Consider the following 72,089-nt stretch of genomic DNA (forward strand, 5'->3'; position numbering starts at 1 on the left):
GTATGACAATGAATCAATCGTTAGCTGAACTTTTTTATGGTGAATGAGACGCAGCCCTGCTATCTAATCTATTGCCCTGAGATGAGTTGAGGCCGGTGAAGACGATGTGTGCGCGCAGTGCCAATGTTGATTTTGTTAAGTAAAACTGACAAAAATGACTGAAATTAATTTTGTTTGGTTGCGTTTGTTTGGATGCAACAAAGTGTAAAATCAGCCATTACGACGCCATGACTAAAACTAAATCAAAATGTGCTGTCAAAATTAACACGTGTGCTTATGTGTGTTTACCGGTTTTGGATCAGATGATTTAATCTCCGTCATCAGCTCTTATCAAGACCATGCAATGGAGCCAGTATGGATATTTTCTACATATTGACGTTGTTGTCATGCTGTCTGTGCTACTACTGCTACTACTACCGGTAACTAATATTACTAACCTTAACCCTAACCTCAGTCTTAACCGGCCACGTAAATAAACATAAAGTCGTTGTATAGCACAGTTTCACAATGTTTTGGCTTCGGCGGCAGTCATTTCACTACCGCATTTCCTAGTCGCCTACTCGCGGTAGGCAGTATGTGGGAAATGTCCATATTGCCTTCACTGCATGGTCTTGAAAATCCAACGAATATTCTGGCCCAAAACCATCTCCAACCAACACATTCTTGATCTGTGTAAACAAGAAAACATGGATACCATCCTTATGAGAAGGCGGTGGAAATGGATTGGGCATGTAATACGTAGAGAACAAGACAACAGAGGGCAAACGCAAAAGAGGCCGACCCAAGAACACATGGCGTAGGACAGTGGAGGGAGAGTTGAAGACCCTGCATCACACCTGGGGATCTATAAAGACGCTGGCCCAGGACAGACTGAAGTGGAGATCCTTTGTTGCTGCCCTACATGCCAGCCGGCATAAAGGGCAGTAAGTAAGTAAGCATGGTCTTGATATAAGAACATAATTGGTGATTATCGGTGGATAACATTGGAAGCGGGTGGCGTCGGTGTTACTACTCCCCAGTCTCCAGCCTCTCTCTGACCAGGGCTTCCAGAGAGAAGAGATGCGAGTCCGAGTCCTCGGGCAGCAGCGTCCTCAGCGCGTCGGCCAGCTCAAACAGGTACTCCGTGTTGCGCCCGCTGGGCCCCGTGGCGCCCACGATCTGGCTGGCGATCTGCTCCAGGGGGGCGGGGCCGAGGTAGTCGGGGTTGTCCTGAGAGCCGATGTAGAGCAGCGCCTGGCCGGGCGGCGGCGGCGACTGCGGGGTCGGGTCGACGGCGAAGGGCGGACGACGCGGGTGAAAGGTCACGTTGATGACCCTGTAGCCGCCTTTCTCCCGGTGGTCGAGGTAGCTCTTCACTTCCTGCTCCTGGCCGGTCGGCAGCTTGTAGGCCACGCCCCAGACACACCCCTGAGAGAGAGAGAGTACTTTTAATTAACAACCTGAGGTCCCAACTTTGGGCATGTGAACTCATTAAGACCTGAGGCCGATTCTACAAAATGCATGTCAAGGACCCTGAAAATCATGTTTATTTGGCCTTGGAGCCCCATGTCAAAATATTTTCCTCCAGGGACCCCCAGAAGCAAAGATTTTAGTTAAAAATGTGACTGTGGGCCTGGGCCATGGCTTAATGGTCCAGGCACCTTGGCTGGTAATCCAGTCTGGCAGTGTGCCGCGGGTTCGACTCCCGATCCCGACGGCCTTTACTGCATGTCACCCCCCATCTCTCTCCTCATTTCCTGTCAGCCTACTGTCTGTCCCTCCATAAAAAATATATAAAATAAAGGCAAAAGCCACAAAAAAAAAATGTGACTGTGTACTATGAGCTTGTATATTTGCTATTTTTGAATAGCTGCTAAAGTCTAAAATATGGCTAAAATCACAGATTGTTTTCCCAGGTTTAATGGGCCAAATAGAGGTAGGATAAAAAAAAACTGAATATAGCCGATCTACAAGCTCAAAATGTGTTGGTGATGGGATTAGGCAAATTTTCGCCACGCTAAACCATCCTACAGTGTACAACGGAGTATACAAACGGGGGCTTGTGTGGTGAATTAAGCAGTTTTGACCTGAGATCAGATTCTAAAAATGTCTTCTACATCCTGACAGTTTTCTGAAAAGGCTATGTTTCTATGTCAGTCGTTCTTCGATTTTTCAAAAATAGCAGACCTACAAGCTTGTAGATCTGCTATTTTTCAATAGCTAAAGCACGACATAATGCTAACACCAAAAGGGGTTCCAGCCCAAAATGGGTTAAGCAGTTCAGGCAGAAAAACCCAACTCCACATAAGAGGATGAGAGCATGTACAGTACACGTTGATGTGTGTATTACCTTTTTAGGTGTTGAAATGTGGAACAGTGCCCCAGACAAAATAGGATGAAGCAAATTGGGAGCTGAGAAGAACTAGTTCAGGCTGCTTAGATACCCGACAAGGTCCAGTTCAGCAGCTTTATTTTTCATGTGTATTATAAAACACAATGAAATACTTAAGAGGACACACGCTAAAGAGGCCACAGCATCCCAAAACCAACAATATACTATAGCATTTTGTGTACACTCCTTATAAATATAATATTTATGTCAGACATACATCTACTGTATAGTATTACTATACAAAGGTGACATGTACAACATAAGAGACTCACAAGTAAAGGGATAAAAATAAAGTACAATAGTGCAATTCTACCTAATCAGCAGCAAGCACTAGCAGCTGAGCCAGTGCCTGCGAAGCCTCCTGGATGTGAGTAGACAACAGCTCCTCACAAGGTCTGTTACAGCCACTACGATGCTGTTATTAGAGACTTACAGACACACAGACACAGACACACACAAAATTGTGCACCAGTTCGCCTCAACAACAGACTGCCTCATAAGTGCAGGCACACCGAAACATAAACGACATAACTGACTGACACCATGCCACCTGCCTGGGAACAAACGTGCAGCAGCATGGCCTCATCGTTTACCAGTACATACAGGTCGCAGTTAACTATGAAATCGTGCATTTGTGAGTAAATAATTCAGTCAGTCAGGCAGTCACGCCCCATATATGTTCCAAGGGGTTCGCAGAAGTTTTTCTCTATAAAATGGTAAATGGTGCATTTATATAGCGCCTTTATCCAAGGCGCTTTACAGAGATTGTGCATTACAGTACATTCACCCATTCATACACCGATGGCAGCGGAAACCATGCAAGGCACCAACTAGCACATCGGGAGCAATTAGGGGTTCAGTGTCTTGCTCAAGGACACTTCGACAGTAACTCTGGGGGAGCCCGGGTTTGAACTGGCAACCTTACGGTTACCATCCAGACACTCTACCCCTGAGCCACCGCCACCGCCACCGCCACACACACACACACACACACACACACACACACACACACACACACACACACACACACACACACACACACACACACACACACACACACACACACACACACACACACACACACACACACACACACACACACACACACACACACACACCACACACCCCCCCCCCCCCCCCCCCCCCAAGCAGGCACTGCATCTATGGAGAATAACAATGGGGTCATCTAAGGGGGGATTCACACACTATGGTCCCAGATGCTCACTCGGGACCACTTGGCAGATGATGTGGTAGTGTGAATGCTGCGTACCGTTCCTGGGAGCGGATCACCCGACCGTTCCCGGGACCACATCGGGACCTATTGAAGTGTACTCAAATACGGATCACTGCAATGTGAAAGCATTGAATACCGTTGAATGAAGTGTACTCGGGTGCGAAATAATCAAGGCCAATGTGAATCATGGCCAGCGGGGACCAGGCAACCGTATTCGGGAACAGTTCGAATCAATCGGACTCGGTGTGAATTAACATCGTCTCATATAAGCTTTGTGGTCCAAAAATAAACAAACTGTCTCTGCGATATTGTCGGGGAGGTGTCTCTGTATCGTTTACGACAGTCAGTCAGTCATATTGGATAGTCTGTTTCTAGCGAAAATGTAACTAATTCAGCATTAGCGTTTTCTCACAGTCAGTCGATTATTCATATCCATATGGTTGAAAAATAAAGAAATAATCCTGGCCGTTTCAAACACAGTTCTTATATGAGGCGCTCTAAAATCCCCCTATGGGGATTACAATTTATTCGGTGATACATTTTCATATGCATTTTTAGCTATTTTTGGCCAAAGTTCTTCTGCGGCCGAATATTTGGTGCATCACTATAAAAAAAGGGAACGGTTTTGGACGTACAAGGTTTACATCCGACAACGACGATAATATAGTATCTATACGTTTTTCAGAAAACTGTTGGCATTTTTGAGTGGTGCAACCACTCCAAGGAACAGCAATGTCCGTGTTCAACTATGTTTGTGTGTGACTATGTTTGTTTGTGTGTGACGTTAATGAGCACCATTACCAATGAGTACCAAAAGTGGCGCTGTTGTGCCAGAAACTGAGAGAGAGAGATAGTGCTGCACTGTTGCCTGCTAATGAGAGAGAGAGAGAGAGAGGGGGGGGGGGGGGGAGATTTGCACCACTCAGATTTTTTTATCTGCCTCACGTCTAATCGTTATAATAATAATGACGTTTTGGACTGTAGTATTAAATGCAACGAGGTTATGCAATTGTTATGAAGTTGTGGTGTACAGTATAGTTCTGCACCAACGATTCTGTTTGTTGCTGCCATCTTCTATACAGTCCTCTGTAGCAGCAGAGGCTGCGGTCCTGAGCAGTCAGCTTGCCAAACCACACCTGTCAGAACACTCTCAATTATGGTACAGTGAGTCAGCCGCGCTAAAAGTTTACAAGAACTTTAGGTAGCAAAACAAAAAGTGCATTCTTGAGGATGCAGTCTGTTTATTAATAGAGAGTGTGTGTGTGCGCGCGTGTGTGTGTGTGTGGGGGGGGGGGGTCTGATATGTGTACGCCAAGGAAACTATCAACAATTAGTTCCAACAGAATCTCTAGTACAGAATTTCCCCATTTTCTCACTACAAATCACACAACCTCTACTGTGCAAGAAGGAAGTCTATATGTACATGTAAACAAGCTGTTTGCTCACTCTCTCACTCTGCCTCCCTGTGTCAATACTCCTCTTAGCATAGCTTTTATGACTGTAAACTCTAAAACATTAATCATGTTGATAAAGCGTTCGTTCAATCAATCAATCAATCAAAAGTACCTCACTTCAGTAACAAACATTGTTTGAACTGACATATGAAGCTATGAGGGTCTCGCTATACCTGATGACAGTTTCAACAACCCCTGAAAGATAAATGTGTGTGTGTGTGTGTGTGCGTGCGTGCGTGCGTGCGTGCGTGCGTGCGTGCGTGCGTGCGTGCGTGCGTGCGTGGAACAAAATGAGATAGAGAGAAGCCATTGTGTTTCGTCCGTCCACTATGCAATTTGAACACCCAATTTCCTTAATAAAGCTTCTGCCAATCAAAATAGCTGTATTCCAGAAACGGTCGCAAAGCAGCGTGCGGATCTCGACCAATTACAAATCATTTGGGGTGGGGACATGTCACACAGCCACACACACACACACACAAAAAAAAACTTTCTCAAATAGAGACAAGGGTGAAGGAATATTTGAGGGGTGGACATCATCACTGCACAACGCACTGTCGCTCGTGTTTCAATCAGGACAGTCTGATTGAAACACACTCCTTTTAACCCATTCTGACCTGAGATCAGATTCTAAAAATGTCTTCTACATCCTGACAGTTTTCTGAAAAAGCTATGTTTCTATGTCAGTGGTTCTTCGATTTTTCAAAAATAGCAGACCTACAAGTTCATAGCGCGCCACTCGGTGGCGCGCTATGAGCTTGTAGATCTGCTATTTTTCAATAGCTAAAGCATAACATAATGCTATCACCAAAAGGGGTTCCCGCCTAAAATGGGTTAATGACTTTTTCTCCTCGCTCGCTGCGCTGCCTGGCTCACGTCTCTGTGTATGCCAGGCTGGGTTGTACCTAAGGACCTTTAGGCCTTAGCCTACAATTTTGCAAAACATTTTTGAATAGTTAAAATGGCCAGTCTATACAAGCTCACAACGTGTCAATGTAGATTGGTTAGTTGAACTATTCAAAAATGTTTTTCAAAATAGTAAAAAAAAAATCACACCCGTGTGAACTGAGTGGTGCAAGGTCTTATATAGTCTGATCAGCTATGACAGTGACGTCACACACTAACCATAGTAACCATGCTCACCTTTGCACGGACACGTACAAAGGTACACAAACATAGACAAAGCTGGTTGTTGGAGTGGTTGGAGTGGTTTGCACCACTCAAAAAGACAGTTTAGGCATAAGGGGTTTAGCAGTGACGAAAATGGAGCCCCTAGTCTCTCAAGACAGACTGTTGCATCAGGGGCCGCTGTTTTCCCGAATATTTGACGATGGGATTCTCAGATTGCTGTATGCCAGGCTGGGTTGTAACTAGGACCTTATAGGGTACAGGCAGTCACAAATGCATGGCAGTGGCCAATGCATGAGGAGGCGGCCTTTTGCATGTGATACCGTGCCGCCCTCATTCCATCCGGGGCCTCTGTCAGGGCCTTTAAAAGACCCATTAAAAGCAGGAAAGCATCAGTGTAATTTTAGCTATAGAATGATTTTAGCTATATACATACAGTACATACAGTATATACATAAATATAGCAAATAGTTTTTCAGAAAACTCTTATGATTTAGAATAGTGGTTTCTTCTCTTCTGGGGGTACCCCGACACAAAACGTTTTCAGATGGGGGCGGTCCAGGGCTAAATAAATACATATCATTTCGGGGGTCCTTGACCACGAAGAAAATGTCTGAGAACTACTGATTTAGAAGGCATTTGTAAAATGGGCCTCGGGTCTTAACCCATTTTGGGCTCCCCTTTTGGTGTTTTAAACATTATGTCATAATTTAGCTATTGAAAAATAGCAGATCTACAAGCTCATAGCGCGCCACCGAGTGGCGCGCTACGAGCTTGTAGGTCTGCTATTTTTTTTTAAATCGTGAAAATGTGGCGCAAATGTTTGAATATATATTCTTTCAGAGCGAATGTTTTTAACTCAAATCTTTGCTCAGGCCTAAATGGGTTAATGGGTTATAACTAAGGCCAAACGGAATCTGCGGGTTTTTTTCTGGTTTTCTGCAGTGATTTCGGAGGAAAATCTGCGGGATTCTGCGGAGTGTTTTTTTCTTCTTTTAAGGTGTTAGACAGTTATCCGGTACTATAATCAATATGTTTGGACCAAAAATAACAACCATAAACACGCTAAATAAGCCTTAAAGTACCATAAAGTAAGACCCCTTAGTCAAACCATTAACTTTGTCATTTTTTATTTTTTTAACTTATGGCAGGGGTTCTCAACCTGTTCTCAACCCCTCGTGGGGTCGCCAAATTATTGTGGGGGGTCCCCAAATTATTGTTTTTTTAACTGAATGGCTGGAAAATGGAAATGAAGAGTTACATGGTACACATAGTACATGCATACACCTCCCTAATGATTATATCTGGTTTCAGTATTTATTTATGGTGTGTTGTCTCTATTATTAAGGTTATTGTAGCAGTCAATTTGTATTGGGGGTCGGGAGGGGGCGGGCGGGGCGGGGGTCCCAAGACATTGCCAAAGGATTTCCGGGGGTCCCCGGCCAAAAACGTTGAGAACCCCTGGCTTATGGTGTACAATAACTGTATGCTTGTTGGGAGTCACGTTCTCTTCTGAGACCAAATAAACCGTGACTACCGTAGCATTCATTCTCAATAAATCAGTTTCACACAGGTTGCGTTGACTGAACTGAACTATTAAACGCTGGACGTGTCTCATCTGTTTCTAATTGGGATTATTCCTTGTTCTAGGTCTTAAACAAACGAGAAGAAAGACTTCCGAATTGTGTGAAGCCTGGCTGTGCGCCTTAAAAAAAAGCCAGTCAATCAGGACCATTTGTTATTTTGTTCTTCTGTCTTGCGGTGAGTTGGAGGCTTATTCCTCGTTTAAACTTTCACAACAAAAGGAGAAGAAAAGAGTGCTGTATTACCGTGTGTAAAGTTGGCTGTCAGCCTTGAAAAAAAAACAGTAAAGCAGGCAGAATAATATTTGCTGTGTTACAGTGAGTTTGAGGCCAACGGACATGGCAGCAAGAGATACTTAAGAGATAACTAATGTTAACGAAGTCCACACCCACAACACCAGAGGGAGTGCAACGAACCATGTACAACCCAGATTCGGCACAAACAAGGGACTAAATTATTTTCGCTCCTATGCCACCAAAATGTGGAACGCCCTACCAACAGTCTCTGAATCCCTTGACTCCTTCAAAACCGCTCTCAAAGGGCACCTACGGACGGCTGCAATTCGAAACTGGCCCCCGTAAAATCTGAATCCCCCCCCCCCTTTTCCCTCACTGTATATGTTTATTTTCCCTTTTTACCTCCTTTATGATGAATTCCTGTTCTGTTCTTTGACTATATAGAAGTGTCTATTTGTACGTCTCTAAATGTTTTGATGAATTGAACAAGGTGGACCCTCTTGTAAACAAGTGTAATGCTTAATTGGGTCGTCCACTCACAGTTAACAGTCTTTGTATTGAGTTTGTGCTTGAAATGTACTGTAATTCTGCAAACTGTTAATAAATATTTCAATCAATCAAACTTACAAGCCATCGTGTAACAAAAATAGCTGATTCGCAATACGTTACGAGCTTACAGTATATCATTTAGATCGGCTATATTTGGCACATCCGTGTGCAGCAACGTATATAAATCAGGCTTTAATCTGAAAGACGATTTGCAGAGGATGAAAGGAGAGAACAATGGGACCTGATGTTGACCTGCCCTGGTTTAATTGTGTGACAGCAATGAGGTAATTAACCTGCAATCCCAGTAGTATTAAATAGTGTTTTACCTCTTTTAGTTGCAGATGAGTAGTTCTCTACATAGATTTGGTAGTGGGTGGGGGCGGGGCGCACTCAAACACATCAAATCAAATCATACTTGTTATCCTTGACAAGCTTCAGCTGCTTGATAATGAGTTTATACTGTAGTTAGAATCAGGGGTGTTAAAGATAGAATGCAGTGACCCCCTCCCCCATAGAACATGATCATCATGTACTATGATTATACTAGTAGATCTTTTTTCAAAAAACGTGTACAGAAAGTATAAAAATTATATTTTCATGTGGCCACACCCACCAGTTATTAACTGAAGCCGCACCCACAGCTGTTGAGCTGTTGTTGTATGATAAAGGGTTAGGGAAGGGGATGATATTGTGATGTCACTAACGTGGTGTATTTCGATTGGGCCTTTCAACTTTCAGGAAGAAACCAAAAATACACCGGGAAGACATATGTCAATATTTTAACCACACCTGGGGGTCCATTAGACTAATGTTAACCAGTGGCGTATCCAGGAATTACGTTTTGGGCAGACAAGATGTGTTAATTGTCGTCTCCCCGCGCACAATCGTAGCACTAAAGGTTTTCAAAGAGATATACCTGCCAGACGAGTAGGATACAAAGGCTGAAAGGCATGCATTTACATTCCAATGGGTGATTGAGGGTCGCGCTCTACCACAACGGCCAATCAGCTGTCCACTAATAGTTCTCAGGTCTTGTTTTTGTCCTCTTTTTTTCTCATTGTATGGATTTTGGCCAGGCCAGAAATGGATTTGGACAGGCGGACGCCTGCCCTCGCCTTATTGTAGATACGCCTCTGATGTTAACTCCATAGACTCCATCTTTAAGAAAGACTAGCCTGGCATGGCCAGACTAATATCACTGCATAGGTTAGTCGGTGCAGGCCTGGGCCATGGCTCAGTGGTCCAGGCACCTTGGCTGGTAATCCAGTCTGGCAGTGTGCCGCGGGTTCGACACCCGATCCCGACGGCCTTTACTGCATGTCTTCCCCCCCATCTCTCTCCCCATTTCCTGTCAGCCTACTGTCTGTCCCTCCATTAAAAATAAAATAAAGGCGAAATACAAAACATAAAAAAAAAAAGAAAGATTTCCCACTTTGAATAGTAGGCTCTGATTGGTCACCCACAAATGAGTAATTCAAACCGGCGAGGAGTGACAGACCAATCTAGCCAGGGTTATTTTATTTGTATCCAGCTTTTAGCATATGTTCACAAACTTTGTCCTACACAAACATTAAATTCCCATTGACAATGAATGGAAAATTGTTCGTCATAGTATAGTCCAATTTGAACAATAGTTCAAATAGCCGATCTACAAGCTCACAATGTCTCGGTGTAGATCGGCTAGTTGAACTATTTTAAAATGTTCTTCAAAATAGCCAGTTAGCTCAACCATCTGGGCACCTATGGGCTACCAAGCCAGCCGGACGGTGTGCCACGGGTTCGACTCCCGAGCCTGGCGGCCATTGCCGTGTGTCACTCCCCATCTCTCTCCCCCTTTCCTGTCTGACTACTGTTTCCTATCAATAAAGGCATAAAATGCCCCAAAACAAAAACAAACAAAAAAATCAACCTGTTGGTGGCGCTATAACAGGCCAATGTGAAAAGGGTGGGATATATTCCTCAGCCTAGTAAGAAAATGTGTGAAAGATTTCACGTAAATTGCATGGTGTGTTCATGATTTGAGGCTTTTGTTCAAAACGGGGCAATCTTGCAAACTGTGAAAGCCAATTATAGCCAATTAGGATGGAATATGAAATATCGGACAGATCCGACTTGAGCACATGACCATAGAGATACTGTGAAACGATTTGTGAGATTTTTTGGACAGAATCTGGAGGAGTAATATCAAAAAATGTGTTTTACAAAAGTGGACCTCATGGTGGCGCTATAAAAGGCAGATGCGGAAAATGCAGGTCAAAGGTTTGTCCTTGGCCTCTAGGGAGTGTGCATGCAACATTTCACGCAGATCGGTGCAGTTTTAGGTAAAAAATGTGAAAAGCTGCCTCATGGTGGCGCTATAACAGGCCGTTCTGGAAAATGTGGGGCAGAGGTTCATCGTTGGCATCCAGGGAGTGTGTGTGCGCAAAGTGTGGCATCGACCGGGTTAACGGTGCCGGAGATTAGCTGGTAACAGACGGACGGAAGGACACACACACGGACAGAGTGCAAAACATCTCTCAAAAAAAACTCTCTCCCCATGCCTTCGGCCTGGTGGAGACAAAAAAGACTGGAGAGATAACCCAAAACATGCAGAACAGTAGCTCTCCAGGAACACAGTTGGTGACCTACAGTGTGGCCTAGACTAGAGTCCCGAACGTTTTAGCTTGTGACCCAAAAGAGAAATTAGATATTGGCCCGGTACCCAAACTAATGAAAATAGCAAATGTACAAGCTCACAACGGGAGGGAAGTGTTCCACGATGGGAGGCAAAGTCAACTCTGTCTCACTTACAACGCAGCCATTGTTCTCGCCCCAGCCTTGTGTTCAAAGTAAACACACTAACTATTAACTAACAAGTAACCCAAGTCTTTTCTCTCGGTTCCTAGGACCCGACTTATATACTGTATATATATGCAGTGTATACACACGTTTCATAGCATAATTGTCGTTGGTCAAATTTACATTTCTGCCTAAACTATACTCTTCTCACAATGCAGCTTCATTGTGCCTTATTTGCCTATGTCCTCAGCCTATCAGAATGCTTGTTCCATTCTAAAATCACTTTCTGCCCAAGTCATTTAAATTGACTTAGGCAGATTTTTTTTCTTTTTTTTTAACATAGCAAGCATTCTGATAGGCTGAGGCAGGGTGAATCAGGGTAAACCAGCAGGGTTACAGAGTTCGGCAGAAATACATAAAGGCAGATAAACATGACTTAGGCTAAATTTGTTTTGGTTTTATTTTCTTGTGATTCCCTATAAGCAGATAACTTTAATACGCAATTATGCTACAAGGCTAACAATATTGATCTTAGTGCTCTCTTCAGCTAATCTGCATCGTTTTTTCCCTTCAGCTATTTGTGGCACAAGGCAAGCACAGTTATGATTATTATGTGCATATATTAACAGGTGCTTAATTAGTGAACAACACATCACCTCAGGCTCCTCCACCAGGGTCACCACACGGCCAGGCTGTGGAGACAGACAGACAGACAAGAGTCATTTATTTTACACTGACTGAGCTACAAAGTATAGGAGAAGGAGAGAGAGAGAGAGACAGAGGGAGGGCAGATGGTGGTATATTAGCTTTTCAGGCAGTAAACTTGACAGTGTTCCAAAGAGTCGGCACCTGCACAGTTACCTCGTATCTCCAATTCTCCATAATCATGTCAACTTTTTCCCCCCATAACAATGTATGCCCTACTTGGCTACTTCATCATCACACAAGGCAGGAGTGTCACACAAAACTATAGTGAAAATAGCAGTATATGTAGCCTATTCCTATACCGGCTAAGTACAATGTTGAGGTACTTTTACTTTACTGGAGTATTTCCAATGTTCTGTACTTTTACTTCTACTCCATCTCAGAGGCAAATGTTACAAATATTACTATTATAACATTAACCACTTCAGTTCAGACATATAGGCTACTTGAGCTTGGTAGATCTGCTATGCATGCCTGCCCTTGGGGATATTGTGCATAATGAGTACTTTAAAATATACTATATCATATAAATATAGAGTATTCTACAATGCAGTATTATTGATACTTTTACTGTAAGTTAAAAAAAAAGTGAACTCGTACTTTTTCCACCATGTACTCTTTAAATAAAAAAGGAAAAATGTTTTTGGACATGAAATGAAATGAAATGAAATGAAATGAAATGAAATGAAATGAAAACTATATTTACCCAGGGTATCTGGGCTAAGCTCAAGAACTTGTTTCCAGCCAGGCCCTGCTCATAGAACACATTTCATCGTAGTGGTTGATGCCTTGTTCAAGGGCATTTCAGCGGTGGTAATTTTAACGTGTCGGACGGCTGGTTCGAACTGGGAACCTTCCGGTATCTAGACCGCGCCGCTATCCGTTCGGCCACCGCTGCCACATACAAGGTTTCCACCCGACAGACAGCAACACCACTCAGACCCTGGTACTACGGTACGGCGCAGCACCGGGGCCGGCCAGTGTGGGGGGTGTTGGGCCATATGGACACTGATCAGTACAGTACTCACCTTCCCCGGGACCCCTCGGTGGTCCGTGCTTCCCTGCCAGAACCTGCGACTGAAGCCCTTTATGTAACCGATCCGCTTCTCCTCGTAGGGAAAGTCCACCTTCCATATGAGAGAGCCGTATCCAAACACCCACATGCCTGTCACTGTCTCTCAGTCACAAAGCTACGAGGGTAAGTAAGTGACAAGTGACAACTATAACTGCTTCACAACAGTACAGGCTGTACTTCTACCAAAAGAAAAGTGCTAATTTATAATAACGGCCTACATTTATAATGTATAGAACAGCTGCTACGACTCCTATTTGCTCTGACACTCATGTTTATACCTGCGGCGCGCTACAGTTACAGTAATATTATGTTAAATGTGTGAATAATACTAGTCGATTTACTGAATGGCTCGCAGCTGGTGCCAAATGCTTCCGTCCGATGACGTTGACGTAAATACAGGAACCTCGACTCCACCCACCCACCTCTCCAAAGAGTGCCTATCCCATAGCCCGGAGAGATGGTCGTGCTGTGATTGGTTAGAGAGAGAACTGAGGGCTTATGGTGGTTGCCACGACAACCAGTTCGTTTCCCCTGGGCTATGGGATTGGCACTCGCCATACATATCCTGACAGCAGGGGGTGCAGACCTTCCACAGTCATAATATCACCCTCGCTGTGTGTAAACAGTGTTGTGTGTGTGTGTGTGTGTGTGTGTGTGTGTGTGTGTGTGTGTGTGTGTGTGTGTGTGTGTGTGTGTGTGTGTGTGTGTGTGTGTGTGTGTGTGTGTGTGTGTGTGTAGTGTGTGTGTGTGTGTGTGTGTGTGTGTGTGTGTGTGTGTGTGTGTGTGTGTGTGTGTGTCCGCCGTTCAAGCACACATTTAGGGTTAGAAAAATATGACATTTTGACAGTCTGAGCTGAACATGCATAACACAAAAGCAGCAAAGCATTGGAGCCTTTACAGTGGTTCTCATCAAACATTTCCATGTCAAGGTAAGGATCCCCGGCCTAAACTGATAATGTATTTGGTCACAATTGTGAATTGTTCAAACATTTTCAAGATGTCAATGTTCTCCAAAATGACAAATGAGCAGATATCCAAGATCACAATTCTTGAAGTTCACCTATTTTTGAATAGGTGAAATAAATCGGGTTAAAGAAGTAAGTGGTTCTTATGACTTATGCCAAATTCAGCGGAGGACTTTCCGGAGGTTGGAACCCCCTCCCTGAAGGACCCCTGAGGGGGTCGCTCCCCGGACCCCCACTTCAACCACTGCTTTACAGTACACCACACATAGTCTACAATACGCACTATAACTACACCACTATACTAACACCCCCAGTTTGACATGCATTAGGCTACGGACCCCCATTTAATGACATTTCCATTTCTGGGACCCCCCAACCAAATTGTTCCATTTGTACACTGTGTACACTCTCAGAGTTACAGACCCATAAGGATCCATTTGGTTCCAAACTATCATTTAGCTGGGGACACCCTGGAACACCCTCAAGGACCCCTGGGGGTCCCCGGACCCCACTTTGCACTATACCTCTGTATAACCTATATAACCTCTGCACTATACCACCACCATACAGCTCTCAACCAGTTTTGATCAAAACTCTATAGGGTAAGTGAACTCAAGAGTAAGTGAATCAAAACTGGTTGAGAGCTGTATGGTGGTGGTATAGTGCAGAGGTTCCCAAAGTGGGGTCCGGGGACCCCCAGGGGTCCTTGAGGGTGTTCCAGGGTGTCCCCAGCTAAATGATAGTTTGGAACCAAATGGACCCTTATGGGTCTGTAACTCTGAGAGTGTACACAGTGTACAAATGGAACAATTTGGTTGGGGGTCCCAGAAATGGAAATGTCATTAAAATAGATAATGTACTGTATTAGGATGTTGAAGGTGGTAGTGGACGGATACCCGTATGTAATGGTGGAAAGTAACTAAGTACATTTGCTCAACTACTGTACTTAAAGGGATATTTCACTTAAAAAAAATAAAAAATTGGTCATTGTATCGTCTACTCTGGCTTATGGGAACACCCCAGACACCCCAGAGTCAGTATTTATATATTTGATATTCATTTTAGCTACCCCACCCCCAATCCTTTCAGATGTTTTGCAACGGAAGAGTATTTCTACATTGCAGTATTGATACTTTTACTTATAAGTAAAACGTTTTGAGTACTCTCTCCACCACTGCGGGAGTATAGGCTACTATCCAGCATTGCCTTGGTAACCAACCAATGGTTTCTGAGCCATGTGTGTGGCCCATAGGTCAGGAGTCGATCTCCTGTTTTCCTTGATGTACAACAGTACAAGCACACCCCCTGGACATGACTCTATGTCGCAGGGACTTACCCCCAGATGCTGAGTGCCAAGCGGGGAGGTATTGGATACCATTATTGTCTTTGGTATAACTAGCCCGGGGATTGAACCCCGACCTCTCTGTCTTAGGGCGGACACTCTATAACCACCAGGCCACTGAGCAATGTTGCCAGATTCTGTGAGAGAAATAATGCAACGATGTCTTGAGGAAAACAAGCCCAAAATAAGCCACTATTATTATGCCACATGAGCACTTTAAAAGGATCCCTGGCTAACATTATATTTGCCCTCTACAACAATACAACAATACAAAAATAAAAAAATAAAAACACCTTAAATATTGTATTTTTTTCATAAATAGAGAATCTTTCACTCAATAGGAGCTGCTCCTGTCGCAAGTTGATGATGTCATATGGCCATGTGGTCTAGCCCTATGGAATGTATGGAGTGCATATGCTAATAGAACACAACTTTATGCTTCCTAAGGATAATATGAGCATCAAAGCAATATTTTAAACTTTTTATTAGCATGTGCATTCCATATATTCTATAGGGCTGGACCACACATAGACATATGACATCATCAACTTGCGACAGGAGCAGTTCCTATTGAGTGAAAGAGTACAAAGTGGTTTTAATTTTTAATTTTAGTTATAGAGGGCAAGTATAATGTTTTAAGGCATATTTGTCACATTAGCCAGGGTTCCTTTTAAACATATACTGTGTACATTGGCTATTTGAAAATCGCCGATCTACGAGCTCACGCGCCGTGATGTTACATGTTGTTTGCATGTAGATCTGCTATTCCCCCCCCCAAAAAAATCTTGAAATAATGTGGAATTTTTGGGAAGCATTCTAACAACTCAAATCTGGTGGCAAACTCCATGGGACAAAACATTTTAAGATAGGGACAAATACATATTCATTTGGGGGGTCCGTGACATGAAAATATTTGACAACCACTAGTTTAAATAATGTTTTTTTTAAATTGGAAGCAAGCCCAGATACCGGTAAAATGCAACCGGCAACTACCAATATTGTACAAGCCATTTTACAGAAAAAACAAGCTCAACGTCGCTTATAATAATAAGACCCATCTCCGCCAAAATATCCCAACAATGTCCGGGGAACAAAACTGTTCCTTTTCCTCAGACTACTTTTACTTTAATTAAAGGGTAAGATGCAGTGGCTGTAATTGGGTCAAGGATCTTGCTTTCGTGAGCAATGGTGTACGAGATTGGTAATAAATTGGTCAAATCATGATAAGTAACTCATTTTCAGACCATCTGGGGGAAATAAATAAATAAATCTGGGGAGAGTTCCCCCCCTCCCACGCAATTCTAGCCTACCTAAAGGTAAAATCCACCTGCCGCTTATGTGGATATGCCATGGCAGCACTGTCACTGAGCTGGTGCATCTAGCACCAGTAAGACGCCCTACAGGGGGAGAAGCAACCTCTGCCCTAGGTTGTGAGTGCACGCGTCTGTCTGGGTGACTGCAGACTGCTGGGCAAGCGCTGGCGCTTTGGCATGTATGGGGGGTCAGATCAACATATGGAAGGAATTTTGTACTAGCCATAAGGAGCGTGTCTTGAGTGTACAGGGTTTGATGAGGTCAGATCAACATATGGAATGTCAAAAGTTCAAACCAGGTCAGATCCATATATGATCTAAGGGTGGCAGCGGGGTCAGTGTCTTGAGTGTACAGGGTTTGATGAGGGCCCAGGTAGGGCCGGGCCTTATTTTTCTGGCCTGTTGGCCGGCTCCATATATGCAGATCTAGGTGATGATCCAGTCTTCTCCATGTATGGCTATCCATGGTTTGATGAGCTCAGTGTCGTGATCTTCATATAATGGAGACGGCCATTATGTGGAGTGTGTCACGAGGCGTGACGGACTGGCGGCCATATGGTGGCGTGATGTGTCACGAGGCGTGAAGGATTGACAACCATATATGGAGGCGTGACGGACGGATCCACTGACAGGTTTTGCATGTTTGCATAGTAATAATCTGCGACCTACAGGTATGGTCGCAATTTCACTATCTACTGTGTATAAGCAGCATTTGCCAGGTGAATAGTGCACTGAAGGGTCTGCAACCATGATGTAAAACATTTCAGACGTGGACTTGATAATGATGATTCAAGTTTCTTTATTAGGAAAAGACCCCTTGAGATGAACCATCTCGTTTTCGAGGGGCTCCCAACACAGATACATGTCACAACATTATTGTACATGTAAACAGTAAAACAAAACAAATTACATACACCTAACATGGACAGGACAAAACACTAAACATAACAAACCTTGAAAACCTTACAACCTCATTACGGCATTGAATCCAATAATATACTGTAGCACATTATGATAAGATATTGTATCAATTAAGATGAAGACATGCTAAGACAACGGCATGGTGTCTGTCTGTCTTTCTGTCACCTTTTCTTTTAAAGAAATTGAGTGTAGTGTGGAGTGGAATAATTTAACTGCAGATATTGAATTAAATTAAAAATAAATCTGTTTGCTTTTGCTTGTTTGTTTTTCTATTGATTTCTTTGTTAGAAGATACTATTATTATTGCCGTTATTGTGCAATTATTAGCGGGAGAGTAAATCGATACAAGAATAAAATAAGAAATAGAAAACTATTAAATGAGATAAAAAATGTATGGACGGAGATGGATTCAAGAGGGGGGTTTGAAAATATGCGTTGTTACTAAGGCTACTTTTTCTGCCTTTTCCCCGTCTTTGCAATAATGTGATGATATTGGCAAGGAAAAAAATCCTAGTTTTGTCTTTTTGATTTAAAATGGATTAATTCTAAGAAAATGAATACGAGACAAGGGGAATTGTAATCCTGGAACGTGTTGTTTCTAATAAACACAAATAACTGTATATTTGGTTATTTTCCTTTTTTCCCCTCTCATTTCATCTTTGTGAGAGAAATGAAAGATGTCATGACCTCTTAATTGTGGAAGCTGTATCGCTGACAGCTAAATTAATGTGTATATAGTTGCTGTTCGGGCAGAAGCCTTTTATCATCATATTTCAACTTTTTGTGTTTAGTTGTTTTTAGGGGAAAATTAATGCCCTATTTCATTGTACAAGAGTGTCGCACAAAAGTAGTGAAAATAGCCGATCTACAAGCTCACGACACCTCGCAAATTGTTTGTTTTCTTAACCCATTTTGGTGTTTTAAACATTGTTATAATTTAGCTATTGAAAAATAGCAGATCTACAAGCTCATAGCGCGCCACCGAGTGGCGCGCTACGAGCTTGTAGGTCTGCTATTTTTGAAAAATCGTGAAAATATTTATTTCAGAAAACTGGAGGATTTAGAAGATTTTTTTTTAATTTTGAGGTCAGGCCTAAATGTGGGTTAAAAAAGGAACGGTTTTGGACCTACAAGGTTTCCACCTGACAGTGACGATATATGTATAAACGGATAATGGAGTGTTTTGAGTTTATACATTTTAAATAAAACCCCAACCTAACCTAACCCCCCCCCCCCCAGTCAGAGAAAGTGACGTACGGGACAAGTGGATTCCTTTTCCAATTCCCAAAAGAAACGTCTTCATTCGGGTTCCTGCCGCGTCATGCCATTTTGGTGGCAGGCATCCTCCTCAGTGCAGGCAGGCTTTCCAGACAACACTTGAGGTCTAACGGTACTGTACAGCATAGACACTAGACAGGCATTGGATTGAGGCTTTGTACACTGAGGCGTGTAAGTCCCAGAAGTCGTGGAAGACATAGTGGAGAAGAGTCAAGTGCAGTAACAATCAGTACGAGTCCAAGTTGGGGAAAAGAGAAAGCTAGTGCCAGTAAAGGAAGTTTCAGCTGCTGCCCTTTCGAGAGTTGAGTGGGAGTTGATGGTGCCAGAGGAGACTTCACTCACTTCCGAGAGAGAGAGAGAGAGAGAGAGAGAGAGGTGGAAGAGATGATGATGAAGAGGAGTCAGAGTCGAGTCTGTGTCTGCGTCAGTGTGGAACCAACCAAATAACCCATTTTGGGCGGGAACCCCTTTTGGTGTTTTAAACATTATGTTATAATTTAGCTATTGAAAAATAGCAGATCTACAAGCTCATAGCGCGCCACCGAGTGGCGCGCTATGAACTTGTAGGTCTGCTATTTTTGAAAAATCAATAAAATGTGCCTCAAATCTTTCCGAAAATTGTCGTGATTTAGAAAACTTATTTTTTTTTTAAATTTCGACGTCGTGCCTGAATGGGATAATTGCTGGAAGGGAGCCAGGACAAAAGGCGGTAGGAGTCTGAGCTGATGTCTTGCGTTGCGTGGAGGAGGAGTGTATAGACCACAGGGGAGCTGGAGCCCAGAGAAATGGGGGGAGGGGGGGGGGGGGGGGTTGTCGGAGGAAAGGAGTTGGGGGCAAGCCAAAGCATGATCACACACAGGAGGGGTCTGAAGAGAATTGGGAGAGTTGAGCTGGAAAAAGATGAAGAAAGAGCAGATATTTACTTCTTGGTAGAGTGACAAAAAGGACTGTGCAGAGATGACAATAATTAAAGATCGGCACGTCAGTGAAGACGCATTTATTTTATTCTAAATTTAGAGCAGCCAATTATTTTTTACCCTCTTTTTTTTTTTCCTTCCACTTTAGTTGTTTCTAATTAATTCCTCATCACTCGTTTCAGTTTTTTTCCACTGCCATTGTATCATACTCACCTGCCAGCGAACAGCCCCTATGAGAACCGTAGCTCGGCTATACGCTTCCATGCTACTCCTCCCGTTCGACTGGTACCCCCCTCTGACTGGCACCCCCCCTCTGACTGGCACCCCCCTCTGACTGGCACCGCCCCAGCCCATAGACAGGCATAGGATTAGCTAACCGTAACATTTAAAAAAATTCCTTCATCCCAAATGCCATTAAGGCACTAAATGATACCATGTCTCGCTAGATTTGTTGTTTTTCAATGTATTTGCCACTGTGTTGTCCTGCACTTTTTTGCCATGAGAGAATAATTGTGTAAGTTTTCTGTTTGTTGTTTACTGTTGTTGAGACAGAAGACAAATTTCCACATGTGGACAATAAATTAAACTAACTAACTAACATAGGAGTAGGCAGCGGTGGCCGAACGGTTTGCGGAGCGGTCTTGATACCGGAAGGTCGCCAGTTCGAATCCCCGGACCGGCACGTTAAAATTACCACCGCTGAAGTGCCCTTGAGCAAGGCATTGAACCCCTAACCATGAAATGTTCTATGAGCAGGGTGTGGCTGTAAACAAGCATCTCGAGCTTAGTCCACTTCCCTGGGTAAACAAAGAACTTTGCTTTGCTTTGCTTTGACAAAAGCTCACCCTCCCAGTCCGCCTGCCCCGGCTTCTTCCTCCCCATAACATACGGACAATTGTGTTTGTATAGACGCTCAGCCAAGTCAGACATGCACCACGGGTTGATTCAATCAAAAGTCAAAACCCCCTAGTGGGGCATGTACTTTTACCCCTGTGCCACCCGGTGCACCTATGAAGATGTTTTCGCTGTCTGGCTGAAAACAACAGAGGGGGTTGATGAACTTCTCGGCTTATCTGCTCCGATCCCCTCGTTGCTGGGAGTGTGTGTGTGTGTGTGTGTGTGTGTGTGTGTGTGTGTGTGTGTGCGTGTGCGTGTGCGTGTGTGTGTGTGTGTGGAAACAAAAAAAAAACATTTAGTCTAATTTGTTTTTACATTTTCATTTGCACTCACGCATACTGGCTAGTGGCTACTATAAACAAGGCTCTCAAGCAAAATAATCATTAATCTAATTTAGCATTCAGAATGACAACTCTAACCTATTCGAACAGAGTAACCACTCTGATAATCAAGTGTTCTCTCTCTCTCTCCTGCTGGAGAGTGATTGTTTGTTTATTTAATTTCTTTATTTAATTATCCTCTAGATTTCTCTTTCTTCTGGCTTCAGCTGGCCTTTTTTTCCCCTTTGGTGGACATATTTCTCCGCCATCAGCATCTTGTTCGCTGCTCTCTCTGCTGTACCATGCCGCCACTATAGAAGATAGATGCTGTTCATATTGAGTGTGTGGGTTTTATTTATCATCATATCCCCCCTTTCTCGCTTCTGTGAAATTCTCCTTTGTCTTCCTTAAGCCATTTTTGGCGGGAACCCCTTTTGGTGTTAGCATTACGTTATGCTTTAGCTATTGAAAAATAGCAGATCTACAAGCTCATAGCGCGCCACCGAGTGGCGCGCTACGAGCTTGTAGGTCTGCTATTTTTGAAAAATCGAAGAACCACTGACATAGAAACATAGCTTTTTCAGAAAACTGTCAGGATGTAGATTGATTGATTGATTGATTGAAATATTTATTAACAGTTTGCAGAATTACAGTACATTTCAAGCACAAACTCATGGCTGTTAACTGTGAGTGGACGACCCAATTAAGCATTACACTTGTTTACAAGAGGGTCCACCATGTTCAATTCATCAAAACATTTAGAGACGTACAAATAGACACTTCTATATAGACAAAGAACAGAACAGGAATTCATCATAATGGAGGTAAAAAGGGAGACATTTTTAGAATCTGATCTCAGGTCAAAATGGGTTAAATGTGCCCCGAATGACTCTCTTCCTGCCCTCGGAGGTGTTGTTGTCGAGATGACCTGTCCCACAGACTGTGGCTGACCCTCCTCCCCGCATGCCCCGCGCAGCAAAATCCTGAGTGTTTAATTTGAATCCGAAAGAGTTTCGGCAAAAGTACCGTATGCTCTGTCATGTGTATCGAGTTGACCACGACTCACGGCGTTGCACTTGACATCGCTGCCTACCATTTTCTCACCTAAAGCATATTATACTGTGGCTTGTTTGATTTTCTTCTTCTATCTCTGCCTCAGCTTTGTTAAAAGAGCTTTCTTCAAGCTCTTGAATGTCTCGCATTTTTAGTTGTTAGCCTTCGGGCTGGCTGCATGATGGACGGACAAGCCTTTGATCCTCCAGATATTTGCTTGTCATTTGATCGTCACCAAGGCCAAAGCTTCTCATTCATATTGAAAAGAACAAAGAAGCGAAGGAAGAACAGCCACACATTATTTCAGCCACACACATATGAACCCTGTCGTCCCTGTTCTGAGGTGACCATTCAGTGAGTATATAGCAGACATATACAAGCTCATAATGCATCAGGATGCGTTGTGATCACTCTTGATTTGATTCATTTTATTTATTTATTTAGCACAAATTGTAAAAGTGCCAGGAGGAGGCAAGAAGCCCAAAGGGCTTAATGTATATATATCACAATAAAAACATTAATAGAACATGATTTGCAAACAACAAATTAACCAACAAATAAAAATCATAGTTGAAATACATGATTATACCTGATTATCCATGACAATTCTAATATTAATAATAATTAGCCAACATAGTTGACACATTTGCATTTTACAGGGTGTCAAATCCATATAGCAAACAAGCAAAGGAAATAGACAATAATATACCAAAATAAAAATGAATGTGACATTGTGTCACCAGGACAATCAGAACATCCTTCAATATGTTCTTAAATACATTACGTGAAAATACCAATAGAGAAATTGTCCCAAAGTGTAGTACCTCTGCATTTAAGGGAAAATGTACAGTACCGTGACTATTGACTAAGGGCCGATTCATACTCAGCCGAATAAAAGTCGGTCCGGCTCTGTAGAGCCTACAATGTGACGTCATTTGAGGTTCGGGGGGGCGGGTACCGTCCTAAAGTCGGCTCTTCGGTGCTACTGAAAATTTCTGACGAGCCGAAATCATTTCGGCACTACAGCGCCGAAACAGCGGTAAAAAAAGAGTATGAATCGGCCCTAAGTACAGTACATGACTCTCTGAGCCGTAGATCGACAATGTTTTCTAGAATACATATTTAGTATAGAGCTAAAACAGGAGGAGGTCTAGTAGTATCGAGCCCCTGGGGGACTATAGTCTGGTCAATAGAGTTTAAGTGGTTAACTGCTAGCTTTAACCTTGGCAGCCATATTCAGAGTTTTTTGGAAGAACTCTACGGCCGTGGTGTATATAAGACGTTGGCCGCAAGAGAGTTGTTTAATCCCCCCCCCCCCCCCTCCTACCCCTCCCCCCCGCCACAGGCCTTCAGTCTCTTTGATTTGCTTAACTTTGGATAATTTGATAATTAGAGACGTCAGCCATGTCGATCCACTCTTGTTTTATACTCCTTGGGTGTTCTTGATGTTTGAAACATATAATATATGGAAATTATGGAACATAATATGGAAATTACGGATGTTCATTTACTTCTCCACCTTGACTCCGTTTAAGTTCACAGCATAGCTTTTACTTTAGCCCATTCTGTACGGAAACCCCCTATTGGTGGTTTAAGCATTATGTTATACTTTAGCTATTGAAAAATAGCAGATCTACAAGCTCATAGCGCGGCACCACATTTTGTTTCTGGACGCTCCCTGGCAACAACATATTTTCAGATGGGGGTCGACGGCCAATTACATATATTTTTCGGGGGTCCTTGATGTGAACATGTTTGAGAACCACTGACATAGAAACATGGGTTTTTCAAGAAAACGGTCAGGATTTAGAAGACATTTTGTAGAATCGTCCCTCAGGTTTAAATGGGTTAATGTTATCGCTGAAATAGTGGGCCTTTGTCTACCTACTATTGCACAGTATGACTGACTCACCCGTGAGAAAGTCCTTGAAAGGACCGTTTTCCAAAGCAACGTGTGCCATTCATCTGTGTTGCTGCACTGATGTGAAACTGGAGAGAGGCCTCACTGGAGGTTTATGTGATCATAGTAACTACATTGTGTCCTGTTATTGTCGTCTTGTTACTGAACACGTTTTCTTTATTTTTATTCTACTATACTGTTCGACGCTCAGCCCCTTGCCCAAATTTGGGTCGGGGATGTGCATTGCTCTCTTTTCTTGTTATTGAACAGCACATGGCATTGCATTCTATGTCGCGGAGTTTATCGAAACCCCCATTTTCACAGTTCATAGGTTTCCAGATCCATGTCAATTTAGTTTAATTTCCTGGGGCATGATATTGTTGTTATCAAACGACGATTTAACCCCATTTTGGGCGGGAACCCCTGTTGGTGTTAGCATTGTGTTATGCTTTAGCTATTAAAAAATAGCAGATCTACAAGCTCATAGCGCGCCACTCGGTGGCGCGCTATGAGCTTGTAGGTCTGCTATTTTTGAAAAATCGAAGAACGACTGACATAGAAACATAGCTTTTTCAGAAAACTGTCATTTTCAAACGGACATTTTTAGAATCTGATTTCAGGTCAAAATGGCCTAAATGATGACCTCACGGTGAAATGATTATGGTCAGTGAAATGAAAACAACGGAGCCTCTGCTATCCTTATTAATTTCATTTGTTTATGAAACTACAGTAGATAATTCCGGTGAATGATGCCCAGGCATGCATTGTGGCCGACGCGACGTCGAACGTAACACAATTTTCGCAGGACTTTTCACAGCAGAACGCGCAGTCACCTCAATTGTGCTAGTGATCGAGTGGCGTCCTGCAAAAATTGTGGCGGAAGGAACATCAATTTTAAAGAGAGAAATATGTTGGCCATTTCAATGAAAAACTATTTACAGATCTATTTAGATTAGATTATTTCTCCTGTCTTTCCATTTCTGTGTAGGATTTTGTGTAACCGCACGCACGCACGCACGCACGCACTCACTCACTCACTCACTCACTCACTCACACACACACACACACACACACACACACACACACACACACACAAGCTAGGGTATACATTTATCTCAACCGTGAGCCTTCTAATTGACATTTTATTTTCGCAAAAGCAGATGTGGAATAATGGCTGGACGAGTTGAAGCTGACATGAAGACAAAGCCAGAACCTTGGCTGCATGTGTTCACTATATTCTCGCTGTTAATTGTACTGGTGGTCAGTAGGCAAGATGTTTACTGTTCCTCTGGGTCCATTAGTGTACTCTCGTAAATGTCTTTAAGCTTACTTTAATTTCCCCCTGAAAATGTACTACTAACGACCTGAAATATACTAAATTCCCCTTAATTTGGCGACTGGGTGCCTTAATTTCACTTGAAAGACATCCCTTAACCCATTTTTGGCGGGAATCCCTTTTGGTGTTTAAAGCATTTATGTTATACTTTAGTTATTGAAAAATAGCAGATCTACAAGCTCATAGCGTGGCACCGAGTGCCGCGCTATGAACTTGTAGGTCTGCTATTTTTGAAAAATCGCGAAAATGTGCCTCAAACCTTTGAATATATATTATTACAGAGTGAACATTTTAACTCAAATTTTTGCTTCTGGGAGGATCCCTGGAACAACATATTTTCAGATGGGGGGGCGGAGGCATATTACATATATTTTTTGGGGTCCTTGACATGAAATATTGAGCACCACTGATACAGAAACATAAGGTTTTTCAGAAAACTGTCAAGATTTTGAAGACATTTTTTAAATGTCAGGCCTAAATGGGTTAATCCTACATGAAGATGTAGTCACTGATCTGCGCTACACCTTCCCATTGTTTGATTTGACATTTTCTTAACCACTTCAGCTCCATATACTTCATATGATAAATGCATCGCGATGCGACACGCTGTGAGGTTTTACATCGGCTATATATTTTCACTATTTGTCATAGAAATATGGCTAAAATAGACGATCTACAACCTCATAAGAGCTATTTTTGCTATATTTATTTTAATTAAAAGAACATTTGCTACGTTCTTACCAATTTTCACAAATTGGGCCATTTTCGCCAAATGGGGACACCAGGGTTAATCATGCATTGTTTTTTTTGAGTGGTGTAAACCACTCCTACAACTGGCTTTGTTTGTGCTCAAAAAATGAGCATGGTTGCTACGGTCACCCTGTTCACCCGGGTGTGATTTCATTACGTCAGAGCTGATCAGGCTATATAATACCTTACACCACTCAGTTCACACGGGTGTGATTTTTATTATAATTATTGTTAATTGTGATATTCTCAAACATATAAATATCAATCACATCAGACAGTCTACACTTCCAAAAAGGAAATGCATGTCTATGGTGCCTGAATTCCCCCCCCCCGGGACCAATAAAGGTATATCTGTCTATGTACCTGTATGTATTGATGGTCTTACCAGAAGCAGGCATAAAACACATCCCCAGCAGTGATAAGAAATTAATGGTCAGAGAGAGAGAGAGAGATGGGGGCTTGGGGGGGTTTAAACATTCCAAAACAGAGGCATCATATGGGCTTCCCATGCGTTCCACTTCTCGTGATTTATAGCCTACCTTATTACCTTCACCTTTAGATCCACTGTAGACGCATACAGTACAGCACTATAGGGTTTCCCATCACGTGATCGGAAATCGGGCCCGATCACGTCATTTTCAAATGATCGGAATCGGATCGAGAGCAAGAAAGAAAGTGATCGGGACATCCCTATAGTATCAATATTTGAACCATATCGTGATATTAGACTGGATATTGTTTGTGATTTGGGATATTGTACTATTGTGATATGGCATAAGTGTTCTCTAAAAATCGATCCGAGCGGGGGAAACGGAACTTGATGGCCCGCGCAAGCTACTGTATTTACCACTTGTGGCCACCAGGCCGCAGTCTAAGTGTTAAAAACAGTCCAAACAGTAGCAAACATTCACACTTATCATCATACATCACATTCCGTGCCAATCAGCCAATCAGCTGAGCACATTCTGTGCTCATACAGACACACACAGCTGTGCATATATAGGAGCGGCTTGCGCTGCTGAAAATCACACTTGTGTGAAGTGAGTGGTGCCTTTTATCATGATGATGATGATAGATGCAGTAAGTATGTTGGAGTGGTTAGCGCCACTGCAAACATCACACAGTGTGAAGGGAGGGGCGTGCTTATCATCACATGACTGTACATCATCTCATTCTGGCCAATCACAATTTGCGTCCTCACTCTTGTCTTCAATGTTTGTGTTCACACACTTTTGTCTTCAATTTTTTATAATAATAATAAATTGTTCCCTGCCCTTTTTTCTTCTTTCTAATTAATTGATCGGCCCAAAACATTGTGTTTATTGTCATGATTTGTCACAAGAAGAGTTGGCTTTGTCCGCGGCTTAAAAGGTCTTAAAATAAATACTTTTTGAAGCGTCTATGGGAAAAATGAATGGGGAATTCTCTTCCGGGCCTGTCGTCGTCGTCGTCATGAAAGGGGAGCGGGATTGCTCTATATTTTGGCCCTTTCACAACAGGGTGGCCTGCAGTGCTCAGGCAGGCTACGGTTATTTGGGAGTCCTTGGCGTGGAAAAGTTTGGATCCTAGCTGAAGAGAGGGATGAGAGGGATGAGAGGGATTGTCCACGCATGGCCAGGAGCCTGGCCCTCATCCTCCCATTTAGCCATTCTGTAAGTCCAAACGGAGCCTTACACAGAGAATTTTAACTGCGTTCTGTGTACTTTATACGGTACACTCATGCATGCAATAACACACCGCCGGGCCGGGGCCGCGGGAAGGGCTAGCGTGAAATAGGAATGAGAGAGAGAGAGGGAGAGGGAGGGAGGGAGGGAGGAGGGGGTTTCTATGACAACCGTGGCGGGCTGAATGTTCCAGGTGACAGTGTGAGATCGTTGAGATGCTAATTGTCCATTTTCAATCCTCCATAAAGTTTAACAACCGCTATGCCTCTCCACGTGTTATTCTAACTCCGTCACACAGTATACCGCTGGGACGCACACCACGGCTCTCTCTCTCTCTCTCTCTCTCCCCCCCCCCCCCATCCTCCTTAAATCTTTCTCCCTCCATCACTGGCAGAGGAAGACGGTATAAATATCAGAGGAGACCTGCAGCATATGCACAGTCGCTCTCTGGAGACCGGCGTCTGAACACCTGATCAGCAGACTCTCCCTCTCTCTCTCTCTCCCTCTCTCCCTCTCTCTCTCTCTCTCTCCATCCCTCCCTCCTTTCCTCGTCTCTCATCTCCTTCCTCTTCGTGTTTCATTTCCCCTCGTCCTTGCTCATCCCCTTCCCCTTCCTCCCCGCTCTCCCTCCCTCCTCCACCCTGCTAATTTCCTTCCATCCATGCACATTTGTCTCTCTTCTATAACTTCTCTCTCCTGATTCGAACCCGCCCCTATAACCCCGCCCCGCCCCAACCCACACACACACTGTACCACCACCTGTGTTCATCTCAGATATAGGTCTGTGGCCTAAAGGGCCTGAGGCTGGCACGGTCCGACTGTTCTATAGCCCCGGCGTTCCGCCGTTCGTCCTCATGATCTCACCCCGCTTTCTTTTTCTTCCTCCTCCTCTCTCTCTCTCTCTCTCTCTCTCTCTCTCTCTCTCTCTCTCTCTCTCTCTCTCTCTCTCCGCTTTCCTAATCTATGCTGCCGCTTCATGCTCGCTCTCCACTCTCCGCTCTCTCCCGCTCTCTCTCCCTCTCTCTCTCTCTCTCCCCCGCCTCCGATCGGCAGGTTGCTAGGCAACTGTGCTCCATTGATCTAGAGGAGCAGGATGACAAGCTCACGTAACTGTCATGAAAAACACATACACACACACGCACACGCACGCGCACACACAATTATATTCACACACACCGTTATCGCAGATGTGTATCTCAATAGCACCTTTAGAATGAATACATCTTCTCCTTTATCTGATTAGACTAAAGGACAAGTAACAGGAGGGGGAGGGACCGGTTGATACAGGCGACAGGAGGATATATATAAGGGTGGTGCTACGCGTCACTCACCCCTTATACCTCCACCCAGCCAGCCCATACCTTCCCCACTGAAAGGGTGGTGCAATACACACCACTCACCCCTTATACCTCCACCCAGCCACCCCCATACCTTCGCCACTGAAAGGGTGGTGCAATACACGCCACTCACCCGTATACCTCCACCCAGCCAGCCCCCATGCCTCCTCCACTTTATACAGTAGGATGAAAGGGTGGTGCAATACGCGTCACTCACCCCTTATACCTTATAGCCACCCCCATACCTTCTCCACTGAAAGGGTGGTGCAATAATACACGCCACTCACCCCTTATACCTCCACCCAGCCACCCCCATACCTTCCCCACTGAAAGGGTGGTGCAATACACGCCACTCACCCCTTATACCTCCACCCAGCCACCCCCATACCTTCCCCACTGAAAGGGTGGTGCAATAATACACGTCACTCACCCCTTATACCTCCACCCAGCCACCCCCATACCTTCCCCACTGAAAGGGTGGTGCAATACACGCCACTCACCCCTTATACCTCCACCCAGCCACGCCCATACCTTCCCCACTGAAAGGGTGGTGCAATACACGCCACTCACCCCTTATACCTCCACCCAGCCACCCCCATACCTTCCCCACTGAAAGGGTGGTGCAATACACGCCACTCACCCCTACCTCCACCCAGCCACCCCCATACCTTCCCCACTGAAAGGGTGGTGCAATACACGCCACTCACCCCTACCTCCACCCAGTCACCCCCATACCTTCCCCACTGAAAGGGTGGTGCAATACACGCCACTCACCCCTTATACCTCCACCCAGCCACCCCCATACCTTCCCCACTGAAAGGGTGGTGCAATACACGCCACTCACCCCTTATACCTCCACCCAGCCACGCCCATACCTTCCCCACTGAAAGGGTGGTGCAATACACGCCACTCACCCCTACCTCCACCCAGCCACCCCCATACCTTCCCCACTGAAAGGGTGGTGCAATACACGTCACTCACCCCTTATACCTCCACCCAGCCACCCCCATACCTTCCCCACTGAAAGGGTGGTGCAATACACGCCACTCACCCCCTTATACCTCCACCCAGCCACCCCATACCTTCCCCACTGAAAGGGTGGTGCAATACACGCCACTCACCCCTTATACCTCCACCCAGCCACCCCCATACCTTCCCCACTGAAAGGGTGGTGCAATACACGCCACTCACCCCTACCTCCACCCAGCCACCCCCATACCTTCCCCACTGAAAGGGTGGTGCAATACACGCCACTCACCCCTTATACCTCCACCCAGCCACCCCCATACCTTCCCCACTGAAAGGGTGGTGCAATACACGCCACTCACCCCTACCTCCACCCAGCCACCCCCATACCTTCCCCACTGAAAGGGTGGTGCAATACACGCCACTCACCCCTACCTCCACCCAGCCACCCCCATACCTTCCCCACTGAAAGGGTGGTGCAACTGCAATACACGCCACTCACCCCTTATACCTCCACCCAGCCACCCCCATACCTTCCCCACTGAAAGGGTGGTGCAATACACGCCACTCACCCCTACCTCCACCCAGCCACCCCCATACCTTCCCCACTGAAAGGGTGGTGCTACCTCCACCCAGCCACCCACCTGCACGCCTCCTCCACTCTCTGCCCTTATACTTTTCCTTTTTCCGCTGTACCCTGGTGTAACCTTTTATCACCCCGGGAGGGGGGGGAAAAAAAACAATTACGTATCGGTTCCCTCTGGAGGGGCTGGTTAACTCTCCAATCATTGGCCCCTGCCCCGCCGCACACTTCTGCAGTGATGGGGGAAAAGTACTCACTTTTTTTTTTGCTTAACCCATTCAGGCCTGACGTCGAAATTTAAAAAAAAAAGTTTTCTAAATCATGACAATTTTCGGAAAGATTTGAGGCACATTTTAACGATTTTTCAAAAATAGCAGATCTACAAGTTCATAGCGCGCCACTCGGTGGCGCGCTATGAGCTTGTAGATCTGCTATTTTTCAATAGCTAAATTATAACAATGTTTAAAACACCAAAAGGGGTTCCCGCCCCAAAATGGGTTAATGGTTAATGTGGTTAAACGCTAACGTGACATGGATGCGTTCCAGGTCTCAATGGATTAAGTAAAGGTATCAATGCTGCAATGTACTGTAGAAATACTCTGTTACAAGTATAAAAGTCCGGAATTCAACATTTACTTGAGTGAAAGTACAGACATTCCAGGCTTCAGAATGTACTTAAAGTACCAAAAGTAAAAGTACTGAGAATCTCCCATAGTTTTCAAAGGTATAATAATAATTTTGAAAATGGCAGATCTACAAGCCCACAATGCGCCGCACCGCGATGCATTGTGAACTCGTAGATCGGCTATTTTCAAATGGCCGGAATGTATTCAGGGCTGCAGTGGTGTGTTTTGTAATAATCTAATTCTACAAAGTGACTAGAAACTAAAGTTTTTCAAATAAAAAAGTAGTGGAGTAAAAGTACCAACATTTGGAATCCGAGATGTAGTGGAGTAGAAGTAAAACTAGTGCAAATTCAGTACTTAAGTACATTTACTTTAGTTACTTTCCAGGTATGGGTTCCGCATGGTGGGGCTGGTTAACTCTCCAATCATGGCCCCCGCCGGCCGCACCACTTCTTCTTCACAACCCCCAACAAGCCTGGAAGTCTGGTACCATTCCATCCACCCTGCCTGTTCCCCCGACCGGCACTCCAAAACACTCAAAAAAAATGAAGGAATTGGAAAACAAAAGCGGTTGAAATGGGGAGGGAGGAGAGGAGGAGGAGGAGGAGGAGGAGGATTGCACACTGAGCTTGTTAGTGGAAGCTGACTGCGAAGCCCTGCGACTTACTCTGCTGTGAAAGTGTGTGGATGCTCATAAAGCTGCCAAGTAAACACTCGCCGTGCCGTACACTGTGTCTACAGTGGATCTAAATGTAAACACTTACAGTGCCGTACACTGTGTCTACAGTGGATCTAAATGTAAACACTTACAGTGCCGTACACTGTGTCTACAGTGGATCTAAATGTAAACACTTACAGTGCCGTACACTGTGTCTACAGGGGATCTAAATGGAAACACTTACAGTGCCGTACACTGTGTCTACAGGGGATCTAAATGTAAACACTTACAGTGCCGTACACTGTGTCTACAGTGGATCTAAATGGAAACACTTACAGTGCCGTACACTGTGTCTACAGTGGATCTAAATGTAAACACTTACAGTGCCGTACACTGTGTCTACAGTGGATCTAAATGTAAACACTTACAGTGCCGTACACTGTGTCTACAGTGGATCTAAATGGAAACACTTACAGTGCCGTACACTGTGTCTACAGCGGATCTAAATGTAAACACTTACAGTGCCGTACACTGTGTCTACAATGGATCTAAATGTAAACACTTACAGTGCCGTACACTGTGTCTACAGTGGATCTAAATGTAAACACTTACAGTGCCGTACACTGTGTCTACAGTGGATCTAAATGTAAACACTTACAGTGCCGTACACTGTGTCTACAGTGGATCTACATGGAAACACTTACAGTGCCGTACACTGTGTCTACAGCGGATCTAAATGTAAACACTTACAGTGCCGTACACTGTGTCTACAATGGATCTAAATGTAAACACTTACAGTGCCGTACACTGTGTCTACAGTGGATCTAAATGTAAACACTTACAGTGCCGTACACTGTGTCTACAGTGGATCTAAATGGAAACACTTACAGTGCCGTACACTGTGTCTACAATGGATCTAAATGTAAACACTTACAGTGCCGTACACTGTGTCTACAATGGATCGAAATGGAAACACTTAAGGTCCCTGCACACCTTCCATGATTTCCCCCCCCTATATATTCAATGTGAAATGCAGAAGAAATACAGACTGTGTTTCTATTGTAAAGTACAGAAGAGCATTATTGACCGTGTTCAAGTCATTTGTGCTTTATTGATCATCGTTAGTTAGTTTAGTTCCCACCTGATTCTGCTTCAGACCATACTCAACTCAACTCAACTTTATTTAGCACATTTTACATGACCAGGTCAACCAAAGTGCTGTACAGGTTAAAAGAAGCAATACAATAGAAACAACCATTTAAAACATGAAAACAAACAGGCATTAATAATAAAAAAAAATGAAAACAAAACGATACAATATAAGCAGACTTTAGCAGGCAATATTAAGGCACAAACAAAGCAGACTATTGCACTAATGAGGGGAACGGGGCTACCTCAGCTGACACTAAAGGCCAAGGAGAATAAGTGGGTCTTAAGCAAAGATTTAAAAGTTATGATGGACTAGTGGGCAGCTCTGATGTGAAAGGGCAAATTATTCCAGGGCCTGTGGGCAGCCGCCGCGAAGGCTCGATCACCCTTTGATCTTTTGTTGGTCACCATCACATCCAGCTTTAGCTGGTTCGGCCGACCTCAAAGCCCTGGGTGGGTTGTAACTTGAGATGAGGTCTGCAAGGGATGCAAGGGATTCGAATTTTAAAAAACATACATTAAAATATTAAAATCAATGCGGAATCGAACCGGGAGCCAATGGAGCGAGGCTCAGCTGTAAGCGCCTGAGCAACGATTAATTGGTCAATACCGACACATAAAGAGTTACGGTAATCCAGTCTGGATGAGATAAAAGCATGAATAACCCTTTCCAGGTCATTATGGGAGAGGTAGGGTTTGACCTTATGGGTCAATACTGAATAGCTTGCAAAACGTCTTCAGGTCGCTAGTAGCTTGTAAACCAGACACGTCTGCCACAAAAATCAATCCATGGGGAGATTGGTCTGGCAACTCCTCAGTTTGAATTACATTTCGCTCACCCCAGAATTGTGGCTGACCAATCGGAGCCCACTATTCAAAGTGAGACTTTTTTTTGGCTGTGATGTTGGAATTTGTTTGTAAACCCGCACATTGGAGATAAATCTTCCACACAGAGGTAATATCTACGCAGTGATATTAGTCCATTTAGGCCTGACGTCGAAATTTAAAAAATTCACGATTTCATTTTCACGATTTTTCAAAAATAGCGGACCTACAAGCTCGTAGCGAGCCACTCGGTGGCGCGATATGAGGTTGTAGATCTGCTATTTTTCAATAGCTAAAGTATAACATAATGCTTAGTTAAAACACCAAAATGGGTTAGTCTGGCCATGCCAGGCTAGGTCACTATAGTGTGTGTTTTCAATCCTATTGAAGCCACTTTTCTCTCCATTTTAGACTATGAGGGGATTATTTACGGGATTGCTGCTCCATTAATTTTTAAAGCACCTCAACACGGTGTAACATTCTGCCCTAAGATGGGTCACTGCAGGGTGAGTATAAACAGTATCTGTTTGTTTCCAAAGCCATCTTACATTTGCTCTATGTTGGATCAGAATCCAAGTATCCGTTCGTGACTTCCTGACCCTCGAGGTTCCATTTGCTAACACAAAGATATGCAAAGCAGCATTCTCTGTCAGTGCTCCATTTGACTAAAATGAGCTCCAGAGGTCCTTAAAAATCACATCACTGCCTTCCTTGGGTCAATTCAGGGAAATGATTTCCAGCGCTTTTGTTCAACACTGTAACTGTTTTAACTTATTCTCAGTCTATCTGTTATAGTTATTTTAGTTCTGAGTATTTTATTTCTTAGTTCCGATTCATATATTTAATATTACTGTGTCTGTTCAGGCGCCATAACTGACTGAAGGCCCATTCATAGTCTGGATTTTCGGTGGTGAGGTGACCACCGCTCCGGTGGTGAGCTGACCACCGGAGCTGAAATAACGTTGATCGGTGGTGAGTAAAAACAGAGAGAAGGGCTGGAGCGGTGGCGGTGGTTTGCTCTTCACCGCGGCTCGTGACGTCATGTTGTAGTTCGGTGGTCACCTAACCACCGAAAATCCAGACTATGTATGAGCCTTGAGACTCTTGTCACACCGGTTACAGTCGTAAGGTTTCTCTCCAGTCTGAATACGTTGGGAGTGTCTTCAGGTTACTTTGAGAATTGAAACCTTTTGTCACAATATTTATTTACAGTGGAAAGGTTTTTCTCTGGCCGTGAAGACGCTGGTGTCTGTGTAGATCACCTAACTGACTGCAACTCTTGTCGCACAGTTGATCGTGGAAAGGCTTTTCTCCGGTGTGGACAAGCTGGTGTCTGTTCAGGCGCCACAACTTACTGAAACTCTTGTCACACCGGTTACAGTCGTAAGGTTTCTCTCCAGTGTGAATACGTTGGGGGTGTCTTCAGGTTACTTTGAGAATTGAAACCTTTTGTCACAATATTTATTTACAGTGGAAAGGTTTTTCTCTGGCCGTGAATACGCTGGTGTCTGTGTACTAGATCACCTAACTGACTGAAACTCTTGTCGCACAGTAGTTGATCGTGGAGAGGCTTTTCTCCGGTGTGGACAAGCTGGTGTCTGTTCAGGCGCCACAACTTACTGAAACTTCTTGTCACACCGGTTACAGATGGTGTGGTTGAGGTAAGGTCTCGGTCTGTTGCTGACATCTTGGTCGGTCTGTGTCTCCTCGTGTCGGGCTGGTTACGGAGCTAATTATTTTCCCGACAGGCTGCTGAAGGGATCTGCCCATTCTTCGGTATATTTGCCATTATATAGAGGTTGTTGTTGTGGCTCCTCTGAGATGTGAAGGCGTGTTGTGCACACGCAGTCAGAACTGCTGGAGACCTGAGTCTGGAAATACTGGGACCTGACTCCTTCCAGGAGTGGTGCTTCATCGTCAAAGCTGCTGCTATATATGTGGACTGTGATGGGAACATAACCCATTTTGGGCGCGGGAACCCCTTTTGGTGTTTTAACTAAGCATTATGTTATACTTTAGCTATTGAAAAATAGCAGATCTACAAGCTCATAGCGGGCCACCGAGTGGCACGCTATGAACTTGTAGGTCTGCTATTTTTGAAAAATCGTAAAAATGCGGCACAGATCTTTGAATATATATTCTTTCAGAGCGAACGTTTTTTTTTATTTCGACGTCAGGCCTAAATGGAATAATGTACAACTGTTGCGGGGCAGGACGATCACTCTGTCTTTGTCTCTGTCTGCCTCTCTCTGTCTCTGTCTCTGTCTCTCTCCCTCTGCCCCTCTCTGTCTCTCTCTCTGTCTCTCTCCCTCTGCCCCTCTCTGTCTCTGTCTCTGTCTCTCTCCCTCTGCCCCTCTCTGTCTCTCTCTCTGTCTCTCTCCCTCTGCCCCTCTCTGTCTCTCTCTCTGTCTCTCTCCCTCTGCCCCTCTCTGTCTCTGTCTCTGTCTCTCTCCCTCTGCCCCTCTCTGTCTCTCTCTCTGTCTCTCTCCCTCTGCCCCTCTCTGTCTCTCTCTCTGTCTCTCTCCCTCTGCCCCTCTCTGTCTCTCTCTCTGTCTCTCTCCCTCTGCCCCTCTCTGTCTCTGTCTCTGTCTCTCTCCTTCTGCCCCTCTCTGTCTCTCTCTCTGTCTCTCTCCCTCTGCCCCTCTCTGTCTCTCTCTCTGTCTCTCTCCCTCTGCCCCTCTCTGTCTCTCTCCCTCTGCCCCTCTCTGTCTCTCTCTCTGTCTCTCTCCCTCTGCCCCTCTCTGTCTCTCTCTCTGTCTCTCTCCCTCTGCCCCTCTCTGTCTCTCTCTCTGTCTCTCTCCCTCTGCCCCTCTCTGTCTCTCTCCCTCTGCCCCTCTCTGTCTCTCTCTCTGTCTCTCTCCCTCTGCCCCTCTCTGTCTCTCTCTCTGTCTCTCTCCCTCTGCCCCTCTCTCCCTCTGTCTCTCTCCCTCTGCCCCTCTCTGTCTCTCTCTCTGTCTCTCTCCCTCTGCCCCTCTCTGTCTCTCTCTCTGTCTCTCTCCCTCTGCCCCTCTCTGTCTCTGTCTCTGTCTCTCTCCCTCTGCCCCTCTCTGTCTCTGTCTCTCTCCCTCTGCCCCTCTCTGTCTCTGTCTCTGTCTCTCTCCCTCTGCCCCTCTCTGTCTCTCTCTCTGTCTCTCTCCCTCTGCCCCTCTCTGTCTCTGTCTCTGTCTCTCTCCCTCTGCCCCTCTCTGTCTCTGTCTCTCTCCCTCTGCCCCTCGCTGTCTCTGTCTCTGTCTCTCTCCCTCTGCCCCTCTCTGTCTCTGTCTCTGTCTCTGTCTCTCTCCCTCTGCCCCTCTCTTTCGCTGTCTCTTTCTGTCTCTCTCTCTCTGCCCCTCTTGTCTCTTCCTCTCTCTTCCCTCACGTTTTGACTCTCCCACTGACCTTCTGTCTCTTTCGTACAGTACCTATACATACCTACCTACCTACCTACCTACCTACCTACCTACCTACCTATAGTACCTACCTACCTACCTACCTACCTACCTACCTACCTACCTAGTACCTATACCTACCTACCTACCTACCTACCTAGTACCTACCTACCTACCTACCTACCTACCTACCTACCTACCTACCTACCTACCTAGTACCTATACCTACCTACCTACCTACCTACCTACCTAGTACCTACCTACCTACCTACCTACCTACCTACGGGGCGACTGTGGCTCAAGAGGTAGAGCAGGTCGTCCAATGATCCATGGGTCGGCGGTTCGATTCCCGGCTCCTCCTGTCTACATGTCGAAGTGTCCTTGGGCAAGACACTGAACCCCAAATTGCTCCCGATGTGCTGGTTGGTACCTTGCATGGCTTCCGCCGCAATCGGTGTATGAATGTGTGTGTGAATGGGTGAATGTAATGCACAATCTATGTAAAGCGCCTTGGATAAAAGCGCTATATAAATGCACCATTTACCATTTACCTAGTACCTACCTACCTACCTACCTACCTAGTACCTACCTACCTACCTAGTACCTACCTACCTACCTACCTACCTACCTACCTACCTACCTACCTATCTAGTACCTACCTACCTACCTACCTAGTACCTACCTACCTACCTACCTACCTACCTACCTAGTACCTACCTACCTACCTACCTACCTAGTACCTACCTACCTACCTAGTACCTACCTACCTACCTACCTACCTACCTAGTACCTACCTACCTACCTAGTACCTACCTACCTACCTACCTAGTACCTACCTACCTACCTACCTACCTACCTACCTACCTATCTAGTACCTACCTACCTACCTACCTAGTACCTACCTACCTACCTACCTACCTACCTACCTACCTAGTACCTACCTACCTACCTACCTACCTAGTACCTACCTACCTACCTAGTACCTACCTACCTACCTACCTACCTACCTAGTACCTACCTACCTACCTACCTACCTACCTAGTACCTACCTACCTACCTACCTACCTACCTACCTACCTACCTAGTACCTACCTACCTACCTACCTACCTACCTACCTACCTACCTAGTACCTACCTACCTACCTACCTACCTACCTACCTAGTACCTACCTACCTAGTACCTACCTACCTACCTACCTACCTACCTAGTACCTACCTACCTACCTACCTACCTACCTACCTACCTAGTACCTACCTACCTACCTACCTACCTACCTACCTACCTACCTACCTACCTAGTACCTACCTACCTACCTACCTACCTACCTAGTACCTACCTACCTACCTACCTACCTACCTAGTACCTACCAGGTACCTACCTACCTACCTACCTAAAGTAACCACTTCAATCCTATATTCTGTATAATATGTTGACCAGTGTTCCCCATGGTCTATGGCATAGACTCACTTTATGCTAAGGCCCTCTACACGAAATGCCTTCACATTGCGAGCTTGTAAATCGGCTGAATGTTGTTGTTTGTTTTGGTGTGTGTGTGTGTGTGTGTGTGTGTGTGTTGGGGGGTCGTCCTGCAGGTCAGGCTTGAGGAGCCTCCCCGACCCTTATAGGATTACGTGTGACAATTATCACCCAACAACAAATTGTGTTTGTTGTGCGTGTTGTAGACTGTAGACGCTAGACGCTCGACAAAGCCGGATGCACCACGATGGATTTGAAGCCACAACCTCCGCGGGTGGCCACGCAGGCACTTTAGCACTGCGCCACACGAGCGCACAATCGGCTGCATGTTTCTGCAGCGAGCATTCGGCCCCCAGAGTAGGGTTGGGTTACACAGGAGTAATGGTGACCTTTTAATTGCCGGAATTATTTTAATAGCGGTGCATGCAGGGCATGCGCACATCGCTCGAATTTAATTTAAAGTAGTGTATAATAGTAGGCAATGATACGTAGCTTGCGAAGTTAGTTCTCGAGGGGTTTCATGCTGTGCTCAAGGGTGCATACATATATTCAAGGGGTTAATATGCTGCTGCATTACTATGTGGGTGTATTCCATATATGTCAAACTCAAGGCCCGGGGGCCAAATCAGGCCTGTGAGTGAATTATCTTTGGCCCGCGGGATGATATTTAATTAGTATTAGAACTGGCCCTCTGGTATATTGCACGGACCACCATAATACTACAAGTCCCACAATGCACTGCGAGTGCATTGGCACATATCACATACTATGAAAGCAGTGCTTGGTGAGGATCATAGAACAGGAAACTGAGCTTAATAATAATGCATTTTCAGTTTTAAATGCATTTACTTTTTTGCTGTTTGCCTGGGACGTCCTCATGACCGCGGTGCCCGTGTGTTGAAACACAGTCCGGCCCTCGACCGATTTCTTTATTTTGGCCCACTGTGTATTTGAGTTTGACATCCCTGTTTAATTCAGTGTGTGCAAGACCCGCATGTCATTCGCTGATGTGGCAGTCAGCTGACCAATTGGGTGGGGTAATTAAGATCACTAGACTGCATGCTTCTTCCTGCCTTCCTCCTGCTTATGGTTTCTGGTTGTTATTTATGTGACGTTTGCTCCCACCGCCACCCCAGCACCACCGGTGGGCTCTGTTATTTCTGTTCCCCATGGGGGGTTGTTATTGTATATCTATATCCCTGCTCTTAATGTTTAATGATGGTGTTTAATTGTGCCGAGCAGGGAGAAAAATGTAGCAGAGCCGAACGCCAAGATAAAATATTATATGCGCACTTGTATTCTCATTCTGTAATAAATATTGGTTAAATCTATTCGTGAGTTATCTGACTGAAACATGTTTGTATAGGAAATTACTCGTTTTTTTAGCTTAGTTTTAGTCTTTGTAAATCTTCTTAAGGAATGCCTTGAATTGGAGCTGAAATAAATTGTTTGCTTTGAACGAGTATCTTTCTCTTCTTCGACAGTGGCTGAGGCCTTGTTGTGTGCAGATACAGTAGGACCCTGGCAGCAGCGGCTACTGAAGTAAAAATGCTGTGTTGCTTATACTGTGTGTATGCGAGGTGGAGCCAGGAGGCATTTGCACACTCACTTGTAAACCTGTTATGCAAAGTAGCCATTTGGGTACTTGGCTCATGAATCGAGGGGGACACGGCACACAAGTGTCGGCACTCGTGAGGGGGGCTTTAGCGTGCACGATGAACAGCACCCTACGCCGTGTGGTCGTGTCATTTTGCACACTCTCCGAGTTATAGGGGCGACTGTGGCTCAGGAGGTAGAGCAGGTCGTCCAATGATCCATGGGTCGGCGGTTCGAATCCCGGCTCCTCCTGTCTACATGTCGAAGTGTCCTTGGGCAAGACACTGAACCCCAAATTGCTCCCGATGTGCTGGTTGGTACCTTGCATGGCTTCCGCCGCAATCGGTGAATGAATGGGTGAATGTAATGCACAATCTATGTAAAGCGCCTTGGATAAAGGCGCTATATAAATGCACCATTTACCATTTTATTTACCATTTTATACTGTATGAGGGACCATACATGAAGTTTGCCGTAGGTTAATAGAAGGGCACAGGTCAAGATGGCTACGATGGCAAAAAGATTAGATTAACCCATTTAACACAGTGTCGCTGTAGCGTTTAACCACTTTAACCATTATTGTATTACTTTAGCTGTTGAAAAATAGCAGATCTACAAGTTCATAGCACAGCAACAGCAACATATTTTCTGTTGGGGGTCCGGCGGCCAAAATACAAATAATATTCGGAGTCCTTCACGTGAAGACGTTTGAGCACCACTGATGTAGAAATATGTTTTTCAGAAAACTGTCATGATTTCGACGACATTTTGTAGAATCTGGTCTGAGGTCTTAACCCATTTTGGGCGGGAACCCCTTTTGGTGTTAGCATTATATTATGCTTTAGCTATTGAAAAATAGCAGATCTACAAGCTCATAGCGTGCCACCGAGTGGCGCGCTACGAGCTTGTAGGTCTGCTATTTTTGAAAAATCGAAGAACGACATAGAAACATAGCTTTTTCAGAAAACTGTCAGGATGTAGGAGACATTTTGTAGAATCTGAATGGATGAATCAGCAACTTAGTCCACTGCGGTGCCTCATTGAGTCACAGTGTGAGTCAGGCTGTGGACTGTAAATAGTCTGTATAATACATTACATAACGTCAAGAATATTGACAGACGAACAGAGAGCAAAACGGTCTGAAAAAGACGCACGTAGTACACTGTACGCCTGCTGCCTGGGTCTTACATAATGTTTACATCATTTAGTGAGTCATCATCCAAGACAACGCGGTTAAACACTGAGGATTTCATTGTGTCTTTGTATTCATAAACGACGCACGCACGCGCGCACACACACACACGCACACACACACGCACACACACACGTGTAATCTGTAGACTCACCTCTTCTTCAGGCTCCACCTAAGCCCTCGGCACTTGACCCAATTTTATTTTGAAGATTTATTTTTGGGCTTTTGATAGTAGGCTACAGTAGGTTGACAGGACATGGGGAGAGAGAGAGACTAGGTAGTGAGTAATGACACGCAGCAAAGGCTGCTGTTAGGCTACATTGAGCCTAGGTGCCCGGACCGGTATATAGGCCAGCAGTCCGAGCCAGCACTTAACCCGTTAAAATAGATTTGTTTTGTTGCATTGGCTATTCGAAAAAAAGCAGATGTACAAGCTCGGAGCGCGGCACGAAGCTTGTGCATCTGCTATTACATTTTGGACAAAAGCTTGAAAGTGTGAGAACTAGTGATTTAGGCATCATCACGTCATCATCACGTCATGACTAAAATACAAAAAAAAACACACAAAAATGGACCCATAAGGGTCCTTTTTGGTTTCATTTTACACTCTCAAGGGTTAAAGATACAGTGAATAAGGGTTAAATATCTAATGAGGGTCCATTTGGTTACCAACTCTAACTCTCCATCATTTAGCTCGGGACCACCTGGAACCGCCTCAAAGGACGACTGGTGGTCCACGGACCACTGGTTGAAAACCACTGTATTAGCCCATTTTGGGCGGGACCCCCATTTTGGTGTTAGCATTATGTTATGCTTTAGCTATTGAAAAATAGCAGATCTACAAGCTCATAGCGCGCCACCGAGTGGCGCGCTACGAGCTTGTAGGTCTGCTATTTTTTTTAAATCGAAGAACCACTGACATAGAAACATAGCTTTTTCAGAAAACTGTCAGGATGTAGAAGACATTTTTAGAATCTGATCTCAGGTCAAAATGGATTAGACTGCATGCTAGGTGGCGATCCCATATAGTTTACTTTAGGCACTACACACTATAGTCTCTTTGCATTCTACGTTGTTGTACGTCGCTCTGGACATGCGCGTCTGCTAAATGTCTAAATTGTAAATCCCGCGTCAACCCCCCTGCATTCTGTCTTTTCTCTGTCGTTCAGCTTCGGGCCGTGGGGGTCACGGGTCGCCGCCGATGCTGCGAGCGCTGACATTTCAGAAGGTCGAGAAGAAATCAGGTGAGAAGTCAAAAGGGCGGCGGTGTGTCCCTTGTTACCGGCTGTCCGCGTTGATCGTCAACTCGGAGGTCTATTTCATGGCACATAGCCACCGCGACCTCTCCTCTGACCCCTTCTCTCGCTGTACAGGAGCCCTGAAAGCCTGGGGGGCTCCCAGTGGACCCCTATTGCCGTGGCAACCAGTGGCAACTCATCAAAATTGCTACTTGTTCATGGCGGACGCGGGCACGCGTGTGCGCACGTGAGCTCACACACGCACGCACGCACGCACGCACGCATGCGCGCACACACACATACACATACACATACACATACACATACACATACACATACACATACACATACACATACACATACACATACACATACACATACACATACACATACACACACGTTACTCAGTGGTCTGTGGAGGCATGTAATAAACTATGGATCTCAGTGTGTTCCATTAGGACGTGCACGTGACTGGAGGATGTGTGCTCACACGCAAGCACACACACACACACACACACACACACACACACACACACACACACACACACACACACACACACACACACACACACACACACACACACACACGTGCGCGCGCGAGCGTAGATCAGGCTTTGTTTGGTCCTTGTCGGTCAGTCTCATCTGCTGGTCAGGTGATCAATGCTAATGCCTGTAGAGAGTTCTAATGACGTACAGATCTATACGCCAATACACACACACACACACACACACACACACTGTGTGTGTGTGTGTGTGTGTGTGTGTGTGTGTGTGTGTGTGTGTGTGTGTGTGTGTGTGTACGCGTGCACGAGTTAATGCTATTTCTGTGTAGAAATTGCAATCCTTTTGATGAGGACAGGGCAGTGCTATTGTTATAAATGAGAGGAAGATTGCAGGGAGGTGACCTCCTGCCACACACACAGACACACACGCACACACACAAACGCACGCACAACATAAACAAACGCACACACACAATCACACACTCGTTCTCAGATACACAAACAGAAACACACATACTCACGGTCTCTTATGCACACAAAAAAGACACACACAGACAAGGCGCACGCGCGCGCACAAACACACACACGTGTGCGCACGTTTACTGTTTGCGCTATTGGCAAGTGGAATTAGTGAATGTATGAGCTACACAGAAACTCATTACAACGCGATTAGAGGCAAACCTCCCATTTAATCTCATTTAGGAAGGGGTGGTTGCTTGTCAAGCACGCTCACGCACACACACACTAACTCACTTATACACACGCACACACACACACACCCGCACAGAGACACGCACGCACACACGCACGCACGCACGCACGCACGCACGCACCCACACACACACACACACACACACACCCGCACAGAGGCACGCACGCACGCACACACACACACACACACACACACACACACACACACACACACACACACACACACACACACACACACACACACACACACACACACACACACACACACACACACACACACACACACATCTCCACAGAGCCTCAGTATCACAGGAGTGTCTGTCTGACCCACATTCTCACCATTGTTGTTCTTGGCTTAATAGTGAAAGAATACTCGCATCTTAATCAATGTTCTGACTCCTGTAGAAGAATACCATATATGGATATTATAATACCTCTTTATAGAGTACTCAAATAACCCATTTTGACCTGAGATCAGATTCTAAAAATGTCTTCTACATCCTGACAGTTTTCTGAAAAAGCTATGTTTCTATGTCAGTGGTTCTTCGATTTTTCAAAAATAGCAGACCTACAAGCCCATAGCGCGCCACTCGGTGGCGCGCTATGAGCTTGTAAATCTGCTATTTTTCAATAGCTAAAGCACAACATAATGCTAACACCAAAAGGGATTCCCGCCCAAAATGGGATAAATAAGGATACAAAGTGCTTCACATAAAAGCTGAAGAAATGAAATAAAGCCCTGCGACAGAATAACATAAACAATTAATAAAATAGATCAAATTAAAAGTGCATGCAGTGAGAAATCAAACATTCACCACTTAAACCTAATTACTTTCACCCGGGCTCCTGCAGGTCTAATCTTGTAGATTTGCTATTTTCACTATATTTACAATAGGGCTTAATTGCATGGTTAATTCATCATATATTTGTGTACGTTTCAGTCCCAGGAGTCCCTTCCAAGAAATGCAGTGGAGTCAAAAGTACAACATTTCTATTTAACCCATTTTGGGCGGAAACCCCTTTTGGTGTTAGCATTATGTTATGCTTTAGCTATTGAAAAATAGCAGATCTACAAGCTCATAGCGCGGCACCGAGTGGCGCGCTACGAGCTTGTAGGTCTGCTATTTTTGAAAAATCGAAGAACGACTGACATAGAAACATAGCTTTTTCAGAAAACTGTCAGGATGTAGAAGACATTTATAGAATCTGATCTCAGGTCAATTTGAAAACTGTCAGGATGTAGAAGACATTTTTAGAATCTGATCTCAGGTCAAATGGGTTAAAACATAGCGGAGTGAAAGTCATCAGCCAAGAAACCAAACAAACGCAAAAAGTACAGAACTCAAATAAATCATCTCTGTCGGATGGAAACCTCATATGTCCAACACTGTTACTTTTGCAGGATTCAAATTCAAAAACATCAAAAGCAGCAGATCTACAAGCTAAAAAGAATAATATTGGCCTGGGCCATGGCTCTGTGGTCCAGGCACATTGGCTGGCAATCCAGTCTGGTAGTGTGCTGCGGGTTCGACTCCCGATCCCGACGGCCCTCACTGCATGTCTTCCCCCCCATCTCTCTCCCCATTTCCTGTCAGCCTACTGTCTGTCCCTCCATAAAAAATATAAAATACAGGCGAAAGCCACAAAAAAAACATTTATAAAGAATAATATTTTTTTTTTAAACACGCAAGCGCAAACTTTCAGATCTACTACTTTTGTGCGACGCTGTAGTTTAATCAAGTAGGGCATGCGATTTACGAAGACACACAAAAAGTTTAAAATGTGGAGATAACATGTTTCCGCCCGACAGCAATGAAATGTATTGTCCACCATGAAGGAGCCCTGGCTGGCAGCAAAGTCACGCTCACCCTTTGCCTTCAGCCTAACACCGGGGCTCCACCGGGCGCGTCAGCGTCACGTCTCCGTCACCGTCACCGTCAGGGAATGTTCCCTTTTTAATCAATGAAGGGTGGCTCCACTGCCCGCGTTGCGTTGCGTTGCGTTGCGTTGCGTTGCGTGACTGCATTAAAATTGCCCCGGTTAGTTTTTTGACGCACGCCACGGAGACGCAACACGTCCGGTGGAGCCCCGGCGTTAGTCTCGCGTAGCCAGACAACTATTCCACTCCTCCCGAAATCAGAGTAACGCCAGGGCTCCACCGGACGCGTTGCGTCTCCGTCGCGTGCGTCAAAAAACGCACCGGTTCAATTTTAATGCACGCGTCGTGTCTCCGTCAACGCAACGCAACGCAACGCGGGCAGTGGAGCCACCCTTCATTGATTAAAAAGGGAACATTCCCTGACGGTGACGGAGACGCGACGCTGACGCGACGCTGACGCGCCCGGTGGAGCCCGGCCGTTACGCCAGGGCTCCACCGGACGCGTTGCGTCTCCGTCGCGTGCGTCAAAAAACACACCGGTTCAATTTTAATGCACGCGTCGCGTCTCCGTCAACGCAACGCGGGCAGTGGAGCCACCCTTCATTGATTAAAAAGGGAACATTCCCTGACGGTGACGGAGACGCTGACGCGACGCTGACGCGCCCGGTAGAGCCCGGCCGTTAGGAAGATGCCATTTCCGTTCACAACAAAAATAATAATATGTTTTTAAATATCTTTACAATTTATTATGTTATTTCCATTTCTGCTAAGCAGCAAGCTAGATCTGCTATTTTCAGCATGCAACCAAGTGTAAAATGACTTGTACTGGATCTCTTGTCCACTAGTCCCTTCCTAACATTTTAGTCTGTTTTTTTATTTGTTGACGAAATTGTCAATATATTTAAGTCTTAGTTTTAGTCATCATAGCTTAGTTTTTAGTGAAAAAAGGTAGTCGACCAACATTTTTCGTCTTAGTTTTAGTCGACAAAATTAACACTGGCGAGACTACTTCAGCCTCCACTTGGTCGTAACATCCTCTTCCCTCTGCCCCGCCCCCAACCCTCCTTTTTCTCTCTAAATACACCTTTTGCTTCCGAATGAGCCTTTAATGATACGTATTGTATTGCATTGCATGTCTTGCTGATGAATTGAGCACAATGGAGCAACAATAAAAAACAAGACCCTGGGGCTTTTCAGTCGTATCATTTTAGCATAACCTTTGACTGTATACTACTGTTAATTAATCTTGTTAATAAATCAATCAATCAATCGATCAATCAGAAACCACTCAGGAAACTATACCAGGCAGCAGCGTCCTGCCGGAGGACCGTCCTAAAGGGTTAACGAGTCTAAAATGTAATTAGGGGGACCGGGGCCATGAAGTGCGCTTAAAGAGTAATCATTAACATCTTGAAATCAATCCTAAAACGGAGCAGTAGAGTAGACAGGTACCGAGTGTAGGGAAGTTAAATTAGGAGTAATAGGTTCTCCTCTTCCGGTGTTGGTTAACCCATCTTCATAAAATTCTTCCTCAGTAATGCTCATGATAATATGGTACTGTACCATTGTTCCTACTTGTGCTGTGGAGTGTGGACGCTAACCTGCCTATCAATGACATCATTAGGCGGATTATTTTTTTTAACCCATTTTGGGTGGGAACCCTTTTTGGTGTTTCAAGCATTATGTTATGCTTTAGCTATTTAAAAATAGCAGATCTACAAGCTCAGGTCTGCTATTTTTGAAAAATCGTGAAAATATGCCTCAAATCTTTGAATATATATTCTTTCAGAGTTTCAGTTTTTAACTAAAACTTTGCTTCTGGGGGTTCCCTGGAACAACATATTTTCAGATGGGGGTCGGCGGCCAATTACATATAATTTCTGGGGTCCTTGACATGAAATATTGAGAACCACTGATATAGAAACGAGGTTTGAACTTTTTCAGATTTCTTTTTTAAAAAGACATTTTTTAAATTTCGACGTCAGGCCTAAATGGGTTAAACAAGATGTCACGTTTTTTATTTTTGTATTAACGCGTTAACAATGGCTCCCATTATACAGTAGCATGCAAACTTTCCAGGAATAGAAAACGTGCCGTTTCTATTAGCTTGGATTCCCCATCGATGATGTCACTGGTAGGCAGGTTTCTGAAGTGTCCACAGCCCTCCTCTGAGACACAGACCGAGTAGACAATAATGGTACCAATATCATAATGAGCATTAGTGAGGATCAATTATATGAAGATAGGTAGAAAATGGGTGAAGTCGTCCTTTAAATGTAGGGCAACTTGGCAAGTGATATGTTTTGGTTTTGGTTAAAACAAAAAGTTTGTTCACCATATTCTGATAGTAATTATTGCTTGCTATATTACTATATAGTGTTCCAGTTCCAATTTTGTCTGCTCATTTCTTTATGTCATCACTTACAATTCCAGCTTGTTTAATCTGTATCCTGGCCTGAGTTCTGATTCGATCAAATTGGTATCCCGACCTGACATTGTATGTATTTTCTGTTTAATAAAAAACTGGGGAGACACAAACACTCTATAGCAATGAGTATAACAATATAATATATATATATATATAATAATAACAATATATACTTTTTTTCTGTAACTACAATTTCTTTTAACACAATTGCAGTAGTCAAGGTGCAAGGAAATGAAAGCAGGAATGATCATTTTAACATGTCTTTAAAATCATGAACTCAACTGTGTCCCTTGTTCTGGGGACGATCTATGCGTCGCGCCGTGAGCTTGTAGATAAACTATTTTTGGTGAAGACATTTGGTGTCTTCACCAAATGGGAAAAAGCAGGCGACCAAGTACAGACGACTGGGGTGACCTGGTCAACTATATGTTTTCAGTGGTTAAAATTCCATATGTATCTGATCTTGGATATGTTCTATATGCTGTATAGATGATAGAATCTGAACATTTTCAAGACAATGTTTTGTCATCAGACTTGTAACCTGGAATTGGATAAACCAAGGATGACTGAAGTGAATTTGAGAATGTAAGTGATTTGAACCAACAATGACAATTTGTCAAGAGTTCAGTGGAAGGAAATTATTCGACATCCATGTCTGCTAGACAGTGCTGCTAGACATGTCTAACTACACGGAACAATTTTCTAGCATTGTTGCGCTTCGCCAGAAGATATAATTGCACGTCGTCTGCATAACAATGGAAGGAGATGCGTACAGTTGGAGGCCATCGATATTGTCCTTTTCTTTTTGTTGAGTGAGGTTTGCGTGATCTGCGCAAAAGGACAGTTAACCCATTTTGGGCGGGAACCCCTTTTGGTGTTTTAAACATGTTATAATTTAGCTATTGAAAAATAGCAGATCTACAAGCTCATAGCGCGCCACCGAGTGGCGCGCTACGAGCTTGTAGGTCTGCTATTTTTGAAAAATCGTGAAAATATTTATTTCAGAAAACTGGAGGATTTAGAAGGATTTTTTAAAATTTTGAGGTCAGGCCTAAATGGGTCAAATGATAAGGGACAATATTGGTGGCACCCAACTGTAATTGCACATCATCTGCATAACAATGGAAGGAGATGCGTAGCTCTCTCCCGTCCTTAATTTATTTATTGTACGAGTCCCATTAAGACCTTCAGTCCTGTTTTCATCCAGCCTTCTACGGTACGGTTTCTCTTTTCAAACGGAGGATATTCTCAGAGCATCAGGGACGTCCTTGTTAATTATGCATAACCCTGGATTTAAGAGGTGCCACAACAAGTGGGGAGTAGATTAAAGCCATTTACTGAAATTATCAACATCATAAAATGTCGGGATGAGTTAATATTATTAGCCGAAAAGATGTGGAAAATGGTGTCAAATTGACTAGAGCACCGAAGTCCGACATCATTTTGCGTCAACATAGAACCGTGTTCCCAAAATAAACAAATGATCCAGGCGGTTTCACTCGTAATGGGAAGATCAACTGACGACAAGAAATTGCTAATGTTATACTGTCTCTGAATTAGTTACATTTTCGCCAGAAACGGACTGTATCAAATGTGAGTGACTAATCGTAAACAATACAGAGCCACCTCCCCGGCAATATTGCAGAGACAGTTTGTTTATTTTTGGACCACAATGCTGTCTCTCTGTATATAAGACCATTTTAAGATGAAATTTCTTCCGCAAACCCAGGGGATGAGCCAGTGACGTCAGAACGTCTGCACTCTATAATAGACACATACCACGCAGAACATGTTTCAGGCCAAAAGCAGTGTTGATTCCGTCGACTAAAACTAAGACGAAAGGTGTTCGTCGACTACCTTTTTACTAAATGGAAACTAAGCTATGATGACTAAAACTAAGACTAAATATATGGACAATTTCGTCAACAGATAAAAACTAAACTAAAATGTTAGGAAGGGACTAGTGGACAAGAGATCCTATAAGTCATTTCACAATTGGTTGCATGGCGAGAATAGCCGATCTACAAGCCCACAACGCGTCGCAGCGCGGCGCGTTGTGAGCTTGTAGATCGGCTATTTTCAGCAAGTGAAAAAACAGTCATTACGACGGCATCAAGACCCGCCAAAACACATTTTAGCCGACTAGATAGATAGATACTTTATTCGTCCTTTCGGAAATTTGTTTTGTGCACAGCAGTCATCAGGATATACATAAAACATATGCAAACAAACAGTACATAGACAATAAAGAAACAATGCCAACAGAAGGCCACCAGTCATAGTTCCAAGAGGCATCACATCACACTTTATGCACGGAACTGAGATGGGGCCTGCTTGTTCATAAGTCCTATACTTATGGGAACAAACGATCTTGAGGCCCTAGCCTGCAGGGAAGGTACCATGTACCGTCGCCCTGATGGTAAAACATGGTATTGGCTGTGTAACGGGTGTGTATTGTCCCTAGTAATAGCTTTCCCCTTCCTGAGTACCCGGGTCTCATACATTGAGGTCATACTCTCAAATCGTACCCCAGCTATTTTGCTGGACACGTTGATGATTTTATGGAGTTTGTTCTTATTAACCAATGATAATGAGCCATACCAGGAAACAAAACAAAATGTCAATGCACTCTCCACAAAGGATCGATGAAAAAGTGCCATAACATTCTTTTCCACATTATACTGTCTCAATCTGCGCATAAAATGCAGTCTCTGCTGACCTTTCTTATAGATGGAATGAGTGTTGGAATTCCATGTCAGCTTGGAATCAATCGTTGTACCCAAGTACTTGTATTCCTCCACAATCACTACCCCATCCCCACCAATGACTATTTCCTGGTGTGCATGAGCACCAGTCCTAAGGTCAAATATGACCTCCTTAGTTTTTTTGATATTCAGCTGGAGGAAGTTACTCCTGCACCAACCGGCAAACTCGTCCACTGTTCTTCGATAGCTTATCTCATCATCCTCAATCAGACCAACAATAGCTGTGTCGTCTGCGAATTTAACAATACAGGTGTTGTCTGACTCACTCCTACAGTCGCTTGTGTACAGCGTGAACAATACCGGTGAAATCACGCTCCCTTGCGGAGCCCCCGTGTTGGTCGTAATGGGGAGAGATATTGCTTTATTCACCTTGACATATTGTACCCGCTCAGTCAGGAATGACTCCACCCACCTGATGATATTGGTGTTAACACCCATGTCAAAAAGTTTCCTCATCAGAATATGAGGTCTCATTGTGTTAAATGCAGAGGAGAAGTCTACAAAGAGTACCCGAGCATATCGTTTCTTTTGAGGTTTATCTAGATGGTAGTAGATCTTATTAAGCATAAGAAGAAGAGCATCATCAGTGCCCCTCCCCTTTCTATATGCAAATAGCAAGGGGTCCATTTCATGTTGCACGTTATTAAGGAGGTTATTTAAGATAATGCGCTCCAAGCTTTTTCTTAATAATGTTGTCAAGGCAACTGGCCGATAGTCGTTAAGGACTTTGGGATTAGACATTTTCGGCACTGGAACTATAAGTGAGGTCTTCCACGCTTTTGGAATATAGTGTGTATCTATAGCGATACCTGGAACATGTGTCTCAGTACAGGGCTGAGCTGCTCCCTACACTCCTTAAGCACATAACCCCTTATCAACTATGGATTTAGTCGGCTAAAATCCTATGATATTTAGTCGACTAAAACTAGACTAACACTAAGACATTCCAGGTGTCTAAAACGTGACTAAAACTAAAAGGAAAACTATTCAAGCGACTATGACTTAAACTAAAATCAGAATTTGCTGCCCAAAAAACAACACTGGCCAAAAGCCTACTAATCAAGGAGATGAATCTACTCAACATCTATCGTTTTTCTGTGAAATGAATGCCCTTCTTCACACTTATCTACAAGCTCATAACGCGATGTTCCCTGTTAGTAGATCACTTCCCCCATTCTGTGTTTCCTAGAACTAGAGGTCTGAAAAAAATCATGGTGAAACACATCTTGATGATGTCATCAAGATGTGTTTCACCATAATTACATTTCTAGGAAACACAGAATGGGGGGGGGGGCTTTTTTATTATTTCCACACAACAGCTCTAAGGTATATTAATGACATAGTAAAATGTTGAAAATGAGTGGAATGCCCCTTTAAGCACATCATGTCCCAAGCTGGAAGTGATCCAATCCAACTTTATTTATAGAGCACATTTAACAGAGTTGACCAAAGTGCTTTACATAACATAACAAAAAACACAAATAAAAGTGCACAAAATCGTCAAAAACATATTATAGAGATACAAATATCTCAGGGTGGCGAAAAATAAAACAAACGGTAAAAAAAAAGAAAAAAAGCTTGGGAATAAAAAAGTGTTTTAAATGGGTTTTTTTGTGGCTTTCGCCTTTATTTTTTTAATATTTTTTATGGAGGGACAGACAGTAGGCTGACAGGAAATGGGGAGAGAGATGGGGGGAAGACATGCAGTAATCGGGATCGGGAGTCGAACCCGCGGCACACTGCCAGACTGGATTACCAGCCAAGGTGCCTGGACCACTGAGCCATGGCCCAGGCCATTAAAAAAAAGTGTTTTAAGACGGGATTTAAAAATAGGGATAAAGGGGGACAGTTTTACAAAGGGGGGGAGTTCATTCCAAAGTTTAGGGGCAGAGCAGAAAAGGCACGATCTCCCCTAAGTCTCAGTTTGGACTTTGGGACCTCCAGCAGAAGCTTGTTTGCTGATCTCAATGATCTTTCTGGGACATACAATTTTAAAAGATCTGAAATATAAGGAGGTGCTAGCCCATTAAGGGATTTAAAAACAAACAATAAAATCATAAACTTGATCCTAAAACATACAGGGAGCCAGTGCAGTGAAGCTAAAATGGGGGAAATGTGGTCACGCCTTCTTGTGCCTGTCAGAAGGCGTGCTGTTGCTGTGATGTTGCAGTAAAAAAAAGGTGAGCAAAGCAAAGCAAAGCAAAGCAAAGCAAAGTTACTATATTTACCCAGGGTAACTGGACTAAGCATCAGATACTTGTTTACAGCCAGGCCCTGCTCATAGAACATTTCATGGTAGTGGTTCAATGCCTTGCTCAGCGGTGGTAATTTTAACGTGCCGGTCCGGGGATACGAACTGGCGACCTTCCGGTATCATGACCGCTCCGCAAACCGTTCGGCCACCGTTCGGCCATGCACCCTCACAGAATGACCCTCGATGTTACCCCACCGTCACGACCATATAGAGCCCATCAGTTTATCCTTCACAAAACTGTTCAAAATGCCTTGGTAATATACTGCAGTTTGTATTGTGCCGGACGTTTTTATTGTTTGTATATATACACACAGGACGGTGCAGAGAGAGAGAGACAGAAAACGGAATGATGGCGTGCAGAAAGAAATGTCCCCCCCACCAAAAAAAAGATTCTAAAAATATCACCACCTGAGACAACGTAGCACTTCTTAAATAAATCCAGGGTTATGCATAATACAAGGACATCTCTCTGGTGGGGACAGAGTTGCATTCCGACGCATGCACCGCCATTATGGTGCATGCAAACTTTACTGTGTCTTCCCCCCATCTCTCTCCGTTTGTTTTTACCCCCCCGGGGGGTCGCGACCCACGGGTTGAGAACCCCTGCTTTAAGAGACCGGCATCACTATGGTTACAAATCTGCTGTAAAGCAGGTCGTCTCTGGGTGACTAACGTGAGTTGTTGTGACTCTTATGTACATGCTGCTGTGTTGTTATCCCGCCGAAGCTTTTCGGCAGGATACTATTACTATACTATTACTATTTTGATTATAATCATTGTGTGGACATTCGAGACATATTACAAAGATGCCCCCGCCAGCCTCTGCAATGAACTAGCCTACTTATTTCCGCAGTTTTCTAAAGTGCACTATAAGGAAACACTGACAGCAATCAGGTAAATAAACAAACTTGCAGGATTGCAGTGTCTTGTCAATGCCGGTTGTTGTTGTAACTTCTGGCTTCTGACTGTAGTTTGTAATCATCTCTCTTATCATGAAATGATGACTCGCTGTACGGCTGTAGTGCGTGTGTGTGTGTGTGTGTGTGTGTGTGTGTGCTGCTGTACTACCTAAATAACTCATTTGTAGGGGTTATATAGGGCATTGTAAAAAACGCAAAAATAATCCTTTATGGATTGGGATTCCTTCCCAATGTTTCGCACCCCCTGGGGTCAAGTTCAAGCTACGCCCATGAGCAAAATTACAGATTATCAAAAAACTGCTGATTATTAAGAGTACAGAAAGTACAGTCAAAGGTTATGCTAAAAGGATAACGCAAGACAAGACTGCACGAGACAAAATCCAGCACTTCTGCTTATGAACTCTACACAGCGCCCAGTGTTCCCATCTGTTGGTGATTGGTCTCTCAACTCCCAGGATTTCCAGCTGCCATCTTTCACACCTGGGGGCGGTAATCAGGAAGTCGCTATCCATTTGGTGGTCGCATGAGAGACACAAGTCCCCCAGTTACTGTACAGTAACTGTCTGTCTCTCAGCCTAATCATCTTACAGTACAGTAGCTTAACCCATTTAGACCTGCTCAAAACATTCACTTTGAAAGAATATATATTCAAAGATTTGTGCCACATTTTTACGATTTAAAAAAAATAGCAGATCTACAAGCTCATAGCGCGCCACTCGGTGGCAAGTAATATATTGTATTACATATTACTGTCTGAGCAAGAGTAATATATTAATATTACTATTACATATTACTTTTTTTAAATGCTCAAATTGAACAATTAAATATTTAGTATAATTATAAATTATACATTACGTAAACCAGTGGCGTATCTACAATAAGGCGAGGCCAAACGGCCGCCTAGCCAAATCCATTTGAAAACACGACTGAGAAAAAAAGAGGACAAACACCAGACCTGAGAACTATTAGTGGGGAGCGGAAATACGTAATTCTTTAACTTGTTAAGCAGTTGTCACATAATGTCACAAGACAGAGCCACGGGCAACGAGACAGACAGACAGACAGAAAGTAATACAGAAAGTAATTTTTTTGTTAAGTAATGTATTATATTACCAGTTACCGTATTCCGGTAATATATTACGTAATATATTAAGTTACGTAGTGTTAGTTACCCAACACTGCCCAGGAACAGAGGAAGTGAAAATTGCTATAAAATGTCCTGCCTTCACTTCTCTTGGCTCAGACTTCCAAAGACCTGTTTTCAGCCGCCCAGAGGCCTGAGGAGGAAACCTACGCTCCCAGGCGACGAGACAACATCTACAATACACCAGGTTCGGCCTCATCCAACTACTACTGCACTATTTCTGTGGCAACGTAGCCTATAATAGTCTTACTTTATGTTGTGACCCTGGCGGTCACACTGTTTTCCCTCTCGATTTCTCTCTCTCTCTCTCTCTCTCTCTCTCTCTCTCTCTCTCTCTCTCTCTCTCTCTCTCTCTCTCTTCGCCTCTTTGTTTTCCTGAGGGCCTTCCTCAGTCATCCAGGGTTTTGTTTCCATATGATCTGTATGTTTTATTACTTTTATAACATTACTTTGCTTGGTTATTTTTGTAGTTTATTCAGGTAGAGACTCAGATGGTTGGAGTTTAACTGCCTTTTTTTTATCAGTTGCAACCCAGTGCCTAATATATGCCTTAACCCATTTAGTTACCTCTTCTAAATTCTTCTAAATCCTCCAGTTTTCTGAAATAAATATTTTCACGATTTTTCAAAAATAGCAGACCTACAAGCTCGGTGGCACGCTATGAGCTTGTAGATCTGCTATTTTTCAATAGCTAAATTATAACATAATGTTTAAAACACCAAAAGGGGTTCCCGCCCAAAATGGGTTAAATAAACTTCTATTATTACTACTTGTTTGCCTCCTCTCTTTTTAATGGTAAATCATATGGGGTATTTACCTTGCTTATGTATAAAGAACTTGCGATATATTAAGTGACATATTTTTTTTATGTTTATGGCTATTTATTGATCATAATATTTGTATGTTTTTCTGCCTATAAATATGAATCCATATCTCGTCTCTTAAAGCGTTCCCTGCGTGCTATACTGACCACAGTCGACATGCTGCTGATCCCTCCTATCCTGTGCTTGCTGGGCCTGTCGCTAGGCACCGCGCACGCCGCTGCCGCGGCCGATGGAGCCTGTCCGGCGTCCTGGTCCAGCTTCTACGGCAGTTGCTACAAGTATGTGCCTGACGGTATGACCTGGGCTGCTGCAGAGCTGAACTGCGTGTCTCAAGACGCCAACCTGGTGTCCATCCACAGAGATGCCGAGCACAGCTTTGTCCGAACCCTGATCAAGAACCATGACCCAAGGGAGCCATGGACCTGGATTGGCCTGAGTGACACCCAGATGGAGGGTGGATGGATGTGGTCTGACGGGTCCAAAGTGAGCTTCCCCCTGTGGAGTGACGGGAATCCAGACAACTATGGTGGAAACGAAGACTGTGTGCATACAAATTGGTCTACTAAGTGGAACGATGTGCCATGTGCTACGACTCTGCCTTCTGTTTGTAAATCTCGTACAGTCCAATACGCACATTAATACTGTACGGTACTAAACGAGTGGATTGTCTAATCCAACCCGTTGACTTGTACTGTGTCTCCATAATAAAGGTACATTCAATATAATCTGTCTGTCTGTCTGTCTCTCAGTTCCATGATGATATTTCTGTCATTGTAGCCAAACATAATACAATTGACATCACCTGATATCTGTAAAAAAGTAATAGTCTTGTAGACGACTTAAAAAAGACTCTTTGTTACCCTACACATAATTATAAAAAGTATTTGGCTGGTCGTGTCAAGATATGGCTCTTAAGTTCTCTAGTTATTACTATAAAGTTCGATAATGTTCAAGGAGTTAAACTATGTTGTATTTTGTGGAACAGAAATTATTTTAGGTTCGTTTTGAATTTGTGTAGGGGATAACTTTAGTGTCTTTTGGTAGGTCATTCCACATTTTGATGGCAGCATAGAATGCATTTTTACCCCAAAATGCATTGGACCCATTATGGTCCATTGGACCCTAATGAAGGCCCCTGAGCCAAAACACGTTGGTCGCTTGCAATTTTAAATTTGACAAGCCATGACAAAATAAATGCTTTTTATAACTCAACTGAACAACTCTCCTACACAGGACAGAAAACAACAAAGAATTAAGGGGCCACTTCACCCTTTTTGCAACCAGATATTATTTTAATGATGTTTGGGAGACGAGAGACACTTTCCTGGGTTTTTTTTATGTGGGACATTTGTGTTTTCAGATATTTTAGTATTTCAAAGTGTCTGCGATGTCATGGACATTGGTCTCACTGTGCTGGATTACTACAATGACCATAATGCTTTGCTGCACTCACTCCACCCTGTGGGGAGGGAGGGAGAGGTGGTCCAATGCGGAAGTGCAACCGAGCGCTCAATGTTAAAGCCCAGCTGCACGGGGTTTCCCCGGTCATGAATCCACGGGTCCGCCTGTAGTCCCTCCTCTTACCACTAGGGCCTCACTGGCCCCTTGGTCTTACTGAGACAACATGTAGTCCAGGAAGGAAGTGAGCCCAGTGTCCAAAGCATCACTGGCACTTTGAAATACTAAAATATCTAAAAACACATAAAAACCCCCAGGAAAGTGTTTCTTGTCTCCCAAACATCATTGAAATAAGATCTGGTTGCAAAAGGGATGAAGTGGCCCTTTAAGACCAAATACAATCCAAAGACAGAACATCCAAAAACACACACACACACACACACACACACACACACACACGCACGCACACGCACACGCGCGCGACCACCAAGCATCGTGGAAGGGGTCATCAAATGTTTTGACCTGCATTATTACCAATGTTTGAGCAGAAAGGTTTTTGGGGAAGGAGGTCAGATGATCTCCATCTGGTTGACTCACTTACAATCGACTTAACCCATTTAGACCCCGAGCTCCATTCTACAAAATGTCTCCTAAATCATGACAGTTTTCTGAAATTCCTATATCAGTGGTGCTCAATATTTCATGTCAAGGACCCCCAGAAATATCTGTAATAATTGGCCGCGGACCCCCACCTGAAAATATGTTGTGCCAGCCCCCCAGAAGAAAAGATTTGAGTTAAAAAATCGTTCGCTCCGCAAGAATACATATTCAAAGATCCGCGTCACATTTTCACGATTTTTCAAAAAAATAGCAGATCTACAAGCTCATGCCGCGCTATGAGCTTGTAGATCTGCGATTTTTCAATAGCTATAAAGTATAACATATTGCTTAAAACTGCACCAAAAAGGGGTTTCCCGTCCAGAATGGCTTAATGTGTGTACAGACCTCCGGTAAAATGTACATCGTTATGCTCCTCCGCCGGGAGTTGAACCGAGGGATGTTGCAATTACGTGTGTGACACGCAGCATCCATCCAGTCAGCGAGTGGTGCGACCACATAACAGCTTGATATTTTGTCACTAAATATTGAGCGCCGGTAAAAAACCCGGGCTAATTTTGATGCTTCACACGCAATATTTTGGAGTGAGACTCTCCTCTCCACAACCACGAAACGTGTCCAATTAAAAATGAAGAAGGAAATTGATTAAATTGTCACAATAAGGCCCACTTCAGCGTGTGTGTGTGTGTGTGTGTGTGTGTGTGTGTGTGTGTGTGTGTGTGTGTGTGCATATGTACATGCATATGCGTAGGCCTATGTACAGGTATGTGTGTGAGTGGCGCGAGCGTGAATATGCCTATGTCTGTGTGTATGTGCGTGCGTGCATATGCCTGCGTGTGCCGGTGAAAGCACATCAAGGCGCGATATGATGCATCATCAGCGTGTAAAGAGGCGCAGGGTCCGCTGGCCTAACTGACTCTCTGTGTTAAGACTGTAACTACTTGTCATCTGTAATTAGCTACCATGTGGTTTTGTACTGATGTCATATAAGGATTAGCGTATGGTAGAGGTGATCCGATCGATCGGACGGACGATCTTCACTCTAAATGACGGAATGAATCGGTGATCGGCAATTTACCCGATCCGGAGAAACCAATCTTTTATACCATGTAAAGTGCATGGTATAAAAGTCAATCAGATATATAGTAGGCCTATAACATCGCTTTGCGTCTTTATGACAGGCCTAAACATTCTCCCCTTCCTTCCTCGACACACACACAGGAATAGTTTTGACATATAATAATTTTGGAAATATTAAAATTCTCCCCTTACGCACAACATCGATATCGGCATCGGCCGATCGTGAGGAAAACAATCGGTGATCGGGATCGGTCCCCAACAAAAATAATCAGATTCAGAGCACCTCTCTACCGTAAGGCAAGGCAGTTTTATTTGTATTGTACTGACTGTACAGTACATTTCAACAACGAGGCAATTCAGTGTGCTTTGTGCGGAGCATCGAGCAAAGGAAACCCAATTATATACAATGACATTAGGACGCAACCAAATAAGTAAACATTTATAGATGCTGTTACTGAGCAGAATAGAAAAGAGGAAAAATACAAATAAATACGGTAACTCAATCAAAGGCAGAGGCAAACGGAAAGGTCTTTAGCTGTGATTTACCTAGAAATAAGAGTGGCAGCAGACCTGCGGTTTTCTGGGAGTTTGTTGCATGAAAACTAAATGCTGCTTTGCTTTCTTTTTTATAGGGACAGATATAACAGACCTTTCCCAAATGACCAGAGAGGTCTGGATGGTTCTTGATATATCGTACAAGATGAGAAATGTATTATTTTGGCCCTAAACCATTTAATATAGACCAACAGTATTATTATTATTATTATTATTATCATTGATGTGTCCAGCAGTGTACAAATGGAACCATTTGGTTCCATTTGTACACTCTCAAGAGTTAAATTAACTTTGTTTTTGAGTGGTGCAACCACTCTCTTATGTGTGGGTGGCTGGGTGGGTGGCTGGGTGGGTGGGTGGGTATGAGCACGAAAATAGCATGGTTGTTTTTCACCACCTGTGCGCAACCAAACACACACACACACGCACATATTAACTGTATATACTGTATGATGATTTCGGGTGTGCCACTGCCAGTACAGTACAGTACAGTGATAGTACAGTACAGTACAGTACAGTACAGTAGAGGGACCCCCACATGGTAACTCTCTCATGTATCTACCGTTTCGGATGTGGGGCGGCTCGCCGGAACCGGGCCGGCACCCTGGTGGTGGTCCTGTGGGTCTGGAACTTCCGGGGACCCCCACACGGAGTTGCACCACTCACTTCTCACGGGTGTGATTCTTACAATATACATTGGGGTCCCAGAGATAGAAATGGGGAACCGTAGCCTAATTCAGGTCAAACCGCGCGGGTCCTTGAAATGAAAATGGTTGAAAATCACTGCTAGAACCGGGAACATCTTCTCTTATGGGGGGGGTCCTTGGCATATATTTTCAAATGGGGGTCCGCGGGGCTAATGAGTGTCAATTTGGGGGTCCTTGACATGAGAAAGTTTGGGAACCACTGCTCTATGGGACCTGGGTATACTTATGAGGGGGTAAATGGTAAATGGTGCATTTATATATAGCGCCTTTATCCAAGGCGCTTTACATAGATTGTGCATTACATTCACCCATTCATACACTGATTGCGGCGGAAGCCATGCAAGGGTCTTGCCCAAGGACACTTCGACATGTAGACAGGAGGAGCCGGGATTCGAACCGCCGACCCATGGATCATTGGACGACCTGCTCTACCTCCTGAGCCACAGTCGCCCCAAAGCTATTACAAGGAATAGAACGTATGCCCGCTATACAGTCAATACCACCGTTTGCCATTAGGACGATGGTACGCAGTATACCGACGTTTGAAGCTCAGGCTCAGAGATCATAATTTGTAGCCCTGCATGGCCATGCAGAATAATAGTATATTAGTCTAGAATCTCTCTGTGGAACCTGCATTTCCGAAGGGCGAATTAAAAAAGAAAGAAAAAAAAAAGCCTCAGGTGATAAACTTGCCCCATATTTTCATACTGGCCCTGATTGGCCCCTCACTACTGCGGAGGGAGTGAAATCCAATCACAACTGAGCGGTGCCAGACCAAATCTGCCGAGGGGCGCTATAGAGCGTCGCAGTCCTGCCCCCTACCAGGGCCCAGGAAATTATTCTCCGTTCATTTTCACATTTCAGAAAGTATTTATTTAAAGACGTTTACGCCGCGGACAAAGCCAACTCTTGTCGTGACAAATCATGACAACAAACACAATTCTTCGGGCCAAACAAAGAATTAGAAAGTAGAAAAAAACGGCAGGTTACAACACTTTTGTTGTTGTTTTTCTTCTATGTAATTATTTGTTTGGTCCAAAATATTGTGTGTGTTGTCATGATTTGTCACGACTCGAGTTGGCTACGTACGACGCTTAAAAGGTCTTTAAATAAATACTTTTTGAAATGTCTATGAGGAAAATGAACGGAGAATCATTTCCTGGCCCCTGGTAGGGGGCGGGACTGCAACGCTCTATAGCCCCTTGCCATTGGCCACGGTAAGAGAATTACGGTCCAACGTCTGCTGAATCTTGTCTCCGTCCGTCTCAAGTTTTGCCATTGACGATGAACGGAGAAATGACGTCGGAATTCCGCTAAATATGACAGTTGTTGACATCTAAATAAGATGTCACACAGTTGTTGACATCTTCAGTTTATTCAGTGACAGGCGGAAGCAGAGCACCAAACCCCAGAGTCCAGCCGTCTGTGTCGTCCTTCTCTCTCCCTCTCTCCTCCACTCCACTCTCCTCCTCACCAGAGAGTGGTCCCAACTTTATATTCTTGATTGACCAGATCCAAACTGTTCATTTGAGGGACAGAAGTATCGCTTGTGTGGGACAAGTGTGATGGGGGGACCCCGTCCCCCCATCACACTTGTCCCACACAAGCGATACTGGAGTATCGGGTTAGCAACTTACTACTTGAGTTGCTATTAAATGCCTTGATGTCATATTCGACCATAGGCCTATTGGCTATCATTTATAAACTCCTCTGGTGTCTCACATTTTGATTTAAAATCATGCTTTATTTTATTTTTTTATGCTGTTTTAACAGGCTTAAAAACACATCTTGCAGGAAGATACAATGAGAGAGCTTTACAACAGAAGGCCAACTATTAGGGGACTAACTATTAGGGCATTTGAACACTGATGCCATTGTCTGTCATCAGTCACAATGTGGGACAGGGTCTCAATTTGTGGGACGCCTGAAAAGTCTTGTAAATGAGGGACTGTCCCACGCAAAGAGGGACATCTGGTCACCCTTATGTAACAGAAGTGATCGATCTTTCTGGAAAGTTGCGTAACTCCAACGTTCCCTGTCTATAGCCAAAATATGTGTTTACCAGACTCTCTGTAGCCTAACTAAAGGGCTAGTACACCATATCACCATATCACGCTGCTTAGTTGCACCAGATTACACAATGCTGCATGGGTTAGTTAGGGTTGTTGGTCAGACATTCTTGTTCTTGTTTTCTTTTTTTTTTATTCTGTTTATTGGTAAGCACACTCATTCATACAGTTGTACAGAACTGGGAGGAGAGTGAACATAAACATTTACAGCATTATTGACCTTTTGTTTTTCTTACTCCATACATTCCCATTCAGTGTTCCATTTAATTTTTTTTCTTTTTTCACAGTAAATGTGCCATTTCCCCCCCCATTTTTCTATGTGCATGTATATACATACTACATATGTAACCCCCCCTCCCCCCTCCCGCACCAGGGTAAGTGTCCAAGTGAACGCAACGTCTGTACAATATACATAAATGATAGTCTGTGTGATGACAATTATTGTATGAGAGTATACATACAAAGACAGAAATAGAACCTGTTGATATAGACATGAGACATAGTGATGATGGTAATAATACTGTAATAGTGTTGATCACTGTAGTATGCATGAAAGGTCCCTGATTTCATCAGTTCCATGGATGTAAGATATTAATAATGGTAGAGAATAAGAAAAAAAATAAAAAATAAAGAGATAAAAATAAACAGAAAGAAAATGAAATAAAATAAAATAGGCATGGTCAGGCCTCCGAGAGAGTCAGTAGATGTTCTTGTTCTTAATAAAGTCCAGGTGTTGACTTGGACTATACAGCCTCTCTCTCACACAGATTAGAAATATGAATTTGTTTATGATTATCAAATACATCTCTTGAACACCAAGCTTGCATAATTATGTCCAGTTATGGTCAAAACCATGACAATGTAAATTAAACATCAAAACATTAAACGCCATTGACATTGAAGGGAAAATGTATACGTTATATGTAAACGAGCAAATCAGCTATAACCAATCACAGGCAACAGGCATTCTGATTGGCCAGTATGTGATGATCCATGATTATGTACAAGAGCGCCCCTCACTTCACACGCGTGTGATTTTTTTTCTGTTTACCAGGCTACATCATTTGTCCCCACAAGTAGGATGTACTTTTTGGACAAATAGACCCTACCTACCCTACCCTAATCTGAATCCCCCCCCCACCGCCCACCCCCTTTTTCCCCTTACTGTATATGTTTCTTTTCCCTTTTTCCCTCCCTTATGATGAATTCCTGTTCTCTTCTTTGACTATATATAGAAGTGTCTATTTGTACAGGTACGTCTCTAAATGTTTTGATGAATTGAACAAGGTGGACCCTCTTGTAAACAAGTGTAATGCTTAATTGGGTTGTCCACTCACAGTTAACAGTCTTTGTATTGAGTTTGTGCTTGAAATGTACTGTAATTCTGCAAACTGTTAATAAATATTTCAATGAATCAATCAATCAAACCTCAGTTTTGCGCAATTATGTGATGCCTCTCTCAAACTGTGACTGCATGGTCTGGTTAGTGGTTGGTTAGCCTATTCTAGTTTTCCTCTCAAGAGAGGTGTTGTGTGTCATTGTGTAGTATTGTGCGATCTTTGTGCATTTTGTTCATGCATTGTGATGTCTGTGTCCTGATGAAGGCTGCTTGGCGCTCAATGAATTTCCGCCAAGGACAAATAGAGAATCTATTATCCATCTACTCTAGAGTATACCGCTATGTCTGTATACCTTAAGCAATATGTTATACTTTAACTATTGAAAAATAGCAGATCTACAAGCTCATAGCGCAGCACCGAGTGGCACGCTATGAGCTTGTATAGTCTGCTATTTCTGAAAAATTGTGAAAACGTGGCACAACTATTTGAATATATTACTCAAATCTTTGCTTCTGGGGATGTATGTCCCTGGAACAACAACATATTTTCAGATAGGGGTCGGCAGGTCAATTTCATATATTTTTGGGGGTCCTCCTTGACATGAAAATGTTTGATAACGACTTTTAGAAGGCATTTCGTAGAATCGTCCTCGGATCTAAATGGGTTAATATTTATTGACGCTGTCTCTTGTTCTGTACAATTTGTATACGTCTATGCCCTGTGTCTGTACCTTTTACTGTTGTGCTGTCTCCGTAGCCTTAATTGCCCACATGGGACCAATCAAAGTATCTACATTACTTACCTGTGTGCTATTGTAGATCGGCATAGTTTCTTTTTCTGAATTTACATTTTTATCCCACGATTTTTACAACCCACTTTGTTCACCCAGTTGTCAATTATCTAATGTAATCCTGGGCGCTACACTCCCTCTGCCAACCTGGGGAGAGCAACGGGCTGACCTCATGCTTCCTTCTATGCATGAGGAGTGCATGCTGCTTCTTTTCACCTGACAGGGGGCGGACGTATAGCACGTGGAAGGAAAACGTCGAAAACGTGAAAGGAAATTCAAACCAGTTCCTTTCCCCTCCCGGCTAGCCAGGGGGAGGCAGTTTAGAGACCATTACTGCATGTTTTATGTGAGGTTAGTTTTTGTCACATTTTAGTCAGCTGGAATGTGTTAGTGCCAGACTAGTCTAGTTTTAGTCGACTAAATATCATAAGATTTTAGTCGACTAAATCTACAGTTGATTTAGTTGATTAAAATTGTGTTTTGGCGGGCCTTGATGCCGTCGTAATGACTGATATTTCACTTGCTGAAAATAGCCGATCTACAAGCTCACAACGCGTCACAGCGCAACACGTTGTGAGCTTGTATATCTGCTATTTTCAGCATGCAACCAAGTGTAAAATGACTTATACTGGATCTCTTGTCCACTAGTGCCTTCCTAACATTTTAGTCATTTGTTGACGAAATTGTCAGTATATTTAGTTTTAGTTTTACTCATCATAGCTTAGTTTTCATTTAGTTTTCCATTTAGTTTTCGTCAGTGAAAAAAGGTAGTCGACGAACATTTTTTGTCGTAGTTTTAGTCGACAAAATCAACACTGGTATAGGCCTACCTACCCTAGGGGACACGGGGAAGACCCTGTTACCAACCGCACCCAGGGTATAATGGGCACTGATTAATCGGCAGTTTCTTATGCGCAACACCGGCACGCAACTTAATTATATCAGGTCTGCAACGGTAAATAGAACTACGGTATAATCGACATCTACAAGTGATGTTCAGTCGAATCAATTAGAATGTTTTTGCGTTGATTCATCAATATAAGTAATGACAAACTTAAAACTGTGTTTCTCGGGTTACTCGATGAATTGAGCGCGGCCGACAGACTAAAGACAGACTAAACCGATAAGAGAGTAATTGATGGTTGCAGCCCTCAAATATAACACATTGCCTCCTCTCCTCTCCTCTCCTCTCCTCTCCTCTCCTCTCCTCTCGCTCTGACAGGCTGACAGCGAGCACTGACCCCTGACTCGATGCCCACTCAGCACGGAGAAGGTCAGTATTTCTGCGTTTGGGGTGTGCATGTGAACGCGGCGCTATACACGCGTGTCCTCGCTCGTGTTGGTGTGTTTGTGTGTTGCCTGCGTGCGTGCACGCACGCGCGCATGTGTGCACCGTAATATGTGTCTGGACTGCCAGCAGAGTGAATACACAGCCAAAAATAAAACCTCATCTGTCAGCATAGAGAGAGTGTGTGTGTGCGGCGTGCGCGCATATGTACGTGCCTGTGTGTGTGTGCGTGCGCACGCACGCTCCCATATTTGCACTTTGTATTTGTGTGTGTGTGTGTGTGTGTTGGAGAGAGCTACAGTGTTTGCAGCTGAAATTCAGATGGTGATGTTTACCAGGGACTGGGTTGTGAGCGGTAACGAACCATGTGGAGACTGAAATACCATATGTGGGGTAGAGTAGCATGCAGCTCATGATGAGATGTTACACACCGGGATGTAAAAAAGAAAAAAAAAATGAAAATGTAAAAAGAAAGTGCAGAGAACACCTCTTCCTACTGCATGTATTGTGTGACACTGTGAGAGTACTGTATGACACCGGCGTTTCCTTTTGTAACACTTGTACGAGGTACAAGTAAAGTCTACTCTAAGGGGCACTACTATACTCTAACACATTTCGGCCTGGCGTCAAAATAAAAAAAAACATTCGCTCTGAAAGAATATATATGCAAAGATTTGTGCCGCATTTTTTACAATTTTTCAAAAATAGCAGACCTACAAGCTCGTAGCGCGCCACTCGGTGGCGCGCTATGAGCTTGTAGATCTGCTATTTTTCTATAGCTAAAGTATAACATAATGCTTATAGTTAAAACACCAAAAGGGGTTCCCGTCCAGAATGGGCTAAAGCAGGGGTGGGCAACTAGCGGCCCCGGGGGGCCACATGCGGCCCCTGCACCTTCACTTAATGCGGCCCGCAGGTTAATATCAGAATACTGATATAGTATTGATTTCAGCTGTTACATTTCCAAACTGAATAGGAATATAACATGTAACATGTATATTCTATTGACCTTTGACCCAGTGTAATCATATTGACCCGTGAGATATTGTACACTGTGTGATATTATAATCCAAGTACCAATAATACTTTGTATACTATAGTACCAATATACTTTGTTCCAGAGTCATTGCGCCACAAAGTGTTATGCTCAGATGAGAGCTGGTGTTATGGTCTGGTGTTTTTTTATGTTCCTGTGTTTCTGTATATATTCTTCTGAAGTGTGTTATCCATGTGAATTTCACATTTCACATTGTGAAATCATCTTTCACATGAGAATAGTTTCACAGTGAACTATGTGTTATTGTGGATCGATCTGGCAAAAACATCGGAACATCCCAGAGTCTGAGGACTGCATGTTGTGCAATAATAGACTTACTATTAAGCTGGGGTAGAAGTTAACCATGATGATTTAGCTCAGGGGTTCTCAACCCGTGGGTCGCGACCCCTCGGGGGGTCGCCAAATTATTTTAGGGGGTCCCCAAATTATTTTCAAAAAAAAAAAAAAAAAAAGATTTTTTTCTAAATTTTATTTTCACGATTTTTCAAAAATAGCAGACCTACAAGCTCGTAGCGCGCCACTCGGTGGCGCGCTATGAGCTTGTAGATCTGCTATTTTTCAATAGCTAAATTATAACAATGCTTAAAACACCAAAAGGGGTTCCCGCCCAAAATGGTTTAAGGTTATTGTAGCAGTCAATTTATATTGGGGGTCGGGAGGGGGCGGTCCCGAGACATTGCCAAAGCATTTCCGGGGGTCCCCGGCCAAAAACGTTGAGAACCCCTGATTTAGCTAACAGCCAGACTAAACCCGAGGAACAAGTGCTACTCTACTTCTGTACGGTTCATCGACTGCTTGCACAGCTATCCTTTTATGTACTTATCTCTAATAAACCTTTTTGATTAGAGATAAGTGCAACCACTTCCTTAAGTGACTATATGTGTGGGTGGGTGGCTGGCTGGCTGGCTGGGTGCGTCTGAGCACGAAAACAGCATGGTTGTTTTTCACCACCTGTGCGCAACCTAACACACACACAAACACACGCACATATTAACTGTATATATGGTGATTTCGGGTGTGCCAGTACAGTACAGGACAGTGACAGTACAGTACAGTAGAGGGACCCCCACATGGTAACTCTGTCATTTCTCAACCGTTTCGGACGCGTGGCGGCTCGCCAGAATCGGGCCGGCACCCTGGGTGCGTTCCTGTGTGTCTGGAACTCCCCCCCCCCCCGGGACCCCCACACGGAGTTGCACCACTTACTTCACACGGGTGTGATTTTTGCCTCTCTATCTACTGGTGAATATTGTCAACTCGACGATAAAACATGCAAACATGACCCGCTTGAATTATACTTGACTGGTACTTAATGACTATAGTATTAAAATTGTATTGTCTTTTTATGTCCAATGTATTTGTATTTACTTCATAAAGTTAACATGACTAAATACATTTGAAATTAAATAAAAAGGTTATACTTTCCAGGATTCCAATTTCAAAAATAGCAAAGACATTTTCAGGATTTCAATTCAAATATATAGCAAAAAATCACACCCGTGTGAACTGAGTGGTGTAAGGTCTTATATAGACTGATCAGCTGTGGTCTGACGTAATGTCTGACATAATGAAATCACACCCGTGTGAACTGGGTGACCATAGCAACCGTGCTCATTTTTTGGTACGAACAGACAGACAGACAGACAGACACGTAAACTAACAAAGCCGGGTGTAGGAGTGGTTTACACCACTCAAAAATAGCTGATCTATATGCGACAGTAATATGGAGTGATCTGGAGTGAGTGTGGAAATATAGTGGCCCTCTCCATCGTCAAAGTTGCCCCTCCCCCTGCTCTAAAGGCTTTGCACACTATATAGGCTTTGTTTTCTCGCGCAAGTATCCCCACACGACCCATAATAGGCAGTGTAATGTGGTTTAAACCCTTTTGGGCGGGAACCCCTTTTGGTGTTAGCATTATGTTATGCTTTAGCTATTGAAAAATAGCAGATCTACAAGCTCGTAGCGCGCCACCGAGTGGCGCGCTACGAGCTTGTAGGTCTGCTATTTTTGAAAAATCGAAGAACCACTGACATAGAAACATAGCTTTTTCAGAAAACTGTCAGGATGTAGAAGACATTTTTAGAATCTGATCTCATGTCAAAATGGGTTAAGACACCTGAATAGAAGCCGGAATCCCCCCCATCCCCCCCCACGGAGGATCAATAAAGGTTTATCTCAGGATTCTAGATAGCGCGCATTATATACTATGTAAGAACATGGCATGCTCTCGACGTAATCATTCCGTCGATATCGGCAAACTCATATACGGCGCGTTAAGCTGAATTGTTCTCTATATCGTCCACTGCGTCCACCGTGCAAATTGGGTCTTTAAAATGTTAGCCGCGCTCTCATATAAGACTTTTATCTTAATTGATGTTATTAGCTATAGTAAACAGCTTGGTTTTTATGTTGTTAAAGAGAGACACACTATTAGCTCTTGTCTCTGTCTGGGGGGGGAAACCTCATATACAGTATGTGTCCAAAACTGCTACTTTTCCGGATTCAAATTCAAATGCATTTTTTTTTACTTTTCCAATTGTCTAATGTAATACTGGGCGCTGGGTGCCCGCTAGCCAAGTGGTCCAGGCGCATGCTGCCACATATAGGCTTTGGCCTGACAGCGTCGTGCGTGTTCGAGTCCCGTCAGGCACGTGCAGAGAGTGTTAGAGAGGCAGGGGCTGAAATCCCATAAGAGGGCACTTTTGGCCCAAAATAGCGAAAATAGCAAGCTCACAAGACGCGTTGCGACGCGCTGAGAGCTTGTAGATCATCTTTTTTCAGGGCGCAAGCCTGCACTCTATCTAATGGAGATGTGGTGTATACGACATCGATTTCGAAACAAATTAGTTCAATGCAAAATGCTGCGTTCAAGTTCAGGAGACTTCGGAAAAAACAATTCTCCTGAATGTTGCCTTCCGGTATGGCATGGACGAGAGGAGGCCCGGAGGGCATTTGCATTTCTTTCACCATAGTAAATGCTGCATTCGTGGTCTGGAGAGAGCAGTTGTTTTACAGACGGGTAAAAGGGCAGGGGCTGAAGCCCCCTCAGACGTCTATGTGTGCACGTCCCTGAGTCCCGTTCATGACGACCTTTGCTGCGTGTCTCTCCCCTTCTCTCTCTCCCTCTTTCCTGTCCATCTTCACTTGATACTATCAATAAAGGCAGAAAAGCCATAAAACGAATCTTGGGCGCTATACACTACCACTGCCAACCTGGGGGGAGCAACGGACTGACCTCATGCTTCCTTCAATGCATGAGTAGTCCAAGCCGCTTCTTTTCACCTGACAGTGCAACGTAGCACGTGGAAGGAACACGCTATTCCGACCAGTTCCTTTCCCCTCCATCAGGCGCCCAGGCTGGCCAGGGAGAGGCAGTATAGAGGCAGTATAGAGTTTTTTTTGTGAGGGTATACCTACCCTAGGGGACACGGGGAGAACATGCAAACTCCACACAGAAAGGCCCTTTTGCCAATCCCACCTATAGGGTATATGGGCACTGATCACACGAGGAGAGAACACGGCCCACAGCGTCCCCAGCGGGAATCGAACCCAGGACCTTCTAGCTGTGAGGCGACAGGCAGTGCTGCCCCACCGTGCCCCCCCCCCCCCCCTGTGGATCTGCTACTTTTGATGGCTTTGTGTGACTGTACACCAGGGGTGGGCAACTGGCGGCCCCCACCTTTACTTAATGCGGCCCTCAGGTTAATGTCAGAATACTGATATAATATTGGTTTCAGCTGTTACAATTCCACAACATGCAAACATGACCCGCTTTAATTACTTCAGTCTAAATTAGTAGCTCAATGCTCAAAACAAGTATAATTAAAGGCATTTGAAATGACATAAAAATGTTAATTTTCAGGATTCCAATTCAAAAATAGCAAAAATTCAAGATTTCAATTCGAATATAGCAAAAATTGCCGATCTACAAGCTCAAAACGCGTCGCGCTATTTTTGCTACGACAGTAATATATGGCCCTAGGGAGTGAGTGTGGAAATATAGTGGCCCTCTCCATCGTCAAAGTTGCCCACCCCTGCTGTACACTGTAGTATTACTATAGGATGTTAATTTACGAACAAACACAAAAAGTAAAAACATTTAAATGAGAGGTTTCTGCCCGACAGCAACGATAGCCTATAATTATACCGCATGCTTTAACCCTTAAAGCATGCGGTATAATTATAGATTGGTGGTCAAATTAAAATATATATGATGCCCTCTCTCTTATGAGAGTCAGCCCATGCATACATGTTTCTTTTTTAATAAGCATAACCACTTCAAACCCTCTTCATTGTCTAGGCTCCCTCGAGGGCCCTACAAAGCCTGCATAAGTGCAGTAACTATACACAAAGTGTCAAACCGATAGAAAACTTTAAAATGTCTTTAAAATGCTGTTTCAACTGGCCAGTCGGGTATCAGTGGCATTGCACTAATTGTACATGTATTCAGGAGGTAAATAATTTATCACCCAAAATCATGATGGTTTTAGCGTTAGACCCAAATAAATACTGTTTGACCAAAAATGTATTTACTGGCTGTCTTTGCAGGGCATTATATTAGGCCCTCTGCTTTTTCCCTCTTCCCTGTACACAAATTATCTTCACGGATAATTGCCGATCTACAAAACACTTTGCACGATCTACAAGCATCACAAAGGCATTGCAACGCATTGCGTTGCTTGTAGATTGGCTATTTTCACCAGATGTTCACCCCCAGAATAGGGACACTAGGGTTGGTTAAAGGTTTCATGACATTACCGTAATTTTCTTTCTTTTTTCTTTTTGGTTTTATCATGACCTCAATTACACCCACACAACCTAAACTTTGAACATTCAGTGGATTTTCTGTGTGTTCTGAAGCCTTTTGAGTTTCAATGAAAACAGGCAAACAGGCCCTCAACAGTACTCTTACATCACAGTCCACAGGCAAATCAGAGCACCTGTTTGAGCCAGAAAACCCCAGACCACAGAAC

General features: G+C 43.9%; 2 protein-coding genes and 1 long non-coding RNA gene across 6 annotated transcripts; 1 reads left to right on the forward strand and 2 right to left on the reverse strand.

Moving 5' to 3' along the window:
- Nucleotides 1–741: 741 nt before the first annotated feature.
- chac2 (ChaC, cation transport regulator homolog 2 (E. coli)) lies at nucleotides 742–13,202 on the reverse strand (the record flags this gene model as incomplete). 2 transcript variants are annotated; one of them, XM_079492771.1, is made up of 3 exons in its annotated part: nucleotides 742–1,407; nucleotides 11,991–12,026; nucleotides 13,068–13,202. In XM_079492771.1, the coding sequence occupies 3 exons, from the start codon at nucleotides 13,200–13,202 to the stop codon at nucleotides 1,009–1,011; spliced, it is 570 nt and encodes a 189-aa protein (XP_079348897.1). In that variant the 3' UTR covers nucleotides 742–1,008. The 2 variants fall into 2 exon arrangements, with proteins under 2 accessions (XP_079348897.1, XP_079348898.1); XM_079492772.1 differs by lacking the exon at nucleotides 11,991–12,026.
- On the forward strand, nucleotides 13,104–56,924 carry LOC306915446 (uncharacterized protein). Its single transcript, XM_079492770.1, has 5 exons — nucleotides 13,104–13,237; nucleotides 42,717–42,791; nucleotides 42,921–43,032; nucleotides 55,489–55,576; nucleotides 56,337–56,924. The coding sequence occupies exons 1-5, from the start codon at nucleotides 13,174–13,176 to the stop codon at nucleotides 56,850–56,852; spliced, it is 855 nt and encodes a 284-aa protein (XP_079348896.1). The 5' UTR covers nucleotides 13,104–13,173; the 3' UTR covers nucleotides 56,853–56,924.
- On the reverse strand, nucleotides 37,845–38,478 carry LOC306914811. Of its 3 annotated transcripts, XR_013788746.1 has the most exons (4): nucleotides 38,438–38,478; nucleotides 38,205–38,246; nucleotides 38,012–38,114; nucleotides 37,845–37,886 (listed from the first exon to the last, which is right to left on the reverse strand). It is a non-coding gene; the product is annotated as an uncharacterized lncRNA (long non-coding RNA). The 3 variants fall into 3 exon arrangements; XR_013788747.1 differs by lacking the exon at nucleotides 38,438–38,478 and having other exon boundaries at nucleotides 38,012–38,091; nucleotides 38,236–38,331; XR_013788748.1 differs by lacking the exon at nucleotides 37,845–37,886 and having other exon boundaries at nucleotides 37,984–38,114.
- Nucleotides 56,925–72,089: the final 15,165 nt, after the last annotated feature.

This window comes from Electrona antarctica (genome assembly GCF_951216825.1).
Source record: "Electrona antarctica genome assembly, chromosome: 22".
Lineage (NCBI taxonomy): Eukaryota > Metazoa > Chordata > Actinopteri > Myctophiformes > Myctophidae > Electrona > Electrona antarctica.

Excerpts from the sequence above, each read along its gene's own strand:
- LOC306915446 (XM_079492770.1), top strand. The coding sequence starts at position 13,174 with ATGAGAGAGCCGTATCCAAACACCCACATGCCTGTCACTGTCTCTCAG. Across the intron at positions 13,238-42,716 it reads TCAGTCACAAAGCTACGAGG|CTTCGGGCCGTGGGGGTCAC; the intron begins GTAAGTAAGTGA and ends TCTGTCGTTCAG. Across the intron at positions 55,577-56,336 it reads CAACATCTACAATACACCAG|CGTTCCCTGCGTGCTATACT; the intron begins GTTCGGCCTCAT and ends CGTCTCTTAAAG.